This window comes from Micrasema longulum, unplaced genomic scaffold, assembly GCF_059751315.1.
Source record: "Micrasema longulum isolate JH-2025_06_02 unplaced genomic scaffold, ASM5975131v1 h1tg001138l, whole genome shotgun sequence".
Classification (NCBI taxonomy): Eukaryota; Metazoa; Arthropoda; class Insecta; order Trichoptera; family Brachycentridae; genus Micrasema; species Micrasema longulum.
This window is the reverse complement of record NW_028278326.1, coordinates 57,710-125,792: the sequence shown is the minus strand read 5'-3', so window position 1 is coordinate 125,792 and position 68,083 is coordinate 57,710. Positions and strand designations below refer to the sequence as shown.

The window sequence follows — 68,083 nt, the reverse complement described above, 5'->3', positions numbered from 1 at the left end:
GATTGAAAACATAGTTTATATCTTTTTTGTAGTTTATTTATGTTGTTCTAAAAATATTGTTGATTAAAATAAAATAATCTATTACAAGACGTCACTCCCCATTATGTACACAAGAATTATGTATTTCTTTAACGTAATGGGAAACGTTAATGTAAATATATGTATTTGATTAATGTAAAATTGTATTTAGTTGTAATATTGTATTTTTATTTGTTATTAATAAAAAATAAAATCTCAATTCCTTTCCTATTTAGTCCAATTTGTGCTGTGACAAAACAAAATTTATGTACATATTGTCGAGAACCAGCTTACGCATCGCCAAGATGAAATGGAATTAGAATAATTCGTTGTATTTCCAAAATCAAATCGAATATTGTGGAGAAGTGTTTTCAAACATAAATTTAAAAAATAACTTTTTTTTAAATACGTCGCCATAAAAACGCAACAGCTGTGACGCCAAGATTTGTGATAATGTTCTAAACAAATTTGAATCGTAGGAACAAATAAACATGAATCGTGACGCATTAGGGTCGTGGCTAATGAAAATACAGTTTTTGCGGGAATTCAAAATTACAAATTTAAAAATATTATTTATGCTACTAATAACTAGCAAAAAAAATTTTTTTACTGGACAGTATTTCATAGACCTTTATTACTTTAAAATGTTTAAAAAAAAACTTATATATCCTATTCCTCCGTTGCCCTCTTTGCAAAGAGTTATACGCTGAGCCACTGGAAGCAGATTGGATCCAATTTAAGATGTTATGCATGGTGGCACAATGAATGCACTGATTACATTGGTTTTGGGACATTTAATAGTGATTTGTGTACGAAAAATTAGCATTGCATTATATGGTTTTATTAAAGCTGGCTCGTTCGCAGTACTTACACAAACGCATTGTGTAGTATCTGTGAATAAGCTCATGGTATGAGATCGCACGGCATACGCATTATGAAAATAATCTCCGTCTCTCTCGCGCTCAGACGCGCTTATAAGCGTGACATAAACAACTATTGCTTCGTTAGTTGCTAATGATATGGTAATAAAACATACACAGGATGTTTCTGCGTTCGTCTGAATTTCACTGCGATTCTCAATAGTAAAAATATAATAACATGTTTTAAGCTATGGATTAAAAATACTGGTTTATAAATATATATTTTTATTTAATTAAATCATGTATAGGGCCATTATCAAGTGCTGGCGCATTCGCAAAACTTACACAAAAACATTTTTAATATACACAATATATTGATATTATATCAAATGTTTTTAAAAATGTCTTTTGATGAAGATGTCATAAATTAATTTATTTTTAAACAAGCATGCTTTTTTGTAAAAATTTTGTATTCATTATCGGCGGTTCCCGTGATGTAGTTGTTAAGACGCTCGACTCACACACGGAAGGTTCCGGGTTCGATTCCCGGTGAGAACACAAAATTTTTCTCATGCCTGAGAATGCTGTTCTGGAATTTACTACTGTAATTGGGCCTCTGTCCTGTTGTGATGCAAAAAAAAACAAGAAAATAATAATACAGTGTAATTAAAATGCACAGCACAAATTATATTGAAGAAAATATATATTCACACTTATCGATAAACAATAAAGATAGCACAGTTGGTTAACATTTAATACAACCTTTTTTTAAATCAACTTCCCATAAATTTTAAATGCGTTTGTGATAGTTTTGCAAACGCGCCATCTTTAGTTAAACAACCAGTACCTTGTACGAATAAATGGTTGTGCGTATTCTTACCTAGTAAAGTAGGAAAAGGTACGCAAAAAAAAATATTTTTCAATGCTCATTTTTATCATACTTTTAGTATTGTTCACTTATTTATAATATATTATTTTATTTCTAAGAGTATTGTATTTTCATATTGGTGCTTTTTAAACTTTTTTTAAAAGCTTTGTTAAGTGTTCACTCTTTGCGTGCTTTTCCGTATCTATCCACGCCCTGACCACAAATTTCGGTTGGCTTGTTCAGTGGAGCATCGCGATGACGTTTCACTCTCCCATTGAAGTCAATCAAGCAAGAAGGTATCATTATGGTGACTTCCTCTCATTTAGAGACGACTGACAATAGCTGAGAAATATATTATTTGTTTTCCTAATCTACAGATGCCGTCGTTCATTGACCGTTTTCAATAAAAACTTAATAATGAGCTTCTAATCAAATATTTTAATTTTTACATGAAATGTAGGGTAAACCAAGATATTATCGGCACCCGCCCCGGTAATTGGCACTCTTTTTTTCAAATTAAAAAAGATGGTTAGTAATTTTAGTATTGAAAACGAAGTACTTAAATTAATCAAGTTTAATTGTATTCTTGAATACTGGCCACAATCAATCGTTGTTATTATTTATTTATTTTGTTCATTAACGCCCAAAAGGCATTTACCAAAAATAAAAATGAAATACATGCTAACATACTAAATAATAAACACAGAATATACAGAAAAAATATGTGAAATTAGTTAAAAAGGATATATTAAAAGTTTTACAAAGTAAAAAAAAAACAATAATAACAAAGGTATGCAAGAAAAAACAGTAAGCATTTAAACAAAAAATGCAAAGATATAAGCTTATGAAATAAATTCTGTAAAGCAAACACAGTAAATAAAGTGTTACGGTAAGCAAGAAAGACAACTTTAAGTTAAATTAATAAACAAGCAAGCATATATTATCACGAAAAAATAAGAAATAAAAATATGTAACTATGAAATGCGTATTTGCCAATACTACAATGCAATTTGATATAATAGTAAAAAATAAAAAACAAGTATAAGGTAATAAAAATAAACAAGTAAGTATTTTTTTAATTTATTGAATAGAATTGTCAATAATAGTTTGACGAGCAGCTACAAATAAACTTGATATTGTGGACTTATAAGATGGTAAAGAATTGGACAAAATGTCTGCAGCCGTTCCATAAGTGTTACCTAACCTATGCACTATGCAGTCTCGGTATCAATCAATTGTTTTGTTGGTTGGAAGAAGTACTGGAGCAATGAAACAATAAAGTACTCCTAGTGTTGACAGCAGGTACTCTAAAATTAATCAATTCAAGTATTTTTGGTGCGTCAAAAAGAGAGTTTACAATTTTATACAGTATAATGAGATCATTAATAGTTCTTCTTTCAGAAAGTGTTGTTAGGTTAAGCAGTGTTAATAAATAGTCATAATTCACATTTTGTATTGGAATGTTTTACTATGTTGGTATTCTTATTTAAAACCATTTGTCGATGTGCTCTCCTAAAACGTGTGAGAAATCAAGAGTTTCGTAAGATTTTTTTAAAGGATAGAGCGGCGTAGAACTTTAATTTTGAGCAAGGTTAGCATAAAACATAACTATATTTTGTTTACCAGAGATTGAATACATGTTTATTAAGCTAGTTTTGTATCAAGTGTGATTATTTTACATTTAAATCTTTTTCAATGGGTGCAAACTATACAAAGAAAAAAATGTAGAAAATCAGAGATTGGCCCTATGCCAATAAATAAAATGTTGTATTGTTATTCGTCAACTCTGTAGTCTGTCAAAACGAAAGCAAAACGAGGAAATCACACGATTTTGCCATTTTAAAACGAATGTTTTTTTTTAATCGCGCAATAATAAAAACATAAACTAGATAAAAACAATAATGTTTAAAGGTATTTCTGTTAAAAAATATACTTTAAAGTTTTATGTAACTAAAATATAATTATTTTTAGACCGGCAGATTACGCCATTTCAAATTTAGACTTAACTTAGGTAAGTATCTGGGATCTCAATAAAGACTCAATATCGAACTTAAATTTGTTGTAATAATTTGAAGATAGTAAATTGAACATGAAAGTGGCCAAAGTAGAATTTTGATTTTTTGTTTTTGAAAAGAAATACAAGCAGCGGTTGAATAAACGTTTTTTCGTAAATAAGGAAAAACGTTATTTATTTCGGACTTTTTTGTGCTATTTATATATTCTTAAAAAGGTTTAGTTTTTCGCTTTATCTCCTCATGTGATAACCTAAGAGTCCTCGTCGTGATAAAAATTGTGCAGTAATCACTGCTCTAGTGCCATAATCCAGGGAGAAAATACGGAAATAAGTGTTAAGGAAGAAAATTAAGAGCGCGATTTACCCTAAGCCCTCTAAAATTATGACACTCAACCCATGCCCAACGCAAATTTAGTCATTCTTTAATTGCCAGCCGTGTTTTGGGATGAGCTTGACATTTAATTCTAAACAAAAATGCGTTTTTTTAGTGACATTTTGGAAAAAAAAAAATTTTAGCGTTATATATGAAAACATTTCTCCACAATATCTATATTGATTTTGAAAATACAATAAATTATTCTTAATCCATAACATATATTTTTTTATTGGTATTCGTAGCATGTTATATTTCCCTATTGAATGCTCTAATTTTTACTGCGCGCAAGAAAACATTTTCGTATACAATTTCCCGTCCTAGCTGAAGTTCCTCATTGCGAATTCAATGAATAATTTAATTTTAACTTTAGTTCTTTTAATTTATTTTCATACAGTGATTTGCATTTGCATTATAAATAAATTAATTATAATTTAAATGATTTTATCTCACCATCTGCAGACCATATTATGCACAATGTACCTAACTGAAACAGTGCGGCTTAGTTATAAAAATACTCAATTCAGCAATAATAGATATTAGTCATTCATTTGGACACTGCTTAAGAACCGTCTGACTAAAACAAGCGTATTTGATGACGACTTCGAGTAATGACGTCTTACATCTCCTAAAATGTTTTAATGCTTATATGTGCACATATAATAAGAACACAGATAAATATCTACCTGTCTAATATTGTTTTAAACCTTTTCCTCACTAAGCATCCAAAAATTACACATGATCCGAACGGGGGGACCAAACGACCCCAGCGCCTACTTATATATGGCGTCAGGAGAATAAACCGTTGGAAGTGTTTATGATCGTGCAATAATTTTTTCATGTTTTCGCGTACACATATTTTACTCATTCGTGTATTTTATTCATTTTTGTTTGTTCGCCTAATGCTAATGTACATAAAGTGGAATTGACCAATGTATTATTTACGTCTTCAATTGGTTTCAATATAAAAATAATAAAAAAACAACTTTTTGAAAATTTAAAAACAAAAACAGGAAAATGCTTGATTCTATTATTTTCACGATTACAAAAATATAGGGCATATAGCTTTAATAATACTTGAGTTATCGAGTTAAAATCGGCCTATGGGGGATTCGAATCCCCCTCTTCGGTCCGGCTAGCTTAAATAGAAAATATGTTTTACAATTACAGAAAAAAATATTTTTTTAAGCATTTATTTACTAGGCATTAAATTGTTTTATTTTGTTCATTACCACCTAAAGAGCAAATATGAAAAACATACATGCTATCGTACTTTAAAATAAAACACAAATAATCAACTAAGTAAATGTACAGAAAAAAAGATGTCAAATTGCAAAAGATATGATAAAAAGGAAATTGAATTAAAAATAATAAATTTAAACACAAAAATAAAAAGTAAAAATCAAAAAATGCAAAGGTGTAAAAAAGAATAATGCTGTTTGCAAATTTATGCATATTATATTCTCAACTCAAGCCTTGACCAAGAAATACTTCAACAATATTTTGAGTTTGTCAACTCCCTGGGGAGCTGTCAATATTAACATATTACAACAGAGATGAAGAACATTTTAGAGAAGGTAGTATAGAAGTCTAGGCATCTATTTATTTATTTAACTTTTTGTACATAATGTTATTTGTACATTGGCGGGTTTATTGCCAAATGGCAATTTCTTCCAACCAACCAATAAAATAAAAGTTTTGTTTTTATAATTCAAGTTACAGAACATATTCAATAGAAAAAAAAAAAAAGTTAAAAATGTATAAAAAAGAAATAAACGTATTTGTTTATAAATTACCTTAAATCAAAACTATTACTCAATGGGAAAAAGGAAAAGAGCTTATGGCCTGTCGTTGGCTGGTTTAAGTGACCACTTTACGCACTGTATAACATTCACCATTCTGCCCATATTTGAACATCTATATTCCTTCAACTCAATCATCTGTTGATGTTTGTGAAGAGAAAGAGCTGAAACCTTTATTTATGCGGGTGAGATTGATGTAATTGACATATTTCACCTACATACTAGGCAACGCCTGAAAATCTTATTTTTTCAATTTCTATACTTCTTTGATGATTGTTACACAGTGTTAAAATAGATATCTTTTTTGGCCACTTAAACCAGCCAATGACAGAAAGTATTCTTCGCCTCTGTTGTAATATGTTAACAAAAATTACTTATTTTTAATGTGTTTTCAAAGAATCTTACGGAATGAGAATTTTTGTTTGGTTTTTTTCTGATCATTAGGTAATATACTATAATGTTATGAATTATTTCAATTCAAATGTTATCCATCTCTGTAAAATATTTATTAATCTTAATACATTATATTATCTCTGTAATTAGACGCCATGCCGCACTGTATCCCAAAATATTTTAGCTGTTAGTATTTTCCCAAATAATGACATTATATAGAACGTTTAATGCAAAATGTTTCTAAAGAGATGAAGATAATATACTGAACATATTATTTAATAATTTCGTGATTATTTATTATTTTATTTTATTATTTCGCTAATAATCCACATAACAATTATGATGATGAATCAGGGCGTGACTATTTCCATTCAAATACTGTTTTTAACTCAATCTTATATTACATACTTACCTATATTTATACTGTACGAATATTGTCGTCATCTAAAGCTCGCACATCCGTTGAATACAAAATAAGCTTTCTGTTAACTTGAAATCGACGCGAGCTTACGTATGCATGACTCATATTTCGTACCTACTTAATTTGTTTGGCTTTAAAATTACTACGACAGGACGGGATCTGCTTACTTTAAAACCAACTTGTAATGAAATATCGTCCTTTTTACCAACCCACACCCACTATACATCACGCATGTATTTGATTACACATTCGCCGATTATGTTTAGAATGCCGTTAATCATTTTAATCATTATTCAATTAAGTTATATGAGTTTATGTTGCAGAGCTGATTTCACCGTGTAAACCAAAAAGTTTCACAAACAATAGTCTAATAAATAACTGATTTTAAAAAGTTATCTATGTGAAACATAACCTGAGATTTGGACGAGTGTTTTCGGCTCATTGGCTTCTCTTAGGTAAGAATCCTGAAAAAGGAAATCGAATAGATATAAGTCTGCCTCATAGTGTAATGGTTGGTGATCCTAGGTTCGATTTCTGCCAGGGTGGACTACCTTACATTCATGGAGACTAGACCGCTGTGCACGTGCAAACCACGAGCCCACCGCGTGATATCGCATGATTGGCCCATTTCATACCACGGCAAAAATCATCACGGTACGATAAAAAACAATACGGTGCATCGATATTTATTGTTTTACAATATTTTATTTACATTATTTGAGTTTGTTCAAACGTTTATGACAAAGGGCTGAATTTTACCCCCTCAGGAGTCATTAAGATTAACAAATTACAACAGATATGGAGAACACCTTAAATAAGGGAATATGGAAGTTTAGGCATTTACAGGGCTTATAATCTGTCGTTGGCTGGTTTAAGTAGTCACTTTACAAACTGTGTAACATTCACCATTTAAAATTATTTAATCAGCCAATGACAGGTCATAAGCCTAGACTTCCATATTCCCTTATTTAAGGTGTTCTCCATCCCTGTTGTAATTTGTTAATTATTTAATGCCCGGCAAATGCAATAACCAGTACACCATAAGACCGACTAATCTCAGGTCGATTTCTTTTGGCAGGATTTTTACCTGAGTGTACTAAACACTAAACACATACATTTCTCTATAAAACACACAGTTTTCCCTGAAGATGGCTCCTGCAATGGTAGCCGAAACGTCGGATCAAATCCAACATACACGGTATCACCCAAAAAAGATACATAATATTAATAACAGTGACCGTGAAAACCTTCGCACCTATTTACATTATACATGTTCGTGAAACCATCTTTGTTCCATTCAATTGTTTCAAGATATAAGATTTCAAAACAAAATAATATAGTAAATGGAATTAGTGGAAAACGTTTTTTTTTAAGTACTTTTAGTGTATTTTTTTATACGAGCAAACTTTGAAACTGAACCTCAAAAGATTTAGACGATTTTGTCAGTCGATAAAGCTCGAAAAATTACATATAAATTCATTTTTTACTTGTTTTCTCAAATTTAGTGATTAAGGAGGTTTTACGATACGATACAATTTACCGACGATGTGTAAATTATTATTCATTGTTTATTAATTATTTTTTTAAGCACCTTGTGGAGTTTTGCATGTTTTACATATATAAATATACCAGATTTTTTTAAAAGTCTTAAGTAAAAATTAATGTAGAGAGAAATGAATCAAGTAATTATTTTAGCTAATGACGTTAAAAATCAATTAAAATTATCGTTTTCACTAAAATATTTTATCTTTAAATACGGATAAGTCAAAAACTATCCCATTTTTTATTAACAAAACTAATTAAGATTCAGTAATGAAAATGATTATTCATTAAAGCAATTGCAACAAAATTAACTATAATCTAACATGTTTAGTACTGGATACAACAGATAAATTAAAAAATATTGGTGTATAAAGGTATAGACCAAAAAATTAAAATAGAAAGATAATATTAGTGAACTAGTCAAACGTATTGGAAAGCCTATATATATATTATTAGATTAAGGAATATTTTAAGAATCAATCATTTAAAAATAGCGTATTATTTAATAGTACAATTGTTATTACTATGTGGTTTTCTTGGATAGGTGGTGCATATGCCAGTATGTTAAACACTTTTCAAATAATACAATGATTAATTATCAAAGTAATTTTAAAGAAACATTCTAGATAAATTCTTTAAAAGTTCATACAGTGGACACTATTTACAAATTGTACAAATTTACAAAGAAGAAAAAATAAACGAATTTGAGAGGAATAAGTCACTCAGAAACCTACCAAAATAATATCGAAATTCCCTAATTCCACATAAATTGTGGTTAAAATAGTTTTGTTTTCAAAGGAACAAAAAAAAGTAATAATCCCGATGAACTGAAAGTAAATATAAAGATTTTTTTGTACCCGAGTAAAAACAGCATTCTATTTAAATTTCCATTACGGTATTATTACTTTCTGTTTTTCGCTTTATTTTTTATAATGTCTTTTTCGTGTTTATTCGAAATTACGAGTGTAATATAACTTAAAATATCCAAATAACAAAAAATGGAAATCTCCAAGAGCAAAAGCTGGTCTCTTTTTTGGAAGTTACCCTTTTAATGATTAACTAAATAAAAAAAAATAGATTGTAATAGAAAAAAAACAGGTTTTATTTTATGTAGCTATAATTATCAATTAAAAAATTAAAAGGAAAAATAAATTTAAAAGAACATGTTTACATATTAGTTAAAAATATATGGGTATACCGTTAACAAAAAGCGGACTGCATAATGTTAAACCGAATATCTTTTAATTTTGTACAAAGTTGGAGTATTTGAATTAAGGAAAGGAGCACGGGAATAGACCTACCTTTGATGCAATGAGGATGTTCTTCAATATTGGCGCACTGGATGATGAAAGTTCTCTATGATAATTATATTTAACGATTTATGATTAACAACTTTCACAACGACGCGCGACAATTCCAATAATTCTTATCCAATGTGTTGTAATGTAATTTTTTTGTTTATTTATACCAAATCCATTTGTTCTATTTTTTTATTTTTTTTATATTGATGTTAGGTAGGTACCATAAGGATGGGTCTAGAAAAGGATGGGAAAGAAAGTAAATTGGCCAAGAATAATATCGATAAATGCAGTTTTATACTAAAAATATACATGAAATTTATTGCAGTGTAGAGAACAAAATTGCATTTTTTCCAATTTGTATTAAAAGAAACCTAAAATTGGAAGAATTTAGAAAAATAATATTGAGAATACAGATATAAGTCAATAAAAGGTACACAATTTAAATCAATTGTATGTACCTTTATCCTATATCATCCACTATAAATATATATTTACGTGTTTAGTCAAGCGAGAAATTCATTTGTCTCAAAGGTGTGGCGAACAACAGGGAATTTTCGGGCACGGCCAAGCTTAATATAATATTACATTATTATTTAAGCCTTACCTATATTTTGTATAATGCATTATATCTGCAGTAACACTAATCCCGAGTGGAACTCCACACTGCAGTACTATCCGTGTTACATATCTAATAACGTCAATAAGAACTTAAAGTACGTGATAGCGACGCTTTCTCTATCCCCTAGAGAGTGTTTAGAATCGCACTGTTGTCTGGCGGCATCAACAATAATTTTAAGGCTTTTGAAAAGTTTTACAAACAATGAGTTTTTCAATGACATTATTGATACATTATCGCCTTCGCAAGCGATAGTACACTTGTTCTCTAAATCATTTGAATAAATCCTTAGCATGTGGTGACAAAGTACATTGTTTTTCTTCAATTACATATATAAGTTATTAATTTTAAAATACTTAGTAAGATTATATTTAGTTTTATATAAATTATCCTTAAACTGTATAATATTCACCAGTCTGAAGATGCCCATTAGAGGGTGAAAACGCTAATTGGTCAAACAAATAAGTGGAAGTGTACCAAGTATTTTTAAATTAATAACTTTTATGCAAATATAAGGTATTCCATCATTACAATAGAACTCCATCAAAAATTGTCAATAAATAATTTAAATCAAATATTTCTTTATATAATAACTTTGTAAAGCGCCCTTGAGGTATTATATAACAAAAATGGCGCTGCATAAGTTATCTATAATAATTATAGGGCACTACATCGGAACACCAAATGCAGCGTATCTCAACCATCTGTTACTTGAAGATAAGGTGATCAGTCTTACGGTACAGATACCAGCCCAAAGACAGTAAATATTACAGTGCAATAAAATGGTAGGCGAAAGCGCCAAACTCTACACTAGGAAGCCAACTGATCTCCACTCCATTTTTATTTTTCCTGGATTTTTACCTGAGAGTAGCCATTGAGTTGAAAACACTCGTTCAGGTTTCTGGTTCTATTTCACGCCAAGAACTATATTTTTTATCCACCGGCACACAGACAACAGTTGATACTGATAATTTTAATTTCTTAACGACAATGTGAAAAATATGCCAGTCACATTAACCACTACACCATGTGGCGGACGAGTCTAGATCTTTGTAGACAAGTACCTACTGGATTTAACCCCCTGGAAAGTTGATCATAGATATATCACACACAGGACACTTGGACTCATAGAGTTAGGGATACGTTATTATTTTTTTTGTAATATTTATCTTGACATTAATAAATGAATACATTTTAACGGATATAGAGAATATATATATTTGACATCAGAATATTATACAGGTGTTTCTTATTTTTACATAGGTATTTATTTTTATTTTGAATCTTGAAACACATAAACATATTCTTTTATGTGCTCTAATAATAACAATGTATTACAACAGAGATGAAGAACATTTAAGAGAAGGTAATATAGAAGTCTAGGCATCTACAGGGCTTATGACCTGTCAATGTCTGGTTTAAGTGGCCACTTTACACACTGTATAACATTCACCATTCTGCCCATATTTGAACATCTTTATTCTTTCAATTCTTTCATCTGTTGATGTTTGTGAAGTTAGAGAGCTAGAGCTAGAGCTAGCCCAGATTAGATGAATTTCACCCACATAAATAAAGGTTTCAGCTCTATAACTTCACAAACATCAACAGATGAAAGAATTAAAGGAATATAGATGTTCGAATATGGGCAGAATGGTGAATGTTACACAGTGTGTAAAATGTCCACATAAACCAGCCATTGACAGGTAATAAGCCCTGTAGATGCCTAGACTTCTATATTACCTTCTCTAAAATGTTCTTCATCTCTGTTGTAATATGTTAATATAAACATCTCCCCAGGGAGTTGAATCCAGTCATTGTCTACAAAAATTTTGACAAACTCAAAATATATAAAATTATATAATAACAATGCATATAATATTTCATTTATAAGTTGTTTAACATGAAAGTTCTGTTTTAATTTTGATTTATTTTTTTTCTTCATAAATGTTTTTTGCCATATCATAATATTTTTTTACTGCCTTATGTATTGAATTTTGTGACTTCGCCTTTTTTCTAAATGGGAGACTGATGTTTACCTTTTCTCTGTAATTGTGATCATGTTCATGTTGGCTTTGTAACAGTTAGTATTTTGATGGCTCCCCATCTTTGCCAAAATAACAAAAAATAAAATTCGCAAACATTAATTTTTCTAACTCAATCAGTTTTACTCAGCGTCACCCCTTTATTTCGTATCTAATTAAGACAATTAAATTTTTAATAGCAAAATATTTTCTATGATTTTTTTATGCTAACGGACTCATATAACACTTTGAACCTTTTTACTCTATAACACGATTTCCCACTCGACTTCGGCGATTCTTGACTGGTGTATTCGATGTATAAAGGCGTACACGCAACGCCCCACCACTCACAAGGCGACGGTCTCCTTACTGGCTACACCGCTTGGTCAATCAAAGCCTTTGTTGATTGTTATATTTGAGGAAATTTAATTCAGTCGTTAGCTCTGTGATACAAGGCAACCTCAAGACTGCTCGAACAGAATTCCACACGTCAATTCTAAAACGAAACCAAATCTTCAAAAATGGTAAGTTTCTTTAACTCACATATTATTATTTCAACATTACAATTTTTCTTCTGATAAATCCTGAAAATTTACCCTGAAAAACGTGCTCGATTTTTAGATTGGTTTTCAAACAAACCGTCACGCCGTTTCCCTGTAGGGGTTGACAGAGAGGATAGAACGCTACTTTATTCTAGCTTTGCATACAGACCTGGTTTCCTTTACATTCATACATCTTCTCACACACGCACGATGATTATTCCAACTTGTGACATGTCCGTCTTCAAGTATTTTTTTTAAAAATTGGTTATACCATGTCTTTATAGATCTTCCTCGTTTTCTGATCCATCAACATTCGCGTCGTTAATTCTTTTAGCCGTTCTTTCACGGTCCATTCGTTCTATACGTCCAAACCAACAAAGCACTCATTTCTTGATTTTGTCTCCGTTATTTTAAGTTCATATTATTTACGTTGTTATTGCTGTATGGTCTCATTATATTTCAATGTTTATAAATAATATGGCGTTAAAATATGTATTGATTTTGTTAAACTGCAATATTTCACAGTCTGGACTACTAGTGGTTGATTTAAATGCGTTTTCTTTATTTATTCGTGGAATTTTTTTTTAAATGTATAATAACTTTATTTTTATAAATTATTATAATTGCAATCAATTGTGTTATTCAAATAACCAATTTTGATATTTCTACTTAACTGGCGGTTTTTTAATATCGAAATTTGTTGCAACAGAGAGGGAAAACATTATTTGAGAAGGGAATATGGAAGTATAGTCATTTACAGGGCTTATGACCTATCATTGGCTGGTTTTAGTGGCTACTTTACACACTGTGTAGCATTTACAATTCTGCCTATGTTTAAATATCCACATTTCCTTAACTCTTCCAACAGTTGACCTTTGTGAAGTAAAATAACTGAAACCTTTATTATGTGGGTGAGATTCATCCGGCTGAACCCATTCACCTACTGGGCAACGCCTGAAAACAATTTTCAAACTTCTATACTTCTTTTCTTACCAGTTAGTTGATTCAACGATGCTTTGCGTATGTCCAAATGTTTGCAGACAGGCTAGATTTATTGCAACCTCTCTGTTGCAACAAATACGTTTTTATAATGTATTTATTAAAACTAACCTATCGTAGATTTAAACCTTGTGTATAGATTCCTAAGCTTTCATCGTACAGATTTAAATGGGAAGTTAACATGGTTATATTAAATTATCTATAAAGCAAATAAATAATTCTCTGTGAAAATTTAGTAGTTGAACACGTTTCGAAAAAAAAAAACATACTATTAACTACAGATAATTATATTTTCGTTTATGGACTTTTTTGCTCGTAGATAACTCTGTTAACATTCCGATGTAATCGAAGCCCTGGGCCCCGATTACAATGGGAAGTTAAATTTTATCAGAATATGCATACAACTTTTTCTTCTAGGCATGTAACCGACGAAGATACTTGAAATGTTTATGCAAATACACGCATTTTCGTACACAAGTATCGGCTTTTCTTTATAGACAGTCGTAGATAACTCTGTTAACTTCCCATAGTAATCGGGCCCTGGACACGTATTAAAATGGAAAGTAAACAGAGTTATCTTAGACTGTATAAAATAAAATCTAAAGTTATGTACGAAAATGTGTATATTTGTATGAAAATTTCAAGTATCTTCGTCGGTAACCTGTAATTGAACATGTTCAAAAAATAAATTTGTGTATGTTCTATTTTTCATAAAGATGTCCTAATTTTACTTTATAGATAAACTTTTAGATAACTGTTTAATTTTCATTGTAATTAGGGCCCTGGACGCGTATAAAAATGGGAAGTTACCAGAGTTACCTTCAATTATTATGTATAAAGTAAAATCATTTTTTTTAAAAAAAACAAGTACTTATATGAGTTTCCGTAAAAAAAAAAAAAACATGTTCATTTATCGATAATTACCTTTCTAATTTTAATACGTATATACACATTTTCGTGAAAAAATATAATTTTGTTTAAAAGACAATTGAAGAATAGATAGAATAGAATTTATTTTTTATGTATTGATTTCATAATTCTGTAAATTTTCCATTGTAGTTTCCAATCGGGGACCTGGGATATGACGCAATAGATTCACTAGCCAAACGCTCTAACTATTGCAACATGAAACGGAAATTTTTGACTAACCGGAATACAAAAAAACGTTATAATAGAGCCTTTATTTTAACAATGGATTTGTTCCATTCACCCCAATTTTCGGTCGTGGTTATATATTATTCATACAGTTTCATGATAGTAATTTTTCTTTTATCGATTTTCAATTACCGATAGTGTGACTTGGTAGTTGTCTGGATCAGTCCCTTTTACAAGATAGCGAGATTTATATTTTGTGGCGATAAGAGGAAACTCAGTCTGACTTCTCTTCATACAAACGTATTCTCGTATTTTCTCTCTGGATTATGGCACAAAAGCGGTGTTTTTTTTTAACACACTAGAGATTTATCATCTTTGTGTTTCTATTTTGCTTTTTTTTTTAAATATATATTATAATTAGTATGAATTGCAATTCAACAAAAGAGATTACCGGTTTTTAGTGGAAGCCTTTTTTTCGTTTGTCTTAATGCATTATTTGTTTAAATACGAGTATGTATTATTTTATTTGTAAAATAACATATTAAATAATCCTAAACGAGTCTAGGCATATTATAAAAATATGAAATCACCATCATCATCCCCCTTTTGCACCCTGTGGTGCAAAGGGTAATTCATTATTAAACCAAATAAAGCGTAGTTCTATCATCTGTTACACGAAGGTAAGGTGATCACTCTTACGCTTCAGGTGCCTGTCCAGAAGCTATGAAATATTGCTATTGATTGATTTTCATTTTCCAACAGTAAGTTATTTACAACTCGTTGAAAATGGCAACCAAAATTTAAATATTTGGGTAAATTATAAGAACGCTAATATTTCTTTAAAAAAATAATCTACAAGATGCAGTTGAAGATAACATATCTGTATTCTTCATTTGCCTGGACATATATATCTTTCTAAATCAGTACCTTCTTTAACTTGTGATTTAATAATAACAGTATTTTTTATTTTTCATTATACCCATTTACAGGAAAAAAAACATTCTCCTGAAATTATATTCAATCGTAATATTTATTTATTTATCCAATCATTCAAAATTACACTAATTTATATATAAGTGAACTTACAAAGACTTTTTAGGCTATGCCCGTGTCGAGCCATAATAAATAACAATAAAAAATACATTGTAAAATTAATTAGATTCAAATGTAATGTGATGCAGTATAATAAAAATCCAGAAAAAAAGTTATCATTAAAAATAATTAAATTCCGAAGGATACTATTTAAAAAAGATAACCAGACATAATTTTAAAATATACATTATAAACTATACAAATTTAGATTCATACATAATCAAATATACAAAATAACAGTATAATTGAAATTACCAAAATAAAAGTAAAATAGTAAAATATAGTAGTAATGAAAGAAAAAACAGAATAATAGTATCATTGAAATCAATAGAAAAATAATATAAATATATAAAAACATAATTGAAATGGTAATTGAGATATGTTTTCCATAAACTCACCATACACTGTAGTAAGAAATAGGAATAATAAATAATATGTCAAATAAGATAATATTATTTAATGGAAAAAAAATATTAGAGGAATAACTTTTTTCGCATAAGAATATTCACAGATTTATCGTTTTCTAATAAATAATTACTGTACTAGGTGTTAATATTAGCTGTGTCCGTTTTAAAAAAAAAAATGAGCACTAAAATTAAAAGTAAACATGTTCTCCATTCGAAAGAAAATTTTCTGCTCTACAAGATGTTGTGTTTATTTTTACGTTACTTGTATTTTTTTATTTGATTACAAGCCTTCAAAACGGAATGTCCAGTAGACGAAAGTGAGCATTTTCGACATCTCATTACGTTATTCGGGTTCAATCAAAGGAATAAAGCTGTCACAGTTGCTCGCGATATATGCGCAGTGTACGGTGGAAGTGCTATGAATTGTTGACTTTTTTTTGTAAAATAATGAAGGAGAATACATTATTGACTATTGTGTCATTTTATTCTTTCTTTTTCTGAAAAAACTGACACGACTTACGGTAACACTTAGTATTTAAATACAATATTGTTAAACAATCATGACTTTTTAAAGGAATGATTTTTAAAACTAAACTATACGTAGCTAATAGATCATTGATTGAGAAGTGAACCCGAAACTAAGCAGATGCTAACATTACGATTCACTGAGTCGTGAAATCAATTTCCTGAAATCCCAATGATAATTTGTTCTACGATACTTTGACAAACAAAAAGTACAACCTATCTAGTAAATCTCCAATTAATTTTATCGGGTGGATTGATTTGATGGTTTTAGAAAATTTTATGCATTCCTTAAATCTACTTTTAACTATTATTACAATAATTATATTTAGTATTTATTTACATATAATCGTCAATAAAATATTGTTTTTTTTGTTTATTTTATTTTTATTTATTAAGGAAAAACAACAGTCGTTATATAAGAATACAAAATATTTTTTTAAAAAGTATATACATCCAGTTAAAGTTTTTTACAAAAATAATGAAGGAACATGTTGTATAGAAAAGAGAAAAATAATGTATTATATAAGACATGAGAAAAAAAGAGTTCGTAAGAAGGTTAAGGGATGAGGAAATAGAGTGGAGGTGTGGAGGAGAGGGATTTTCATAATACGGTTGATCAATTCAAAATTTTGATATCATAATAAAATAAACATGTTTAAATGAACATAAACTTATTACACACTCACAAATGTTTCATTTCACAGTGTTTCAAAAAGTTTTTTTTTGAAGTCACAAAATGTTCTATTAAAAATATCTAAATGGGGACAATGTAAATTAAATTTGAAGCAGCTACGATAAATAAACGAGTTTTGAACACAATTTTTTTTGGGCAATGAATTATAAAAAAAGTTAACTTGTCGTGTTGACTTTACGGGACAATTGATTGAAATAAGAAATGAGAAACTTCTGCTTTACGGGAAATTGGATACAAAAAATTATTTCCTAAACGCGATAAAAATTATTGCATTAAATTGTACGGCAAAGTTTCATGAAAATGAATGAAAAAAATATTTAAAAATATTTTGATAGATCTAAATACTTTAAACGACGTCACTAGTTTATATAAATCAACCAATGATAAGATAATTGCGAAATAATTCCAGTTTACTTACCGTCAACGGAGCAATCGACAGAACTGACTGAGAAGAAGCGGAAGAGAACTTGAGACGTCACACGCGGAAGAATTTCAGAAATCATCATCATCATTCCCTTTCCGCACCCAATGGTGCATAGGCCACTGCATTGGTACACCAATCGCAGTGTATCTTGATATTTTTTGTTACAAAGAGGTAAGATGATCAGTCTTACGCTTCAGGTACCTGTCCAGGGAATATAAAATATTCTAGTGTAAAAACGAAATTTTAAATTCAGAAATACAAAACTTTAAAAAATCATAGCCATACAATACATAAAAAAAGGCTTTGACTTAGTTTAATAATAAAAATAAAAACCTCTGAACTTTATCATTGGGTCATATTAACACAATTATTTCAAACAGGTCGCCAGGTATTTCAGGTCAGTTGGTATTTTAGATTTGCTCGACATGTGTATTACAATTTTACTCAAATAAAAAATCCATTTTTTTTTAAATCAAATATTTCAATAAAAAACAATTGTACAAATGAATACAGTGCAGATAAAAAAAAAAATTCTAAGATGTGTTTATGTTCCACTGTCGCTTCGCCGTTGTCGGATGTAAAACATTATGAAGTATATTTTAGGGTGGTATTCTGAATCTTTTATCAGTGTGACCATATTATGCCCTAGGGAAAACATAAAATGTTGATGTTCATATTATTTAACAAAAACACCTGCAGTATTGTACGAATTAATGGAATACAATTCCTTGTAATCATAAAATACGTTTTTTATTAATATTTTGAGTTACAGGTGACGCGCAATCATTAAATATTTTTTATTTAATAGGATGTATGTCCTCCTTTTGCTTTTATAATCAATTAAACTTCGGCAATTTTCTTTTATTCTGTCATCTCGAAACCACATCTGAATAACAGCTTCTATCATCTTTATCTTGGTGGTGAAGTCCAATTTTTGTATCTTAGATTTACAAATCACCCACAATTTTTATATGGATTTAAAGGTCAGGGGAATTCCAGGCCAGTTTAAAAGAGTTAACTTTTTATCATTGAAATACTTAAGCATAAACTTCGATACGTGACAAGGAGCTGAGTCCTGTTGAAATACAGCCCCACTATTAGGACAACATTTATTAAGTCCTGTAATCAAGTGCTGCTCCAATAGAGCTTTATACTTTAAGCTATTCATCATTCTTTCTATAAGTATCAAAAATCCAGTCCCCATATACAAAAAACAGCCCCAAAACATCTACTTTACAGAATATTTCACCGTTTGGTCGATATGAGCCACAATAAGTTTTTCATCCCTACTTTTTCTAACAATTTTTGTGAAATATCCCTGCACGAGAAAATGGGTCTCATCTGAAAACAGCACCTTCCTCCAGTTTTCTACAGTCCATTTGATATATTTTCTAGCCCAAATGAACCTTTGCTTCATCATGCGTGCCGTCTGGAGTTGTTATTTCTGTGGTCGAATTACTTTTCTTCCAGATTCAATGAGTCTTTTTCGTACTGTTGAATCATGTATCATCACCCCAGTGGCTGCCAAATCTCGTTAAAGTTCGTAACTTGTTTTTCTGGGGTTTAATTCCCTATTTCCGATTAAATATATATCATCTCGGACACTAGTTTTCCGGTTTTTTCTTCATTTCCCAATTCTCTTCAACAGACCCTGTTTCTCTTTTCTTTTGAAATCGCTTTCTGATTAATTGATGTATGTTCACCTTTTTCCTTTTCCTCAGCGTGATATCCATGATTTAAACTAACTCATAAACACTGTTCAATATGCAAGCAATTTATACAATTAGTTCTTTATTGAGAAAATGTAAAAAAACAACAGATAGTACACCAACAAACACCAGTATGAGCTCCTAAAGGATAATTTTTGCCACTAAACAACTGTCAAATTGACATATGAGTGTTGCTATACATAAAAAAATACTCTAATTCTATTAATTCGCATAATACTATATTTCTTTTTCATCACTTTATAATATAATCATTTACATTGACCTGTGTTATCACATCGATCCGGTAACATATAAAGAAAATATTACACTTTTTTCAACTTGTTGAACTGCAAAGGCTCTGTGCCTGGCACGAACATAGAATTCCTTCGCTCTTTAACTTGGTTTTCAAATCAATTCCACATCATTTATCAAACCAGGTTTTCTTTGTCATTCTTTAAGCTAGGACTCGATACCTCGTTCCTTTGTCCGTCAGCAACTATTTAATAAATACGACGATGTTTATTCAGAGCATCTTACTTTAATTAAACGTAGGTTGGTACAGCTTTGCCATAAAGCTCGACTTAGTTGAAGTTGCGTGGTAATCGACCAAATACGTGACGGAAGTATTATTTACAAAAAGGTTTTTCCTTACAGTTATTTTTTGCGTGACAATTATAAACACGTAGCAGGGTTATCAACTTAGCACATTGTAATAATTTAATATAAAATATAGACCGATATAAAAACTATTTACTTTAATGCTTAAAATACGTAAAATATAAATTTTAATATTCATATAGGTCAATCGACGATATTAGAAATTTGATAAAAACCTTCTGCTGAAATAAAATATTTACAACCAACATATTTGACTAAAAAAAGAAAAATTTCATTTCAATTACAGTTTTCAAACTATGTTGATTTTTTGTATTAATATTATAAGCATAATTCAAAACTGAATTTAAGAAAAATACCACCAAATTTCTATAATTGTTGCTTGCATTTCTTTTCGAAACTAAAAAAAAAATTTTTTCCATTAATAACTTTCCTGTTTAATTTATTATCTTGAAACCATTACATCAAATTTTATATAAATACTTTGTATTTGCATAAATATATTATTAGTGTACCCAAGTTTAATATATCATTTTCGGGGGGCCGCCGCGCCGGGGGGGTTACACCAGGGCCTCGATAATGATGGGAAGATAAAGACATCATACCTTTACCTTGACGGTATAGTTGAAGACAAATTCCCTCTAGCAATTATAAAGATATACTACCGACCCACCACCTTAAAGTATTTATGAAACAAGGGGAAGCATACGTCACGGTACACATATCTACGCTCTAAAACGACATAGCTTCAGTATGACGTCATAGTTGAAGATTAAAGTCTCCCGACCGACTATAAAGGTACACTACCGATCAAGTTTTCATGTAAGTACATCGGTTTATACCATCAAGTTTTGCTGTAAGTACATCGGTTCATACCGACGGGTCTAGAACCCCTCAATACGTTTATCTACGCATTGAAAGTGTCAAAAATTTTGTTCCACCGAAAAATCGAGGCACTGGGCTTGAAGAGCGAGAACTTTTCGCGGAGACCCGTCACAATAGATCTTCACGGGTCTGAGTGACGTCAAGAGCTTGCAAAGCGCTGACTCCCGCCTCTAAGAATAAGAATCTACCGGTCGAACAATGATTATATTTTAGTTATTCAAAACTTTTGAGTAGGTGGATCAGGGTAAGTGTATAGACAGGGTTAGTGTAACTAATCTACCTTAGTTTCAAAATAATATTTTTTTTAAAGCGCCGTCTAGTTATAAAGAACACACTGTCATTTTAATAACTTCGTCAATAGGTGGCATTTCTGTAGGTCGCACAATGCTTAATTAGCGCTAGTTTTGAAAGCAAACCCCCGGAAAATAAATTTCAAAGTTTTATTTAAAATTTATTTTAATTTTCAATCGTGCGTCATTTTGAACATAAAACTATTTTCATTTTTATTGTAATCGGTAATACTAAAGAATTTTTGTATAAGTTTCACTTTCCTTATAACAAGGGTAAGTGTGTCCATTCGCTTGTTTTTCGTTATTTTACCGATTTCTCAATATTTCAACATTAACGCTTTTTAAAAATATAAATAAGAACAAACGTTATTAGATTTGGAGTCAATAGATTAAAATTTTGGTTAAAAAGTTTACAAAATTAAAATTTAATATCATTTTCAATTCATCTCTTCAATTAATATGCCACACTTACCCTGATTTACTTTATGTTTTTTTATCAGATGTACCTTAAAAAATAATTGTTTTTGTTAACATTTTTTTAATGCCGCAATTTAAAAAACGGCATTTCCTTACAGATCAGAATAATATGCGCTTCGTCCCTAACAGAAGTTTATATTCTTGTATTTTAATTTGTCTTTATTATCATAAGTCATAATTGCATTGCAAGTAGGTAGTATGCGTTATTTAAGTCAAACTCAATCTGAGATAATCATGATTTGAAATAATATTGAATGATATTCAAGGCGGATACACAATATATAAACAGTTGATTGTGAAATAAAATAATTTTAATCCAGTTAATGATATTATAATATCCTAGATCAATAAAATGAGACCATTGTGAAACCACAGATTTGATTGATTTTCTGTGGTTGCCTTGATCAGAAAATAAAATTGTTTTTAACGATCGAAAACTCTACTCTTTTTCAAAAATTCATATTTTAATGAATGTATTATTAGTTCTTAGTATTTTTCGTAGGCCTCGTAATAGTATGGTCAGCGCGTTTGCCTACCACGCGAAAGGTTTCGAGTTCGATTCCCGATATGATTGATATTTACGTGACTGGGACTTAAAGCATAAGACTAATCATTTAACCTTCAAGTAAGTAACACAAATGATCAAGATATGCTACGATATGTGTATCAATGTTATGCCCTAGGCTCTCCAAGGTGCCGATAGGAAACAAAATGTTGTTTAACGGAACAACGCCTTTCAAACGTTTAGTATGGCTACTATAATACTCCATGTGATCAACAATTGTTCACATAATAGACGCAAGAGTTCTCTAGGACAATTGGTTCCGGTATTTTTTTGTTCATACATCCTCAGTAACGATACGCAGTTACAATATGCAGTTGTAGTTAGGACAAATTCGGTCAGATAACACAGTCAATGCGCTACAACATGTGGTTTAATTACTCATCACATACAATTCAGTTACAACATGTAAATCTGACAACTCAGGCAGTTCATACAGCGAGTTCCAACATATAGTCCAGTAGCTCAATCACAAATAACTATCCACGTGCTAATAAGCGACGTGATAACAATTTCTCACCATGGTTGTTTATCGTATTCGCGATCACAATAGAACATCCGTGAACACCTAATATTAAATGTAAAAATATTTACGTTTTGCTACGTATAATCCTGCTGCGCAATCACATATTTCAATTTCACCGGTGTAAATATGAAAAATATTTCAAAACTGCTATTTTTATTTATTTATTTACTATTAACCGTGCTATTTGTTTCATTAGGCGGCGGTTGGCCAGCCAAATGTCAGAAAAAGCAGTCGCCAAAGTTATTATTTATAATTTAATTTTCACTTTTTTGTAAAAGATACTCCTTAATATTATGCAAATGCAATATATTGTATTATTTTTTAAAGTAAACACTGATTTTTCGCCAATGAACTGTATTTATTTACGAGGAAAACAAAAAACAAACCAACATGAGCATTGACTTGGAGATTACACACGCGTCGACTTATGACTGCGATAACTTAAACATGTTCATAATTATTCATTGTGATCGCTCAAATGCTTAGCTTGTTTTTAAGCACGTCGATAGTTATTTGTGATTGAGCTACAGTTCGGTGCTCATTAATGCAACGTAAAACGTTTACGCAGTTACTCTCTCCAGTACTCTATTTATTCATCATGTAAAAAACACGCATCTAACATCAACGCGCTTTCTTCTGTTAATCTCTAACTGGGAAGGAGCTCCCATCTGCATTCAAATGCTATTTGCCTAATATTCTCATCGGGCACATACTTTTAAAACTCAGAAAGTTAAAACATATGATCGAAATACATTGCAAGTGGTTTTCTAATGCAGTGCCCTATACACCATTGGGTTCGGAAAGGGGAATGATGATGAAATAATCTTTGCGTTTTTAACAAAACTTTATTTGGCCCATTTTGAAAACGCAACAATTTTTTAACTATTTTTTAGTGATGGAAAGAGCTTGCTCATGAATTATTATCTATTGATTTTTCGTTTCAACTTTCCTATTGGAATGAGTGATTGAAGGTGGAAGGAGGCATTGAAACTGTTTATATCTTACCCAGCGATCTATAAAGCCATTGAATGGTCGATTTAATACGATCGTAGATATCCACACGGCACGGTAAAATTACATAGGGTGGATCGATTTTTATTAAATTTTAATATTTTATTTATTTAATGGGAGGCAAATGCTCTTACTATGAGGCCAACTAATATCCACACGGCTTCCTTTTGCGAGAAAATTACCAGAGTCGTAACTAAATAAATGAAATTTTAAAATTTAAAAATATAATACAGACCATTCCACACTAATTTAGCCATACTGCTAAGCTATTGCTCTCTATAGAAGTTTCTAAACTTTGTTAATCCTCTTATAGAAATACAAAATTTTTACTATTTTAAATGGATACCTTGTACATATTTTTTAAATAGCAAGGTTTATCAATAATATACATAACATTTGCATGTAGTTAACCCAACTAATCAAACAAACAAACACACCATCACGTCGTTTTCCGTAGGGGTAGTCAGAGAGAATAGAACGCTATATCACTATGTCTTTGCATACAGACCTCGCTTCCTCTTCATTCATACATCTTCCCATGCACGCACGCCGATTATTCCTACTCTTGACATGTCCATCTTCAAGTATTTAATGGACTTGATCGTGCCATGTCTTTCTCGGTCTCTCTCGTTTTCTGCATCCATCAACATTCGCATCGTAGATCCTTTTAGCCATTATTTCGCTGTCTATTCGCTCTACATGTCCAAACCAATGCAACACCCCTTTTTTGATCCTGTCGATAATGCATGTCTCAACCTTACACAGTTCACGGATCTCGACTTTGCACACATTCGCCTGAGGGATCGCATTTCAGCGGCATTTAACCTAATTTCGTCCTTATTTTTCCAATTCTATATTTTGCTTACATACATTAGATTTGGCACTAGAACTCCATTGTGAACTGCTAGTTTTGCCTCCTGCGATAAACATTTGTTTGTCAAAAGTTAATTTTAGTGCACCGTTCACCCAGTTCCCGGCACTCACCCTCCTTTCAATATCTTTCTTAGTCTTTCCATCCCTAGAAAACATACTTCCCAGATACACAAATTCTTCTACCTGATTTAGAATTAGATCTCAAATTTAGTTATATTTTCATCCCTTTCAAAAACCATCTCTTTCGATTGATCAACATTCATAAGCAAATCGCTTTTCTCCATACATCGTAGACTTTTTTACCTAGAATTGCAGGTCTTCTTTGCTGCTAGCAAGAAGCACGGCATCATCAGCATAAAGGAGACAGTTAACATTTATACCAATAACTTTTGCCTACCATGCGCATATATATATATACATATTGGTAAGAAGTCGTTTGGAGTTTAGTTCCATTATTTGGTCGCCACATGAGGCTCGATACTCTTTGATGGTGGAGAGAGTGCAGAAAAAATTTCTGCGCTATCTGCACCTAAAAGAGTGTGGATATTATCCTTGGCTCTTCCCAACCAACTTTTTGCTGGGGATGCTAGGCTATCAGTCATTATAGAGGAGAAGGGACGTTTATTTGGGTGTTCACTTTTCCAGGTGATTGGTAGTCGCATACATAACTCAGAAATTCTGATGGATGTAGGTCTGTTCGTACCTGATAACTATCTTCGACAAAGACAGCATCGATTGTTTTTCCTACCACGATGCAGAACCAACCTGCCAATGGTTATGCCGGTTGGTAGAGCAATCTTGCTACTTAATTGCATCACCTCGGATGTCGACATATTTCACGACAGTGGGCCTTCCCTTAAAAAAGGACTTTCTAACTTTTATTTTTCTTTTTACATTTTGTAATATTATTTTAATAACATAATTATCTACTTTAATTTGTGATCTATTATTGTATTTATAATGAATTGGGTTTTTCTGCAATGTTCTAAATATCTGAATAAAATAAATTAATATCGCTTACTACGCATTTTCACAATGTAATGTATGATGTTAAAATTTGCGATATTAGATACAAGATTTCTTGTGGCAAATTTTCTTGTCTGATTTCTGACTAGTTTTTTGGTTCATGAAATGCATCTTTTATTTTGCGGTTATTACTTCTGACTCTGATCGGTCATCGGTAAAGTTTTTTAGTGAACGTTTTTTGCGTATCAGATCTCTTTTGAGGTGACCTTTGATATTATATCCGAGACACGTAAAAAAAGATCAAATATCTTTCGTACTTCTAATAATGAGTCAACTACTTTTCCCGGAAACTTTTTATGCATGCGTATAATTGGAAATGTCTGGAGCAGACAAAGAGGGGAGAGGGCTTTCTGGCGCCGCAGTTATTTATTGAATTTTCCTACATTTTTAACCCTCCCATACACTCCGGACTCCAGCAAATACATAAATACTCTTGACATATTTTGGTTTCCAACCGGAAAATTCGATAATTATCAAGAAGTGATAAATTGTTATACTTTCAAACAATATTTCACACGCCTGTAGTGCTATAATTTCCGTTATACAAACCGATTTAGTTCTTATTTTATATTGGCTTTCTAGGTAAGTTGGCCATATTTTTTTTATTGTATTTGAAACTCTAGTGGATACATGGATACATTAAAAAAAATAACTTATTCAAATTTCTTTGCAACAGATTGAGAAACTCTTTTTGAGAGTGGAATATCGAAGTCTAGGCATTTACAGGGCTTATGACCTTTCATTGGCTAGTTTAAGTGGCCACTACACGGCGTGTGGCATTCACCATTCTGCCTACATTTAAACATTCTTATTTCCTCAACTCTCCCATCTGTTGACTTTTGTGAAGTAAAAGAGCTAAAACTTTTATCATGTGGGTGAGATTTATCAGGCTGAACCATTTCTCAACTACTAAGGATCGCCTGAAAATAATTTTTCATTTTTTATACTTCTTATAAAAACTAGATTAATCAACAATGTCCAAATGTTTATAGATAGGCTACATTTCCTCTCTAGGAAGTTATTCTAGACATCGATATTCCCTTCTCCAAAATGTTTTCCCTCTCTGTTGCAACAAATTTAGATCTAAATAACTCTCTAGAGAGGAAATCCAGCCTGTCTACAAATATTTTAACACATTCAAAATATTGTTCACTAACTTTCTATTCGCCTTGTAAATTGGGGGTTAGTGCTTTTGATTTAATACCTGGGGTGCCGGGTTCTATTTTATTTCCAATAAGGTTGGCGTGGATTATTGATTTTAAAGTTAGTCGCGAATTCGTGGATCAGAGATCTGAGGCTCGAGTCCCTCCCTACCACATATTGATTCATATTTCCATATAGTAGGTGAGTTATTTACAACTTGTTGAAAATGGGCGCCGAAATGGAAATATTTCGGTAAATCAAAATAACGCAAATATTTCTTCAAGATTATAATTTACGTAAAAGTTATATTAAATACAAATTAATTTACAAATCTAGCCCTATCGTAAATAGGTAAAGATCAAAAATATTTCAAATATTTCATTAAACCCAAAAATCATTTTTCATCTTCCATTTTGGAGCGAATTCGTGGAAATTCACTTAGTCGTTCACTATTCATTCATTTTAATGCGTTCTATCCTCTCTGCTTACCCCTACACCCTACGGAGAAACAGCGTGATAGTTCGTTTGTTTATATTGTTTATTTTTTTTAACGGGTAACTATTTGCCATTGACAAAATATGATTGGTTAATAAAAATATCAATAAAAATCCATAATTTTTCACGCTGTGCGTTGTTCCAGAAAAAAATGTCCAAGCTTAAGCTTTCAATTTCAACTATCTCTGACCTTATAATTTTGCTGAAAGCCGACGATGTGTTAACATCCACTACGTATTTAAAACACAAAGCCCTTTCAATGTGAAAGCTCTAAGGATGTTTAAATTTAAAATCAACAAGAGCACGCATCAAATGCGTGCTTATGTCCAACTAATTTTAAAAGAGGGTTGTTCAACTTAGAATGTAGCTATCCAGCTGGACGAGTAATACAAAACACTCCTGGCCGTAGCACGCCATAATTGATAACCAAGATTTATAATCCAGGATTACGCCATCTTAATTACTAGCTCCCATGACATGAAGTTATCCAATTAGCAGGCTGACATCAGAGGAGTGTTATCTGTATAAATGCAACTCAGTTTATTAGTTATCAGGATTGCTTGATCCTTATATTAACGGCCTTTATCCTTTAACAAGTGAAGCACTCATGAATATTGTTGATCGTTATTCAAATTCGAATATCTTATATTACGTATTTATACAAAACATGAATGTCACATGAATACTTGACTTGAGTAAAAGAGACAATTTCAGTTTCAAAATTATAATAAATACAGTTAGTTTATCCAATTGTATTTCGCTTTTCGTCAATATTCTGATCAAAACTTAAGTTTTAAATAGCTAATATATAATGACTTTTCGACCGGCAGATGAAGGCTCTTGAAACTTAGACTTTACTTATTTCAGAACATTTTTTTTCAATGATTTAACGATAGTTGATTGAACGGGAAAGTTATTACAGGGTAAAATGTTTTTTTTTTTAAAGAAATGCAAGCATTTAAAATTTTGACGTGTTTTTAATTTTGAAATTGTGGTATTTTTCTTAAACTCTTGGTAAAATTACATATAAAATTAAACAGTTAAAATATTTTTGTTCAAACTTGAGTTGGAAAAAAACATGAAACAGTTATTTTAAAACAGTTATTCTCCAGTAACACTTTCACAAAAAAAAACAGTTCTGTAATGATAAAGTAGTCTGTTTTGTACTAGTTTCAATGGCCTTGTGCTATAACTAATTATTTTCGTATCGTATGAGATGGAACGAGAGCGAAACATGGTTTTGATTGCGTTAGAATGAGATAGATATAAATAATATGACGAACAAATGAAATTACGAAACGAAATTGTGACAGAATAAGACTGCTGATCTTCCGAAATCTGAGAACTACCCTCGCGACAATGGCAGCGACACCCCAAGCGAAACAAAAAGTGCGAACGGTTTCAGTAGATACAGTTTTGCATATCCTGACTTATATTTCGTTACAAGTTACAGTTTAATTTATTTTTGTGAAGCTGTTTCAACAGCTGCTTTTACCAGATTTTTGCCTTAGTCAATGTAAACCGTTATTCAAAAACTTTTTAACGAAACAGTTTACTTTGTGAAACTGCAACTGTAACTGCTGCATCTTTTAAATAACCGATACGTCCATCATTAGTTTAACACTTTTTTATAGAATGATGTTTTTGTCTGTTTTCAAGAAGAACATTTTGCTTTTAGGTTTAAAAATTTTAATGCTGATAAAAATATTTTGTTTATTTTAATCAGAAATACCTTATAAAATTATTGTTTGTATCTTATGTTTTTTTTATAGTGTAATCTTGATAGAACATCTTTTTCAAATGGTAAAATTGTATGATTTCCTTGCTTCTTAAAAGACTATGTACATGCCTACAACCTTAACACACGCAATTATTTTCCCATACGAATTTCCAACAGATCCTCTGACTTATAAAGACTGTGTTGTTTCTCTGTACCTACTCTTGTTTGAACAATATTATTAAATCAACTATGGTACGTGAGTATCAAGAATGCACGCATAATAAATGCACACATCTGAAATAATAATTGCTTCGTGATTCAGAAGAAACAGTATGTTTACTCATACCCGTCTGATGCAGCTCTTGTAAGAAGTGCTCCTACTTATGTACACATCAATAAGATATATTTATCTACACACTTCTGAGAATAACAATGTGAGGAATGTGACTATTGCTTTATACTTTAAATCTTTTATTTTCACCGGGAGGAAGTTCAGTGGTTTTTTTTATTTTATGTATCGTATTATTAGCTCTATGATTTTCTAAAGTTGTGTATTTATGAAATTACTCCGCGTGTGACGTCTCAAGTTCTCTTCCGCTTCTTCTCGGTCAGTTCTGCCGATTGGTCCATTCACTCTCTCTTATCATTGGTTGATTCATATGAACTAGTGACGTCGTTCAAAGTGGTTAAATTTTATTAAAACATTTTTTTCATACATTTCCAAGAAACTTTGCTGAATAATATAATAATTTAATGCTTTAATTTTTACCGCGCGTAAGAAAACTAATTTCCCGTAGGGCTGAAGTAACAATGAAATAGTTTAGTGTAAATATACCTTTTCAAATCAATATTCCATGTCAACCATGTCGGAAATCGAACCTAAGAGTTCTTGCACGGTAGGCAAACAGAAAACAACAAAAAAATACCGCTTTTTGTTTAAATATCATGAATGGATACCATGTCATGCTTTCAAGACATTGCAAATACATAAATTGCGCTTCTTCCGAATCCAATCAAATTATGGACATTTGACATGCAACTGAAAATGAGAACACATCAGGAAAACTGTCTTCGTGTCACTTTTGATTCGTGTTAGTATTACTGAAATTCGTAATGTATAGATACCCATAATAAACTTTTCTTCGCTGTATGACGATTATGCTAATTTATGTTCTATTGCATTTGTTTTATAATTTAAATGCATTATGTAGAAATGCCATGCTTCTCTGTTTCCATTGATAATAATTTTGAAAACAGATTTTCAGCCGAAAGTGAATTTTATAAATTAAGCTAACTAAGGGCAAAAGCCGACTGTTACATGTAGGAGCATGCTAGGAAATTCGGCTCTTTACCTCTTGTGTCATGAAAGTGTGAAAAACCGTTCAGATAAACATTATAAAAAGGATTGAGTAACTTTTCATGGGTAAATGATTCATGGGTGATTAACAAAGCTTAAAACAATTCAAACTACACCTAGTGGCGCAGTTACGAAGCTCTTCTTATTTACAGGGCTGCACTGATAGGAATAGGTTTTTTTTTAATATTATAAATTCGGGTTGATATTATTCTGGCGTTCCCCAAAATCCAGAGAAAATAAATGAATGGATCAAAATTATGAGGAATTTCAGGAAAGAATCAAATTGGGATCCACCAAAAACGATTCTTGGCTGTACAAACTTTTATGTGCTAAAAATGAATATCCTCAAATTTTTGGTAGCATCTTCATTCTCTTATTATTTATTATATAATTATTCCATAAGAAAAAGACTGTACAAGATGATAATAAGCCTTTTGCTAGTGTTTGGATAAAGATAACTATAATAGCATAGAATTAAGAATAGTCCAGAAGGAGCGTAGAATCATATTTGAATACATCGGACTGTGTTCGAAAATTCCCTCCCGAACGCGCGCGGCGAAAGTGGGGCCACTTTCGCCGCGCGCGTTCGTGATGTCGCCGCGTAATGTTCACGATGGGAACAAATATAATCATAAAACAAATGTAAGGTAAAAAAAGCCATCTGTTAGTTTTTCTAAAATTTTATTGTGCACGTGGAAATATTGACTGACACAACAGAGTAGAAAAGTAAAGGGACATTCATTTAATAAGAGTAATTGAATTAATGAACTTTAAACTTACAATATAAAACAACATTTATTTTACATAAAACTAATATTTTTATATCATGTTAAATAATATTGGATGTTTTAAAGATAATATCGGTCAAATGTCCACCACAGAGTTGTTTAATCCGAGGTCCAATTTTCATTAGTTCTCTCATTAGATGAGCAAAATAGGATAAAAAAAAATACTACCCTGGCAACACTAACGAAATGTCCATTTTGATTTCTTCGACAATCTGACAGATGGAAAAATAATTAAATTTTTAAGTAATGTAATTGCTACTTACACATTCATTTACTAAATACACATGAAATGTGATTGCATCCTGATTCTTTAAGATCCTAGCAGTATTTGTACACTTTAAAACGACACAACATGGCATAGTTGAATTCAAATCAGGAGTTGCGTACCGAGCGACGTCTACAGAGAAACCAATGGGTCAAAACGTAAAACTACTCAGAGTAGTTTAGCTGCCTTCTGTTTGATGCTCGTATGCGGTTTCTATACTACTCTTAATTCTATGTATAATAATTAAACGTTTGTAAACATAGGTCAAAAAATATGTAATTTTTTTAACAATTCTTTCAATATGATAATTTTATTTAATTTGGAACTCCAACGTTACTCCCAAATATTTTATCTTCTTTTCAGATTTCATTTTTTCAGTTATTATTTATCACATGATTGTGTATTATTTCACAGAGGGAATGCATCTCCGTCCACATCGGCCAGGCTGGCGTGCAGATCGGCAACGCCTGCTGGGAGCTGTACTGCTTGGAGCATGGGATTCAGCCCGATGGCCAGATGCCCTCGGACAAGACCCTGGGCGGAGGGGACGACTCCTTTAACACCTTCTTCAGCGAGACCGGCGCCGGAAAGCATGTCCCGAGGGCAGTATTTGTGGACCTCGAGCCCACTGTCGTAGGTGAGTGGAAAAAAAAGTGGGCATACATAAAAAGCTTAACTTGTACATAACTATCGCGCGTCACTCCACAATCTTCAAAGTAGGCTTTAACAAACTTACAATGATAAATCAAAGTATTTTCTACAATATTATAAAGAAGGACTGGTTCTTCCGCCTCCTTGAGAGCAATTAAAATTGATGTATGTATAATATTATATTTTCTGTTTTTTTAAAGATTTCAATCAAATCTTTATTTTTTCAAAATATTTTTAATTACACAATAAGAAAGGTACATATGGCTACGAATTTTTCCCCAAAAAATGTGTTGACTTTTACATATTTTACACATTAAAATTAATAACATGAAGAATATTTTCGATATGGGATTATGGAGGTGTAGAGCCACTTTACGTAGCGTGTAACATTTACCATTCCGCCTGTGTTTAAATATCCGCATTTCTTTGATTTCTTTTTGACTTTTCAACGAAAATCCTAATTGATGTATGTTAGATATTATCTGAAAATACTTTTCAATTTAATTTATTAAAACCTCTCGAATCTGCTCAAAAATCAATCATTAAAATAATTTTTAAAAAGCCCTTCAGGTACCCCAGCGTCAAGTTATTTGAGGAATTTGAGATCTTTGATATAAGGCAATTATCTATTTTTAGAATAATAATGTTTGTGAAAGTAAATTATTCCATCGAATCCCAAAAGGAACACTCCCACACTACCAGAAGTCAAACTAGAGGATGGGTCATGGGGTCTATCACAAACTCTGAATTCGGGCAAAGAAATTTCAGGTTTCTGGGCCCCAAAATATTCAATATGTTACCCAAAGATTGCAAAACCATGACCCGGATTCAATTCGACAAATTTGTAAAAAATTGGTTTCTGTGTTTAGGTCGAGAAAAATCGGAAAACTTACTCAAATACATTCCTAATAATATGTATAACTGTATAGTAAATTAATTAGTAGGTAGTTATGTCATTGTTTATTTTAACATAAAAATGTCTGCCTTAAAACAGGTTGTGCCTAGTTAGGCAGACTAGACATGATCCAGAGAAATCTATTACCTAAGTGTGTATGTAGTAGATAAAGTAATTGTTATTTTTGTTAATAAACTGTGATTATTATTATTATAATATATGTTGATTTATGCAATAACTATGCTAAGAGCACAAAAGGTTGTCCTTGGTTCATCTTTTTCTCTCCTTCCAATGTGATTCCACATTGCTCATTCTTTAATATACTTTTTCATCTCCCCATTCAAAATCCGCCGTAATTTTTAATTAATCAGGATATTTTTTTCATGTATGTATCTTTTGATATATATTTTCGTTTTTTAGTACAAATTTTTGACAAACTCTTATTTTGACCAGTCAGTCGTTTAGTTGGTTACACGACATTGCTTTTAGCAATGAGTCCGCCAAAGTACTTATTATTTGTACCTGGAGTTTTAAATAAAATAAAATAAGTAAATAAATAATAAATATAATGTATAATGGTAGAGCAGAGTTCGAATCTGGGACCTCAAATTCGTCAGTCCGCGACGCAATCCAGTTGAAATGTAAACTTTGCACACTGTATGACATTTACCGTTTTACCTATATTTAAACATCCACATTTTTCCATCTGTTGATACTTGTGAAGTAAAAGAGCTGAAATCTACAAACATAAATAGTAGGTATTTTGTATTTGTCAAAATAACAAACTTCTCTTTATATATCCCCACTCAATAAAATTTTATGTCGTTATAAATCATTAGTTTGTTCCACACAAATGCGTCAGTGACTAGTATTGAGAAAAAAAAAACGAAAGAACCTACTTATTTTTAGCTAACTGAAAAATAAAAGTTTGCCACATTTAGGCGGCGTTAACATAATATGCAAATAATTTACGACTAGCAGGACTGTTACATACTACAAAAATTCGGCCCATCGGGAATAATGTAATCAGCCCTTCGGGACTCTATTGATTAGGATCTCGAGCACCTAGAAATATCGCCTCTTTAATCCGCACAATTATTTTGTTGTTGTTTGGAGTAATCATAATAAATGTAATTTAAAAATCTGTCGCTCACAATAATGCTACCAAAACCACACAAAATTTACAAGACTGTGGTAAATAATCCCTTTGCGCGCGGTGGTGTAACATCGTGTTACCACAAGCAAAAGACAGAATATTCTTAAGCTAGACATTTGGAAAAAAAAACATGGAAACATAAAGTTTAATAATTCCTTTTCCATAATTCCATAATAAGCCCGGTTATAGCAAAAAAAAATCGCCAATTCGCCGCTCACAATTCACGCGTGCGTCCCCTATCACTCTCAACAACCGGCTAAATTTGTTTCACACTACACCAGCTACGGCGCGGCGGCTATAGAACAGCGTCTCTGTCCTCCTTGTTATGTGTTCGATCTTCGCGCTCTCTCGAATATAGATATATTGCTATATTTGCGGATATCATTCTTCGGGAGCAAAGTAAAATATTTTTGCATTGAAATCCAGCATAGTTACACAAACTTTACTTTCCAAATCCGGTGTGAAAATGTCCATTTAAAGATCGTAAAAAATACAACCTTATCATTTTTTTAAATAAGAGAGATATATCAAGTCTTGTATCGCATACCGACTAGTGTGACATCACAGCCACACAAGTGTTAAATATCGGCCTCGTTGTGTAGTAATCAGGGTGTTTGCCTACTATGCAAGAGGTCATGGGGTTCGATTCCCGACATGAATGATATTAAATATTAATTTGAAATGTGTTTTACACTACAATATTTCATAGTCCTTGAACTGTTTCCTTCATGTAACAAAAATGATCGAGATACCTTACGATCGGTGTACCAATCCAGTTTCCTATGCATCATTATGTGCGGAAAGGGAATGGTGATGACATTTAATATCTATACAGAATGTTCAATTAGTAAGCCATTAAAATTGAATAGTTAAGAATCTGTAAGTGGCTGGCCAAAGAGTGCGCTACCCAAAGACTTGAAACTCCCGAAATACAGCATCAAATTGGCGCCAACTTCGCTTCCAGTCTGTCTGTATAAACTTCCAGTAGTCGGTCAGTGACCAATACACCATTTGGTCATCTACTCCGTCACGCTGGAAGTGTTTTTATGTTATTCCAGACACGGTTATCGACTCAAACAAAATTATCCTGAGTCACCCGATGCAGAAAAATCTGGCGAAATCTACTTTTGAATAATGTTTTTTTGGACGTTGATAGAATTTCATTAGTAAAAACTTTTGAACCACATTCATTTTGTACACTTTTTTGTGGAATACTATTTTTGCACTAAAATACATTTTTCGAGAAAATAATTTTTGTGCGACAATACATTTTCAGTACAGCAATAGTTTTGTACAATACATCATGTTTGTAGTCAATTTTTCATAAAATATTTTTTTTTTTACCATAATATGTTTTAAACATCAATAATATCTTTTTTGCTCTGTACAACGGTAAGTAAATTTTTATTGAATAATACGTTCTACATTTTTTCTACAACAAAAAAATATTTTCATTTTACTTTTTGTCCAATAATAGGCACGTACATTATTTTGTGCAACAATACACAAATTTGGAAAATAATTTGTTTTTTGCTCAAAAATAATAATTTTTTTTGCTCAAAACTATAATTTTGTTCGCATTTTTGCACAATACATTTTTTTGCACGATAATACAATAAATACATTTTTTGTACAATATAAAATGCATTTTGTAAAACATTTGTTTTTCAATAAAAGCTAGGTACATTTCTTGATTAACAATTTGCATTTTTTTGTTTTCACCTTTTTTCTCTCGATTGAAAGCGAGCAGAAGAAAGTGTCGAAAATGCTTGCTTTGCTCTACTTTTTTTCTTAAATCATTTGTTTTACGTTTGGTGCTCATTTTTGTATTTGAAAAGTACTATGACATATTTTTAAAATTTTGGGGCCATTTCCAACAAGTTCTTAGTGAATAACTGTGCTTAAATCGGGAACGTATTTCTGTATGGCCGGAGCAATTAGATGTAAAAAATAGTTCATTCCGATATTTTTTGCGTTATTTAAACGCTTCGGTAAGTGAGAAATCAACACTCCTAATAGTTTGATATTCATAAAAACACAATTAGTTCCACATCAGATGGTTATAAATTAATTAGCGGTAATAACAACAATAGTGATTATTTTGTTACATATTCTGCCTTGATAGTCGACACAAATTGATGTTTGCAGAACAAAAACTCTAGTTTGTATCTATTGAGAATCTAGTTAGAACACCGTACCTACGGCGCGGCGTTCCGACGAATTCTTTTAATGAGGAAGTTCAGTCTAACGGGAAATTGGATACAAGAAATGTTTTCTTAGGCGCAGTAAAAATAAAAACGTTCAATCGTGCGACGAAGTTTCTCGAAAATGCGTGAAAAAATAAATAAAAATGAAACTGAGATACTTTGAATGGAGAGTTGAGGAAATGTAGATGTTTGAACATAGGCAGAATAGTGAATATTACACAGTGTGTAAAGTAGCTAGGTACTTAAACCAGCCAATGACAGATCATAAGCTCTGTAAATACCTAGACATCTACATCCCTTTTCCAAAATGTTGCCTCCTGTTGCAACAAATTTAGATAAAAAATATTGTGCTGCTCGTGCTGCTATTTAAAAGTAGTATCTGTCAAAATACACTAAATGTTTTTAAAAAATGGCTAGTCGAAAACCGGAAGTCTATCACGACGATTCACGACACATAACAACGCTATGATAATTGATTGGTATGAACCTGACATGAACCTATGACATTTCAAAGTAGGTAGTTTATTTTTATGAATTTTTTTCACACATTTTTGCTCTAATTTTTACAGCGTGAAAGAAAACATTTTTTATATTCAATTTCCCGTAGCGCTGAACTTACTCGTGGTTTTTAAATACATTAAAAATAATAAGACCCATTTTTACAGAACTGTGGTTGAAAACAGTCGATATAATATACAAATTACTAAAAATAGTTCTGTAACATTTTTCATGATAAAGTAAGGAATGCATAGACATAGAATGTGGATCGAGTAAGAAATTTGAAAGGAGACAGGAAGAGGGTCCAGGAAGGAGGTGAATAAAATAATGGGGAATTAGGACTCTATACATACATATATTATATGTCCACTTCAGAACTCTAGGAGTTCATTCTGTGGCACCCTGCCTTGTGACATTATAATATTAATTAGCTAAAAATTTGATCATATTATTGTAATTTTGTTTTTTTCTTCTCTGTTAGATGAGGTGCGTACTGGAACATACAGGCAGTTATTTCATCCGGAACAACTAATCACGGGCAAGGAAGATGCAGCCAATAACTATGCCAGGGGCCATTACACTATCGGCAAGGAGATTGTGGATGTCGTACTTGACCGTGTCAGAAAATTGGCAGATCAATGTACTGGCTTGCAGGTATGAGATTCATTTAAATGTATTAATCAATCAATTGGCTTCAAATAGTTACCAATAATAAGTACAAATACACAGACACAAATAAACTAAATATTACTAAACATCCCTCAATCACATTGGTTCTCAAAGTTATTTTGCTCATCGCCCACTTTGAGAATCAAACATTTTCTAGAATCCTTCTACCACCGTACAGGAATTGTAATAAATGGAACGATATTTGGACGGGGATGCAGTAAAGAGGATAAGCAAGGGAAGGGAGAGTTAAAAATATACATGTTTAATATTTAGGATGCTATGTGTCAGGCCAATAATAAAAGTATGGAAACAAGAGCTAATACAACCAGAACAAAATTTCTCCTATGACCAATGGAGATGAAAACCCTTTAGATCTGCTGCAGGTAGAACCTTCAAGGACAGAATTAGAAACACCATCTGAAGACAAACCTTCAAAACTAAAGGTATCGTGTGATGGAGCAGCAATTTCTGGTGGGACCATGTAAATATAATGAAAGATGACAGACTTATCCGTGTTTCTACAAATGAGATCCCCATAGGTCAACATCCATCTGGAAGACCACCAAATAAATGAAGAGATAGCTGGTCATTTGCATCCCAGGAGTGAGGAACCGATAAACAGATCCTCTATTGAAGACAACGAGTAGAAGATATTTAGTATATATTTAATTTTAAGTGCTTATTTCAGAGCTGACGGTGTGATATTCTAATCCTTTAAATTTAGTGTTGCACACTAAATAAGACCTACAGAAAAAAGAATTTTATGTACATGATGTTTCACTTATTGATATATTAAATGGGTGGGTGCTGTCTCCACATCCTGACTAGAACATGTATGGCTATTAAACTTAGTAACTCTGTACAATTAACTTATCTTACAATCATTTTGTTAACCAGTATTATTTGGTCCGCGTACATTCTGCAGTATTGCAGAAAAATAATTCCAAGATTGGCTTACCAATCACAAAACAATTAGTTACTTTTAGGTTGAAATTTAGTAATGGTTTCGATTTTCACTCTTTTGATAAAATTTCCAGGTGGTTTAATTGAATGGTTAGATATTTTTAGATTAATTTCTAATGTTTTCAGATCACACATTGAGAACTATTTTTGTGGAAGTTGTCCAATTGTCTATAACGGCCAATATTTTTAAAATCTTAACAATTACATCTAGAGAAAGTGTATTGTGTAATATTCGAGTCATAAAATTATTATCTGTCTGATGCACTAGTATTTCTTTTCTTAGGGTTTCCTCGTCTTCCACTCATTTGGAGGGGGCACTGGATCTGGATTTACGTCACTGTTGATGGAACGTCTCTCTGTTGATTATGGCAAGAAGTCAAAACTTGAATTTTCAATCTACCCAGCACCTCAGGTAAAAACTAAATGTATGAAATTAATACATGTCTAATGAATAATGGTGGTGAATCAAAACATTGTTTTCATAGTTTACAATGCTTCCAAATTTCAGACAAATTTGTTATAATCCATTCTTTGATTTCTGAAGTGCAACAAACTTTGAAAATCAAAGATTTTACAGAAGTAGCCTTCTCATAAAAAAAATATCACATTAAATACAAACAACAAAAAATGTGTTGATAGATTCACAAACACTACAAGGTAAGTAATAGTACCTACAATTAGTACTATTAATAGGATTTATACCTTACTTACAAACGAAATTTAAAGGATAAATATAAACATACTATATGTATATAAAATATATAAAATTAATGTATTATGAAATAATATTCAATGGTTAGAGTTAGGATTTTATACAAACTTTATCTAATATGTACTTAAAAAATATTTCACACTTTGAAACACAAATTTAAACAGAATTTAGGATGTTTTGTCTTATAGAATTCAGTCTATCTAAAACCTATATATCTAGTCATTTATTGTGAAAGTGATTTTATTTGACTAAGATTTATCGTTCATACGAGTCTTTTTTATAGGTTTCAACTGCTGTGGTAGAGCCTTATAACTCTATTCTGACTACACATACAACACTTGAACACTCAGATTGTGCCTTTATGGTCGACAATGAAGCCATTTATGATATCTGCCGCAGGAACCTTGACATTGAAAGACCAACATATACTAATTTGAACAGGTTGATTGGACAGGTAAGCATTCACTTATTAAAATTAAAATTCTTCAAATCATTCACATTTTTACATTTTTAAATTACAACAAATAGGCTGTGTATAACAATATGTTTCTTTTTTGGGTGATATGTGTATGGTTTATGTATTTAAAATACCTACTTGTGAAATTAATACACACTACTGTAATAAAGTTTGAAAGGTTGAATATGATAGTAACCAATTTAAACAGAGTTATATCTAACTACAATTGTAAAAGTTATTAACATGAATGCTTCAATACCATGTCAATTTATTACTTTATACATAGTTAGAATTATCAGATATTTATTTATGACTTTAGCTTTTTTTTCTATGTGTCTGATAAAGATTTAAGAAGTGTTATTTAAGAAACATTTAAGGCCCAATATACAAACTAGCCGGCTGCCGATACCAGGTATATTATGTACTTACACAGTCCCACATCCTGCCTTTAAAATTGTACAATTCCTCAATATAATTGGAATTAAAATTAACTTTCATTTTCTTTTGTTGTATTTTATTTTAATATTACCTGTATTAAATGTATATACCATTGTGAAATGGATTGAAGACGTCTGTAAATAAATAAATTCCAGTCGACATACGTCCAGCTCAAAGCTCCATTTTATTTTATTTTTGTTATATATTATAGTGTTTTTCCGAACTGATAAATAGATTGTTGTTATAATTATTTCGGCGTGCCGCCACCAATCGTGTGTCAAAACTACAAAACTAATTTATATTGAGACAGACAACTCTAACGTTAAAATATTTCCAAAGTTTAATTGAATTACAGTGAAAATTTAAGTACTGTGAAATGATTTTTATTTTTTTAGAGTATTATTTAACTTATTTTATCTGGGGTTTTGGTAGAATTTTTTAATAAAATGTCTATAACAGGCGTACGTAGCATGGCAGAAAATACATTTTTGTGAGTTATTAGTTCCTTTTTTTTCAAGTTCCTGCATTTATTTCTCTTGGAATTTTTAATATTTCAATCACTGCATATCTTAAATATTTACCTTATTATCCAAATAGAATTAAGAAAACTCTGTTAAATCTGGTCGGATAATTATCATTTATGTCTTTTGAGCAAATTTTTTTTCAATGATTAGGCTTAACGAAAATCACATATAAAATTTATTCATCGCATAATCGATAATTATCGTATTACTATTAATCCTATGGTCTGAGAATCCCATCTCCGGTGGGTATAAGTTAACAGTTCAATCATCAGTAATATTGCTTGTGTAGAAATGTTGCGAAGGTAAAAATATCTGACCCTTAGGTTAAAAACGTATCAAATTGCCCAGACACGAGAGCTTAAAATTCATTTTAAGCTGAACTATTGTGTTAAAAGTGGGTTCAATTTTTAAATAAATATGTAAAAAGCTACCTGAAAATGACTCAACTATATATAATGGCGATAAGTCATTTCTTTTTTTATTAAAAATACATTTTATAATGAATTTAAAAGGGCATGTATTTTCAATATTATTATATGATACTATGTTTTATTAGTAGAGGAGGATATTGGAAATTTTGATGGATTTTACTAGCACAATTTTACTTTCAGATTGTCTCATCCATCACAGCATCCCTGAGGTTCGATGGAGCATTAAATGTTGATCTTACAGAATTCCAGACCAACTTAGTGCCATATCCTCGTATCCATTTCCCCCTCGCCACCTATGCTCCAGTCATCTCCGCAGAGAAAGCCTACCACGAGCAGCTTACTGTTGCTGAAATCACCAATGCTTGCTTCGAACCTGCTAACCAGGTTAGGCCTTTTTCAAATCCTCAATATGCATTATATATTATCCGATTCTTATAAGGGACAAAATCTAATCTAATAATAAGAGAGAGTAATGGTAATTTCCATATAAAATATTAACAAACAAGGAACATGGTTTATTTATTTTTTTTCCATATTTTGATCATTTTACACTCTGTCCCAAATGTTTGTTATTAGGTAACATACAGAAAAATGTTTTTTATTTATTTTCTCCGCCTCGTGGTCAAGTGGTTAGCAGTTTTGCCCATCATGCAAGAGATCTTGAATTAGATTCCCGATATGGTTAACATGAAATATTTATTTATTTGACAAGGTGCTTTTTGACTAGAATATTTCAAAATCCCTAGACTGGCACTTGAAGCGTGAGACTTATCATCATTTCATCTATTTAATAAAGTATCAAGATTCGCTATCATCGATCTACCAATGCAGCGTCATAGGTACGGAAAGGGGAATAATTATAATAATTGATTTATTTACGCCAATAGGGTGTTTATGTAAAAAATGTACCTACTCACAAAAAATAAAACACATTTCAAGAAAACAGTATAAGTACATGTATATTATATGAATTTTTATATACATTAAAATTCTATTATACAATAGAAATGCAAAAGAAAAACATAAAAAGGAATAAATATACTATCGACATATTACGACAGAGATGGAGAACATTTTAGAGAAGGTAATAATAGAAGTCTTGGCATCTACAGGGCTTATGACCTGTCATTAGCTGGTTTATGTGGCCACATTACACACTGTGTAACATTCACCATTCTGCCCACATTTGAACATCTATAATTCTTTCATCTGTTGATGTTTGTGAATTTAAAGAGCTGAAGCCTTTTATGTGGGTGAGATTCATCTAATTTAATTATTTTAGCCACATACTAGGCAACGCCTGAAATATTTATTTGTTTCAATTTCTATACTTCTTCATGGACCAGGTGGATTTATCAACAATATTTTGAATTTATTCAAATGTTTGTAGTTGTCCTTGTTGACTGAATTTAACTCCCTGGGGAGCTGTTAATATTAACACATTACAACAGAGATGAAGAACACTTTAGAGCCCATAGATATTACAACGCAAGTTGTAATATCTATGGGCGGGGAGAACAATCACATAAGTCAACTTTTTTAATTATTTTTTTATTTGCTTAGCTTGTAGTATGCAACTATACTCATTCACACATGTATCAAAACATGTAAGTCAAATCAGCCCATAGCTATGTTTATATTAACAGCTCCCCGCGGAGTTGAATTCAGTCCTTGTCTACAAAATTTGTTAAAAAATGAGTCAAAATTTGATTTCAGATGGTTAAGTGTGATCCCCGGCATGGAAAGTATATGGCGTGTTGCATGCTTTACAGGTAATATTATAACTTGCTCATAATTTGTTACTAAAACTGTCCTTGTATTCTGTAAAAGTAAAATAGCATTTTTTAAACAGCCTAGGTTGGTTTCATACAAAATCTGAAGAACTAGTATAAAGTTCTGGAATGAACATCTTAAGGTGATTCTAAACGAAAATAGATGGCGCTTCTATCATTGTTTATTAAAAAATGTCATTTTTACTTTCATTTTCAAAGGAAATTTTATAAAACTTGTTTTGCGGAAACTTTACAACTTTATTGATTGTAACAATTTATTTATCTTATTTTTTGTTTTGTACACTATTTTGTGAAAAGGGCCTAAATTATATTGTCGTGGTACTTTTTACATAGTGTTTTTTTCATTCAATTTTTCAATAAAAAATTATAAAAGCGCTATCTGTGAATAATTAGTTTCATTTTTTCGTTTAGAATCACCTTCATTTTATAGATTTTTTAAAAAGTATTTTAAATGGTATGAATTTTCTCTACCTCGACTAGACTTTCGAACAACTAGTGAGAATTCTGAAAAAAGTGTATTTTTCTTAAATGTTTGTTTTTTTTAATAATATTTTTGACATAATGGCTGCCCTCGTTATGTAATGGTCTAAGGAGGCCAAATGAGGAGCAAGGACAAATGCAAGGAAAAATTGTATTCGACACAAGTTTCAAATCAACATTAAAAAGCACACATCATTGGTGATACTGCAATATCGCGTAGCCTTATTTTTTTATTTTTTAATGTTTTTTTGCATAACTTAGTTCTAGAGAGTCATTTGTTTTAAATTATAGATATTTTTACTGTAAATAATGATAATTTTTTTAATACCCCAGCGGTATTTTGGTTTATCAAAATCATAGGTAATACATTAACAGAACATCATCCTTTTATTTTTGATTATAAACTTAATGGCCAAGTTCTTTCGATTGTCACCTCTATAAGAGATCTTGGAGTGATCCTAGATAATAAACTAACTTTTCTGGAACACTTTGATAATATAGTAAACAGATCCTTAAAAATTTTAGGCTTTATTAATAGAACTACGTCTGATTTCCAAAGTATGCTTACACTTAAAACACTTTATTGCTCTTTAGTTCGCCCTATTCTTGAATATGCATCTGTAATCTGGTCCCCTCATTATGCTGTTCATATCAAGCGCCTTGAATCAGTTCAACATCGTTTTATAAGAAAAATTGCATGGAAGATGGGATTGGAAAGAGGAGACTATTCATATTCTGATATGGAGAGGTTTTTAAGCATATCAAGTCTTGAAAAACGCAGATGCATTGCAGATATAATCTGCATGTATAAAATTATGAACTGTCTCATTGATGCCCCTGAAATTTTGCAAAAGATTCTTTTTAACGTTCCCACCCGTAGACTAAGAAATAATGAAATGCTTTTCCTCGGTCACTACAGGACCAATTATGGTGCACAGTCGCCTTTGCCCAGAATGATCAGGCGGGTGAACGATCATCAAGATCTTGATTATTATGGTGTAAGGATGTCTTTCTTTACAAATCAGCTAAAGAATCTGTATAGTTAGCCTATGCTTTTTACTTAATCTAAAAAATCTATCATCTGTCTTTGCTGCTTATTTCTGTTCCTTATATTTTTTTATTCCTTTGTAAAAATTTCTTTTAATTGTAATGTTTATAATGGACTTTGTCCGTAAATAAATAAATAAATAAATAAATAAATAAACAATTTTTAGGTTCCTCAGTAAAAAAAAATGTATAGTTTATTTTAAGTAAGACAGTATTGACGACATGATTACTATATGAACCAGACGAGACATAACATGACTTGATCTTGAAAAATGTTTACATAATCATAACAATTTTTTTAACTGACCTCGCACAGAGGGTCCTTGGTTCGTTTTTTGGAAAAATTATAAAATGATTTTTCTCAAGCCTGGGTAATACTGTAATTGTGTCTAGCCTGTGGTGTAAAATACAAAAAAAAAAAACATGATTTTTCTAAATATGAGAACACTTCTCCTTCACCAAGCCCGGTTTTCTGAAAACTTAGAGGGTGAGAATTAAGTTACAGGGTCTCGCAACAATAGATCTACACAGGTTGCAAGATGTCAGGACTTAAGAAACAGACCTCCATTAATAAGAATATGAATATAATATCTCTCGTTTTCAGGGGAGATGTGGTCCCTAAGGATGTAAATGCCGCCATTGCAACTATCAAGACAAAACGCACAATTCAGTTTGTGGATTGGTGTCCTACTGGCTTCAAGGTCGGCATCAATTACCAGCCACCCACTGTAGTTCCCGGGGGAGATTTGGCCAAGGTGCAAAGAGCTGTGTGTATGTTGTCCAACACGACGGCTATTGCAGAGGCCTGGGCCAGGTAATAACATCAAACAGTCTTAAACTAAATATTTAGTGTTCATCATCATCATCATAGGCTCTACAGCCCGCTGTGGGCCTTGGCCTGACCCAACAATTCCCTCTATCCTGACATGCACATCTCCAGTCCCTGATGACAATAGGATCCACATCCCACTGCACTCCATCGAGCCATCGGAGTTTGGGTCTACCAATGTTACGTCTACCTTAGGGTTTCGTGTGAAGTATCTTATTAGTCACTATCCCATAACACATCCTTTCTACGTACCCTGCGGATCGCAACCTTCCTATTTCAATAAGTTGCACTGTGTTGGGCTCATTGTAGACACTGTAGACTTCTTCGTCGTTTTCCTGCTCAGCTCCGAATGTCTTTCTTAGTATTGTCAAATTTTTGGTGTTAAAGACATTTAATCTTCATGAATCAAACTGTTTCCACAAAGGACAAACAAAAAAAAAGAGTTTTTGCATTTTGTATCATATGCATTTGAAAATTAATTCAAATATGGGTTTGTTAGTGAGAGGTGTGTCAGTTACATGTTTTTATTTGTTTCTTATCGTTATGAAAATTAATATAAGATATAAATAGAATATACAAATGAAAATTTCTAGAACCATTGTTCTAGAAATTTTCATGATTAAGGCACTGAGGTATTTAAATAAAAATGACACTTTATATAATGCGAAATTGAAATCAAATTCTAAAATTATCGAACAACATTGCCGTGCAAAACGCATCGTAGAGTAAAAAGGACGAACTATTTTTTAAGTTTTATCGCTTATGAAAAGCTGTACGTCTCCCTTTTGCAATGCTTTACATTTGCTTAGCGTATACAATAAAAAACACTACTTTACACCAAATATAAAATGAGCTCAGGAACCTATGTTGAATGGAACAAAATTCGGGTGCTTAGTGCTGCATCTAGATACATATATATCAATACCTAAAGGCCACTTTTTTTGTTCTATGACACAATATCTAGTAATAAATTACTTTTTCAAAAGTAGAAATCATAGTTCAAAATTTTGATAGAAAATATCTACTAATTCATTGATAACATCTTCGTGAGCTGTAAATAAAGTTGAGTTGAATTATTTTCTAGGCTTGATCACAAATTTGATCTTATGTATGCCAAGAGAGCTTTTGTCCACTGGTACGTGGGTGAGGGTATGGAGGAAGGGGAGTTCTCAGAGGCCCGAGAGGACTTAGCAGCCCTGGAGAAGGACTATGAAGAAGTTGGAGTCGACTCTGTAGAAGGAGAACTTGATGATGGAGACGAATATTAAAAAAAACAGCTTATAATTTTAGAATGAATATGAATTTCGGTATCTTGGGAAAAAATAAAAAGATCATGAGAATCTCAAGAACATTAAAAAACCATAGATTTGGCATTTAACACACTTTAACAATAGATTCTTTTAAACTTTTGAATTATTTTGTTGACTTGTCTAGGACATGTTACTTAGTTGTACTAAATTTATATTCTTTCTAAAATAAGTTGTTAAGTAAGAACTGCTGAAAAACTAATGTGTGCTTTTTAGAAATATTCTCTTTGCAAATAATTGTATTCAGAACTTAACTTGATGTATGCACAATAATGAAATAATATAATCATTTGGTATGCCGTAAATTTAATATTAAGACATTCACTTTTCAACGGTGACAACATTCCGTATTAAGATGATTTTGTTCAAAAGCATAATATTAATATTTACTATACTTTAAATATTATATTCAAATATGTATCATATATCCTGCCTTTTATGTTCAAATAAAGTGAGAAGCACCATTTTTTCATGTTGTATTAATATTAAAATAATATATAGTTTATAATTATGTCTTTGTAAGTTTTTTGTATTAACCTACTTAATATTTTATAATACTTGTGAGATTGCATTTAGTAACTTTAATTAACAAATAAAAATAACACCAAATTTACTGTTTTTTTTATTACTTTAAATAAATATAGTGGAGTTGTGTCCCACATTATTTTATTTTATTAGGATATCACTATGAAGAGAGGCCTTTTTAGAAGTTATAGCCAATGCCAGGTACACTTGATAAGGAATACAAACATATAGGATAGGTCTTCCCGCTTTCTGTAGATCTCTTCGCCATTAACACAGTGTGGGATGAAGGTGGATTGGCATGGCTTAGCTCAAAGTCTGTATGTTATCACGTCATTTGGCGTCCGTCTACTTCCAACTGAAGGAATGCCAAAATCGAATATTAAAAAAATGTCTTTAAACGCTCTTCTTGATACTTGGCAATCCGCAATGGGAATCTTCCCCTTCAGGGAAGGTTACCTTTCTTTTTTTTCCTTCAATTCATCAGCGCTTACAAACTTCTTAGGTTATCCCCGGTCACTGGACTCCGCAGTTTTTATCAGGTCATGGTAAATTTAATGACAAATGATTTGCATTCAATATTGTTGATTCCCCTTCGTGCTGTTGCGGATATCCTAATCAGTTCCTTTCCCCCTCTCTATGATTACTGAATGGAGCTTCTCGCTACTATCCGTGGCCCTGTTATAGGTTCTATCGGATATACAGATCTGGTGGCTTCTAAAAAGAATTTCAATACTTTAAAAAAGTTTTGAAATCATTTCGACGAATTGATCATGTCCAATCAATTTAATCCCAGTCAGTGAAGAATTGAAGATCCAATGAAGTACATATTATGTACGTCTGGATTACTTTCTTTCAGCACAAACATGCTAAGGCTACCAGATTACAGAGAGCTCCTTTAGGCAGCTTTTTTCGTTAAGCAACGAGCAAATTTTCCGTGTATGTGGACATCGCCAATGCGGTGTGCTGTATGGGGTGGGCAAGATGTTAGCATGTCACTGAATATAATGAATACCATATTTTATTGCCCTTGTTTGTCTTTGTTCATAAATTTATGTTCTTTTTCTTGTATATATCTTTCCTTATATAACTGTTTTGATCGGCTAAGGCATATATAATATATAATAAATAAATATATACAGGATACAATACTTATACACTGACCCTAAAAAAAGAATACATAATAAAGCCTGTCATCCAATTAGATGTCCTATTCACTAAAATTTAAGCATATAAAGAAACAATGTAAAAAAATATGTTATAGAAAAGAAAAGAAATAATGACACAACAAGGAGGTTGTGGGAAAGGAAAATAAGGAAAGTGAAAAAGAGTGGTAGAGGATGAATGAAGGAAAGTGGGAGTGAAAAATAGAAAAGTATTTTGAAAATGTAGATAATAAAGATATATTTATTAACAATATATTTACTTTGTATATAGGTATAAACTTTATCAAATTGAGAAGATATGATTAACTGATAAAAAATCATGTACTCCAAACACTATGTACGTATATGAAGCTGACTTCATAGACCATGGGACAGCATTGCGTATTTCAAATCTAATTGAAATACATCATTTATTGTTATATTTATTTACAAAATAGAAAAAAGATTTCTATAGTTATGTATTAGCAATAAAAAATTAGACTAACCTCTTCATGGAAACTGCCCTACCGTCGGGCCATAAAATTCCGATTGAATAGTGTATAATATAGGCCCCACAATAAGAACGCGGGATTTATTTCACTAATTTTCCTAGATTACATCAAGATTTGGACTGTCAATAACACCTATTAATGAAACTACACAGAAAAATTATGCATACTTTAGTTTTTTGTTAACAGCTAATTTATAATAATTTTAAATGTCACGTGGCCTTGTCTTGATTTCGGCAAATGTAATTTTTTTTATTGAAAATAACTCCCTCCGCAAAACACAAATGTTTAATTCATATTTAAGGTTAAAATGAACTACGGCGTCACTGCGGTGCTGCATGACAACATTTTGTATGGAGTACCGCCGGGTGTAGCGCAGCATTAGTACAATTTGTTCTATGTAAAACAGTGAAAATAATAGTTCATGTTGCCGCGACATGCTGCGCAGTGCCACTCTAGTATGGTTTGACCTTTACTCATCAAGAAAATATAATATACAACAAAAAATAACATAAGTTTTTTAATGGTTGCAATAAATTGTTAAACATTTGAAAAATCGTTAGAATATTTTTTTAATAAAAATTAAAAGAAACAAATGCGACTTGAATTCAGGATACATTTTATTCACGTGAAGTGAGTTTAAAAATTACTTTAAATACATTATTTACACAAAATATCAGGGAATCTTAAGGGCAATTTGTCTATTCAGTTTTCTTAATCTTTAACCATCATAAATATTTTATTTTTTTATTTTTATTTTTATTTTTTATTTTATTAGGGAAATCAACAGTTCTACATACATATTTTTAGTAAACAAACAGATATAGTGTATAAACTCAGAACCAATAACAGATTTCCACATAGTATACAAAGTTAGTAAAGAATATATATATTACATATCAAATAAATACAAACAATTTATACATATAAAAATGTTATTTTCAAGTACTCAATAATCAAAGATTTTTTAAATATTAATTTTAAGAACATTAAGTTACTGTAAATTGGGCGGGATAAGGACAAAAATTCTTGAAGAGAGGATAAGGAGGGGGGGGGGGAGATGTACATATTTATTATTATAATGTCTACTAAGTTACATAACACATTTTTAGTTTAAATTTTAAATCTGACAGAGTGATGTTTGTATAATCTATATTTTTAAATTTTGTATTGTACATTGAAAAAGTCCTACGAAAAAAAGCATTTTTAACATACGATGTCTTACTTGTTGGTACATGAAACAGGTGGTACCGTCTACAAATCCTGGCTGGCACATGTATTGTTATTAAACCAAGCAGCTCTGTACAGTCAACCATTCCTGTCACAATTTTGTAAAGCAGTAGTTGGTCCGCACACACTCTGCGGTATTGTAGAGAAATGATTCCATGGAAGGTGGAGGCAGTGAGAGTAGATACATAAGAAATACCGGTTTTGTATTTAAGGTACTTTATAAATTTGTTTTGAATATTTTCTATTCTACTTATATATATGGCATACTGGGGATTCCATATCTGAGAGGCGTATTCCAAATGGCTTCTGACAAATGTATAATATAATGAAATAAGGGCCTTTGGATTATCAAAGTGTTTACTCATTCGAATTATGAAACCTAACATGCTCAGTGCTTTGGAGGTAATTTTATTGATATGCGATTCAAAAAGTAGTTTTGAGTCTAAAACAATCCCAAGATCTTTAATTTCGTGCTTTCTCATTAGTACATTATTGTTTAGTTTGTAATCAAAATTAAGAGTTTTTCTTTTCCTTGTGAATGTAATACAGACACATTTATTTATATTCAAAAACAGTTTATTTTCAATACAATAGTCAGTTAGACGATTAAGATCGTCTTGAATCATTAGGCAATCTTCTTGAGATTTAACTTTAGCGTATATTTTCATATCATCGGCATAAAGAAGAAATTTTGAATAACGAAAGCAAACATCAATGTCATTTATATATATAAGAAATAATAGGGGACCGAGTAGACTTCCTTGGGGAACACCAGAGGAGATTTCTGCCCAGTCAGATTTATACCCACCAATTACTACCGATTGACATCGATTACTAATATATGATATCAGCCAGCGCAGAAGATCACCATGTATACCTATAGCCAAAAGTTTGCGTGTTAAGACTGAATGGTCAACTTTGTCAAAGGCTTTGCTGTAGTCAGTATATATAGCATCAGTTTGGAAACCACTTTCCATTGTGTTTAAAATATCATTTGTAAATAAAGTAAGGTTTGTAACGGTCGAGCGTCCGGAGAAAAAGCCATGTTGTTGAGGACAGATATAGGATTTTACTGCATGGAATAATTTTTCATAAATAATTTTTTCAAATAATTTAGCGAATGTCGATAGTATTGAAATTGGCCTATAGTTGTTTGCGTCATTTTTTGATCCAGATTTAAATATGGGTGTGATGTTTGCTTTCTTCCATTGAGATGGAAAAACACATTCCTGGAGAGACTTTTTAAATAATATAAAAAGTGGGAGAGATAAATTTTGGTAGCACGCTTTAATAAAAATAGGAGGGATCCCGTCTGGTCCACTACCTTTATTTATGTCAAGTTCCTTAATGAATTTTCTTACGATTGCTTGGGTTATATCCGCATATTGGATATCAGCTGATCCATAATTAGAGTTATTTTGATTGAACAGAATAGGTATTGTTTTTGGAGTAAAAACGGATTTAAAGTAGTCGGAAAATAAATTGCATATGTCTATTCCATTATTTGCAGTTTGGTTTAGGTAGATAATTTTATTAGGAATAACATGAGAGGTATTTTTAGATTTTACATATGACCAAAAACGTTTAGGATCTGTAAGAATTTCGCTCTCAATTTTTTTATTATAATTTATAAAACTAATATAAGATAAATGTTTTAATCTTGATCGTAATAATGAGAATGCATTGTAATCAAGTGGGTTTTTATGTAATTTATATTTTTTGTGGTATTTCAATTTTTCTTTGCTTATTTTAATAATAGCAGGATTATACCAAGGTGGGTATTTGTTTACCCAGACATCCTTCACGGGAATATAATTATTAATCAGGTCATTAATAATATTATAAAAGACAGTAAGTGCATCATCCACATTGTTGTGAGCAAATAAAGTTTTCCAATCGTAGGTTATAAGTTTTTCATTTATAGATTGGTAATCACCATTATGAATTTTTTTAATTTTTTTCTTTGACGATGTGTTAAGAGGATTATTAGAAGCTATAGAAAGAGACATGTTAATTGCTTTATGATGCGAATCCTCAGTCACCAGTGGACTATCACATACAGATAAAGTACTAATATTTTGATTGCAAAGTGCCATGTCCAAAATTCTTCCTAATCGATTAGAAGCATGATTGAATTGATTTAATCCCAGAAAGCTAATGGAATCAGCAAATTCTAAACTAGAAGGTGTACGGTAATCAATTGGATGAAGGAATAAATTGTTATTAGTCTTTACCCAGGAGATTTCAGGAAGATTAAAATCTCCCAAAATTAAAAAAGGTTCGTTTGATGTACTATTCTGAATAATAATATTTAGTTTTTGAAGAAAGTTATGAAGTAGGTTAGCATGTTTGGGTCCTCCTGGTAAATATATACAGCAAATGTTTAGTTTTGATTTAGAATTTATTGGAATCGAGATCCATATATCTTCTGCTTCAGTTTGCCACTGTAGTATTTCAATGGCATTTAATTCAGTCTTTGTCGCAATAGCTACACCCCCTCCAAGTTTTTGACCTGTGAGGGAATATTTTCTATCGCGCCTAAATACTGTGTACCTGGGATCGAATATTTCGTTATTACTAATACCATCCACCAACCATGTCTCCACTATACTCACAATATCCCAGTCGTCACAAATAACATTATTGAGGAATATATCAGATTTTGTGCGTAAACCTCGCACATTTTGAAAATAAATGTTAAGGGAGGACTCCATAATTGATAAAAATAAATCTAAAGTAATAATATAACATATTAAAATTAATTTCAGCAGAGATTGCGATCATGATAGTACATAATAAAAATATTGTGAGTTTGGACCTTGGTTCTAGAGATGCGATCATACAACATAATACTATACTCCTCATTATTGGGACAAACTCAGGGTGGAAGAGAGATTTTATAATATTTGCATGTTTATTTGTGTGAATTAATTTAAAGTTGAAATAGTTTCCAATATAGAGAGGTACTAACATAAATGCAGTAAGCCGCAGATTCAGAGAGGTTGTAGTGTTGCTTGTACGTCGCTTAATAGATTGCGTTAATGTTGGTAGGTCAGTGTAAACAGCACGCACGCACACTGTACAATTATGAGAGAGTGACAGATATAAATTAAAGTTTAAATAAGTACAACCAGAAAGACATAGTTCTTTCGGATCTTGACAATAGCTGTGTGCAGTAATAGGTAATTCTGAAAGCATTTTTTTAAAGATATACGACTTGCATTTTAATACTGCTATACAAAAGGGATTGGGGAGTTCAAGCATATTTAAGGGGTACGGCATTATAAAAGAGATATTGAGTACAGATGAAAAAAAATAGAAAATAATCAAGAAATAAATTTTTAAATGAAAAGGTATCAAGGCCTGGCTAACTTTTGAACATCCCACTCTGTTTGAATCCTGATAGGAGGAGATGTGTCGTTTTGCCTTACAAAAATTAAACCGTTTTTCACCCAGCAATAAGAAAACCCAAGTTGTCGGGAGATTGTCTTTGCCTGGAACAAGAGTTTCTTCTTCTCCGCTGTCAGATGCTCGTTGCAGTAGATATTTTGTGGAATACCAGAGATACCGATTTCCATAGTTGTTAAGTTTTTTTTGACACGGACAGCGTGGAGAAATCGGTCTTTCGTATGTCTTCTTAAAAATTTTATGATAAGTGATTTGGGTTTACTTTGATTTGGGGGTTTCGCAGACACACGCGTTGCGAAGTCAATATCATCCGGACTAATTTGACAATTTACTGCATGTGCTATCTTCATTATTGTATATAAAAAACAATAGTATTATTTAACAATTAAGTATCAACTTGACATGAAATGGGGTATTTTAAGTGTTGAATGTACATATGAATACACCGCTGCCAGCTTTGAATGCATGTCCTTAAAAATTATCTTAACTCAACTAACGCCATTTCAAATTCTCATTGTGTCTAATTAAAATGATATAAAAAAGAAATTACATTAATCTCCAGCACCATACTGTCACTTAAGGACAATAGACAAAAACACAGATGATGATACAGTTGCCAGCTGATTTTAAATCAAAATTTACAAGTTGTGAATAAATATATATATATAAAACATTCCAAAACAAAATCATTGATATTTTCCATAAAATGCATGCATAGAATTAAGAATAGTCCAGAAACCGCATACGCACATCAAACAGAAGGCGACTCAACTACTCAAATGAGTAGTTGAGTCACGACCATGTCCTTTTGACCCATTCGTTTTTTTGTAGACTAATGACTAATTAAAATCTTCCTAATTTGATGTGATTTACTTCATCGTGTGTTAAAATATGAATAATTAAAAATATTTCATTAACCTTTTGACCAACTGAGTGTAGGCTGTTCAAATTTGATCAATAGAAGTAAAATTTAACATTAAAAATCACAATAATTTTCAAAGTTAACAACAAAGTCATTATACATTCATTACAATTGATATAAAATGAATGCAATGTTTAAGTATGTCCAAATGTTTGCAGACTGGCCCTAGGGAGTTATTCATGTTTAAATTTATTTCAACAGAGAGGGAAAACATTTTTGAGATGGGAATATGGAATATGAATGTTACACGGTGTGTAAAGTGGCCACTTAAACCAGCCAATGATAGGTCATAAGGCCTGTAAATGCCTAGACTTCCATATTTCCATCTTAAAAATGTTTTCCCTCTCTGTTGTAATAAATTTAAATAAAACGAATGCTTAAAAAATAAATGAGGCAGTAGTTAAATCCATTTGGTTTTGTTAGCAACAAAGTTTCAATACTCTTGTGACATTGTCTGACTACCTACTATTCTTGTTAATTTAATGGAACATTAATTAAATATAAAATTCAACTTACTTTTACCAAGTAATATGAATAAAAATGCATTCAAATCAACGTAACATGTTCACAAAAACAATTAATTTGGTATGGAACATAATATAATACGTACCTAACATGCCTTGCAGAAATGACATATTAAAAGAATGTCTAAATGCTAAATATTTAAGAAATGAGAAAGAACAAATGAATCGGGGAATAAATAACAAGGTGGTATTTGAATAATAGTAAATGAAGCACTTTAGGTAGGATTGCCTTGTTGTGGTGTGGTGTGTTGAGGGCTCTTCTATAATTTTTATTGATCAATTATAGTGTTTGCTTAGCTTGCTTAACGTACTTGCGTAGCTGTGAACAGTGACTCAATGTGTTAAAAAGACGTTTCTATAAACATATTTTTGTGGCGTGTTGCGTTGTGTTGCGCAAGCTATAACCCTCTTTAGCATCCTGGCAAAGACTAAACATTGTTGAATCAGGACTGCATAGTGGCGCGTCACGTCACACAACACTTAAGCAATGTAATCTGCCCATATAGGAGCGATATACGCTAGACACCTCCCCAACACACCATGACATAACAATGTAATCCTACCTTCACATTACTTCTGATGTTTAAGTTTTTTTAGATAAAATAGAAAGATATTGAAAAATAATTTCTCTAGTAAAAATTTCATTATAAATAGGATGAACATTAATTGAATGATAACAGTCTTTTGGCTAATAACAGGATGATTTAGATAGTTTTCTTAGGTTCTAATTGTTCTTCGTAACACTCATAAAGGTCGTCAAGGTCACCGGTCAATTCAGTAGCTGCATTTCTAGGAAACCATCCTCTGACACGATCTTTGGGAGAATAGCTTTTGTGTTCGTCGATCCTTTCACCAAATAACCAGTACCTAGAAAATCATTAAAACCATATTTAAAATTTTAATTTGCAATAAATAAGACACTCCAGCAGTGCGATTCTAAATGCGCTCGCGTGGGTAGGAAAGCGTTGCTAGCATGTAAATATATGCTGGCAACGCATTCCCTACCCCTAGGAGAGCGTTCAAAATACCAGCCTTGAATATGCATGGAGATATTTTGCCAAAATACAAAAAAATTGGACCGTTTTCAACTAAATAAATTACCCTGCTAGAGAGTACTAATCAAATTGTGGAGAAACAGGGAACATACTCGGACCATTGATTGAGAATCCACAACGTGAAGCATAACCTGACTCAAAGTTCATGAAAAAGCAATCTAATATTTTTTATAATACGCTTTTGATATATGTGAATTAATGATAATAGCAGTATCATTAATTCACTATAAATTAGCGATCATTCCGATTTTCAGAGCTGATGTACTTTTACACAGAGTGAAATTATTTATTTGTGCTCTGTTAACTATTTTACATTGTACCATGTCACAGTCATTATATTATTGTCAAATTACTAGGCGTTTTTAAAACTAAGTCTTTTTTCAAAGGTTTTCGGTTTGCTCCAAACCGGTCAGCACATTAATTTGAATTTAGTGATTTTACACAAAATAAATACATAGTTTTATTTAGTATTTACAACTGTCTGTGCCCAGGCGAATGAAAAATACAGTTCTGTGTGTGCAATAGAACCAGAATCCTGGACGAATGCTTTCGACTTGATTGCTACTCTGGCACATAATGGCATCAACTCTTTCTCAATAGGTCAAAGTAAGTACCACGCATCCGCGAAACTGTAATCGCAACACTGCGATGGCAAGAAATACAAACAAAATTTCCTCATAATTTCATTATTGGTTAAATTTATGAAATAAATACATACTGGCGCCATCTAGTGACAGCTATATTGTCTCCCTTCTGTAGAGCGATTCGGGACTCATCAGTACAGGGTGGTCTAATAACTGTGTTAAAACCAGCTGACACGGGGAACCAGCTTCCCCGCACATTCCTATCCATTTGATATACTCGCATGCGCACCCTCTTCTCTTGTTTCTGATTTAATTGTTCGACCTAAAAAGAAAATCTCTTTTAAGTTTTTTTCTGATAAAAAATAATAATCTGACAGTGATCCATTCAGATCCAAGGCACAGATATCTGTGGCTTATATCGTTTGACTCATATGTTTTTTCTTATGAATGGTCTATAATTCAATCACTCCAGGATAAAAAACATGATTAGTCAGCACCAATCGCTTAATTTAAAATTAGCATTACATTAAGATCTCTCCATAAAATAAATACTTTAAACTTACAGTTAACGTATATTGATGGCAATTTTCCGCAACTGGCCACACTATGCCATCTCCAGCCGGCCATCTTCTACATGTCTCTTGAATATTTCTTCTCCACCCGAGATCATACGGGAATATAAACTTTGGTCCCTTCTCACACTCCACAAGCCTGTGATTAGCTTTCTCTTCTATCCAGTCTTCAATCGCAGTACGGTTCCTTACAATACTTTTAAACTGTAAAAGAAAGATAATTGTTATTATTGTTGTACATTAAATAATATGCAGAATAATTTCAACAATGATAATGAGTTTTGTTACAATTGTCAATAGCTCAAAATTATGGGAGTAAGCTTCTACAATAGTTTATTCTACATACATAAATAATAAGTATGCATTGTTTTTACTTTGTCAGGAATCGAACCTATGATCTAATGCGCAGTAAACAAATATACTAACCACTATTTCATGAGTTTAAGAATTTTAAGAAGACACTAGCCTATAATTCGGGCTCGTGGTGTAATAGTCAGCGCGCTTGCCTACCATGCGAGAGGTCTCGGGTTCGGTTCCCGACACGGTTGATATGAAATTTACTACACTATAATATTTCAGTCCCTAGACTGGTACCTGAAGCGTAAGACTGATCACCTTACTTCATGTAACAAAAAATGATCAAGATACGCTGCGATTGGTGTACCAATGCAGTGCCCTATGCATCATTAGGTGCGAGAAGGGAATGATGATGAGCCTATTTTTTAAGATCCAATGAACTTTATAAAGGCCCAAAAATTACTTATATTTGCTCCTAAACGAAGCATATGGGATATAACAGATGCCTCCAGGAGACGATCGCCAGCCAGCACTCTCTTTTCAAAAATTGATGGAGGAAGAAAGAAAAATATAAAAAATATGGGCATTACCTGAAAGTAAAACAGCATTCCTACAGCTAGCACGACACCTATTGCAAGTCCCAGAGCTAACACTGTCATAGTGAGAGACAACACTGTAAACTCTACTATGGGCTCACTACGAGATCCATAGTACAAATACCAGTTGCGGTGAATTCCACGGTACAAACTCACTACCAGTATCTGAAACAAACAAAATTACATAGGCTGAGATATCTTGTCAAATGTTTCTAAAGGATATCGACACACAAAAGAAACAAGAGTTGAAAAATACTTGTAGTTATATATTAAAGCATTTATAAAAGTTTTTAGCCATATGCCAATTTTGTACTATTGTCAATTAGTTGTAAAAAAAATAACTTCTCACAAAAAATAATATTTGAGATAGAGAGGAAAACAAATATAGAATCTCTAATCCAAAGTCCAAAGCAATACCACTGCAAACAAAAAGCGAACTGTATAATGTAAAACAAATATCATTCAATTTTTTTCGAAGTTGGAGTATTTGAATTAAGGAAAAGAGCACGGGAATGGACCTACCTTTGATGTGATGAGAATGTTCTTCAATATTGGCGCACTGGATGACAAAGATTCTCTATGATTATGATATTTATGATAAAAACTTTCACATGGATGACAATTCCAAGAATGCTTATCAATGTGGTGTAATGTCAAAATTTTAATACTCATACCATTTCATGTACTTTATTATATAAATAAAACACAAGTGATACTTTAATCCACAAATTTGGAATATCCAGTGACCGGTTTCATCGCTTTCGCGACATCTTCGAGACTGGATTTGATGTACCATTGACTCGGACCCGTCAGACTAACAAAACGCTATTTTATATAAACAAATCTAGTGGCAATTATTCAGAGACTACATAAACTTGGCAATGAATTAAGCTCTATTGATATCTTTTGCTGTTCAATATCCAAATTTAAAGAAAGACTTTTATTAACGATAGAATAATTTATTGGGTCATTTAGCCATTTTGTGTTCGAGTCCCTATTGTTTGTATGGTTTTATTTATTTTAGTTTCTTTCAATTGAATTTGTATTATTGTATTAATTTATTTTATACACCATCACTATGTAGTTTAAAGTTTATATTTACCATATCTGTGTATTTTTCATAATGTAAAAGCCTACTAGGGCATTTAAATAAATAAATAAATTATTACAAGAATTTCCAAATAAACCAACCAGATAACACGTGATACCCGAGGGAGAATAGCCTATTTCACACATACCATCTTAATCTAAACGGCACAGTAAAACTATAGTGGATTGACATTTATTAGGGTTGTTGGTATATTTAAAATTGATAATATTTACATATTTTTTTTTTAATTTTTAGTTAATGACTTCAATAAAAATAACAACAAAAAAAATGCCTCGGTTCATTAATATATATTTTTTAAAGAAATATTAGCATTCTTATAATTTAAATTTATTTCAACAGAGAGGGAAAATTTTTCTGAGAAGGGAATATGGAAGTCTAGGCATTTACAGGGCTTATGACCTGTCATTGGCTGGTTTAAGTGGCCACTTTACACACTGTGTAACAGTGTAACAGAATTCTTATAATTTACCCAAATATTAAAATTTTGGTGACCATTTTCAACGAGTTGTAAATAACTCACTATTAGAAAATGGAAATCAAGTTGGGGTAGTGTGGGGTTAGAACCTCTGATCCGTGAGTCCGCAACACTAGCCACGGGACCACAACCTAATTCAAATGGTATAGTAAAACTTAACAAAAGAGATTTTAATGATAATTTTATCAAAATCATAATTTAAATTTAGCGAGTACTCTCAAGTAAAAATCCTACAAAAGGAAATCTACTGGAGATTAGTCGGTCTCATGATGTACTGGTTATTGCGTTTGCAAGGCATTAATTAAACAAATAATTGTAAAATAAAAAATATCGATCCATCATATTGTATTTTATCATGCCGTGTAGATTTTTGCCGGGGTGTGAAATGGGCCAATCATGCAATATCACGCAGTGGGCTCGTGGTGCACAGCAGTCCAGTCTCCGTGAATGTACGGTAGTATTTTTTTTTAAGCCTTGACAAAGGAACACTAGTGTTTCAAAACAGATCTAATTAACTGATTTTACACAAAATAAAGTTACCACATCAAATATTGAGATTACTTTACTTACTGTAGTTGCTTGAACGCAGCCAAAAACAGCAAATATCAAAAACAGTGAGAAGTCCCAGTGGTTGGCCCAACCAACACACCCATTGATCCACGGACAATGATGATCCATTTTTTTTACACAGCGACCGCCTGTAACATTAAATTAAAATATTTAATCATTTGAGATATTTCAAATTAATAAGTAGCCGATTTTATCACATATCACAAGAGATAATTTCAATAAGTCTATTCTTACATTTTCTACAATGATGAGCTCTTGGAGCCTTGTAACCTTCACAAACAGCACAATATTGCAAATACTGACAGTCCTCGGTATCTTTCTGAAAAAGAAAGCAGTTTTGAATATTACCAAATTACATTTTAATTCACCTAAAATAGTTTAATAAAAGTTGATAAAGCTAATTTCAAATATTCAGTACCCTTAATAATTACTTTCGTAAAATAAGTTAACACAGAGGTTCCCAATCTTCTTTGGTTTGCGGCTGCTTTAATACATCAGATTTTTACGCGGCTCCCTTAATACATCAGGAGTGCTTACCACCTTTTTAAAAGCGACTACCCATTTAACAACGAAAAATAAAAAACGAATACCATTTTTCTTGGGATAATATAAAATATCTAATTTCAACTGTTTCGATAATATCCATATTGAGACTGGACAACCACTATGGTTTTGGTTGCGGCGGCTGGTTGTGTGTCCAAATGCATTCAATAAGGGTTCAACACGAAACAATTTATTGAGTCGCGGCTCACACTTTGGGAATCACTGGGTTAACACATTCGCAGACACTTTTTTTCTCATAGAATCTACTCATATGGACAAATATTAAAACTTTCTTAATGAAATATTTTCCTTCTGATTGGACCGTAGTTGATGATTTGAATTAAATCTTATTTGACAGACATATTGAGACACTTTTATCGCCAACTGTTTTTTTATAGGGACACAATATCTCCTCATACCATTATATAATAACTTCAATTTCATATAGGCTATAATGTCTTATGGGCTGATGGCTATAGCCGTCATTTCCTAAATAAAAGACACAATTTTGACGGCTATGGCTGGCATAATCGCTAACCGCAAATGTGTTAATAATAAAACATTGATCTACTAAAGTACATTTTATGTAGATAAAAGTTCTAACCCTTTCTTTAAATTGTATATACATAGCAACAATTACCTTCCACGAAAAATTCACAAACTTTTTGAATATATCAAACTCTCAAATAAAAATATGTAAATGTTTAATTCTTTATGTAATCTTGACAAGAAAATTATACCTACTAATAAAATGTGTAAATATATCACAATAACTTTGTAATATTACAACTTAAAATAATTTATATGAACCTTAATGCATAGATGTAAAAATCTAATATATATTAATTTATGAATAAAAAATAAAAACGTGTAGGTACATCTCCTCAAGTGTACTGTTCCTTTTATGATTATTATTTTTAAAATTATCTACACTAAAATGGTTGTTGCATAAAATGAAACTTTAGTAACAAACTTTCAAAATGGGTAAAAATTAAAAAGCATGATAGAAATTGAAATACCGGCTTCCATTTGAGGGGCACAAATCCTGGTCCTGAAGTCAGTGCGGAGAGGAAGTAAAAGATTGTGGCTCCGGCAAACAGAAGAAATATTCCAGCATTGACTGTAGAACCAACTGAGGTCCATGGTGGCCACCACATACTAAGGCAGTGAAGAGTCACCCATGTTATTAGCTTGATGATGCCTTTAATCAAATTAAATTAACATAATTATAGATTTATGTAGGTGCAGAATGCCGGACAATATCCAAAAAGCACAACAACAGTGGCATTCAACTGAAATGAAAATGTTGCGCCGGGCAGGTGGTGGCATGTACAGGATCCACAATGAGTATATCAGAGGGTCATTTAAAGTGGCACCGATAGCTGAAAAACTGAAAAAAGGCAGGATGAGATGGTATGGTCATGTTATGTGTAAAGATGAGAACTATTCACATTCATTCATCAGATATAATAGGTTAATAAATAATATTATAATTATTTTGATAGTCGCAATGAACTGCGGAGGAGTTAGACAACCACTCTACAAACAATTATACACACAGTCACAAACACTCCACATAATCATACATCGACGTGGACTTTAGTCACATCACAAGGCCAACAGAAATGATAAATTTAGTTGTTCAGGCACGGATTGAAGGATTTTGATTACATGGAGACCAACAAAATGGACTGGCTTGGTGGCAACAGTGACTAGTGTCTTTCTTCACACAGCCTCCAAAAAGGCTGAAGACAGGCAGATGCTGGCCAAATGCTTCTATTTTATCTGTGTATAAATGTATCCAGCTGATCGGAGCGTAAGATGTCTTTTAGATAATTTATACATAAGAAATAAAGTTTTAAACAAATTTATGCAAAGTAATAATTTTAATTGAAAACATTTTAAAACGTGGATTTGAATAGCTATATAAGCTTAACATATTACAACAGAGTTGGAGAAAATTTTGGAGAAGTGAATACGGAAGTCTAGGCATTTGCAGAGCTTATAACCTGTCATTGGCTGGATTCATATGAGCGTGAGTTTGCTTTCCACCAACACAATATCAAAAATGCACGAACATGTGATTGTCAAATCATTCCTTAACGATTTTCATTTCGGTTTTTTTGATTTTGATTTGATTATTCAAATAAAGTGACAGTTGGCGGAATAAATTCCCCATGGGCTTTTTTGCGAAAAGTATTTAACGTTTCTCCGTTAACGACGGCCTCCGTGGTGTAGTGGTCAAGACGCTTGACTCACACACGGAAGGTTCCGGGTTCAATTCCCAGTGAGAACACAAAAAAAATTAAATGTGTTTTTTCTCAAGCCTGGGTGTTCTGTGATGTAATTCACCACTGTAATTGGGCCTCCCGGCCTGTGTGGTGCAAAAAAAGGGAAAAAAACGTTAAAACATTGTTCAGGCCAGTATATAGTAAAATATAAAGATTTTAGAGATATATAATACTTTATGTGATATCTAACATTTTATTCAGTATTTGTATAAATACCATACTGTTTTTCTACTTTTTTGATAGCCTGTATTTTTTATTGAAAATACATGCACAGTTTGGCGACGCATTTTTTGTTTCATTCGTTTTTTCCAAGACAGAGTACAAAATTTTGGTTATCACTGTAAGAATGTCGTATTATAATCTAATATAGACGTTATTGCAGAGTTAAAAGCAGGTAAATACAGTTTATAAAGAGGCCAACCAAGAATTGCAATTCATCAGCGATTATGTCCCGTTTTCAACGTTTTTTTTATTGCGATCGCAAAAAAAGGCTCAAAAACCAGTGCGCGCAGGCAAAATTGGCAGTTGGGTACATTTTGCGCCCCACTAATTTGACATTCAAGTAGTTAATAACTGCCTGGGGGGTGAAATCCAGTCCTCGTTTACAAAAATACTGCTAACTAGATAAGCCTTTCCAAAAAGTTATCAAGTTCGTGTTCTTTTTACATTACAATAGATACCTACTGAAAAATAAACAAGGTTATGTATTCTCAACAAATAAAGCGAACGACGGAAAAATAAAAAGCTGTAGAGAAAGATATACCGCGAGAAATTTAGATTGTTAATATTTAGTTGGTATGTAAAGATAAATTCGTTGCATTTTATACTTTTTGTCGTTTGTAATAGTGGAAGAAATTCTTAACTCAAAAAATAGCTAAAAATCTTACCTAGTGCTATTAAAGGCCCCCAGTGGCATATTCTAGCAAGTGGACCGAAACACATTTTAGGGCATATCAATAAATATTCAAATCATTATTCAATTAAACCAACTCAAAAATCAAACTTCGCAACTTATTATTTTGATTTTTTCTATCTGTCACTGTGACTAGTTACTAGTTACTAGTGATGGCACGTATTGCTCTTGATTACAATGATCGACCCGGAACGACCGGCACCCGATTTCTTTTTTAGAACTGGTAACGGTTACTGTTTTTTATCCATAAAAAAATCCGTAACTCATGTGGTTAGCACGTTACCCACCATGCATGAGATCTTGGATTTGACTCCGATTAGGCGGATATTCAATATTGATTTAAGAATATTGTTTTTAATAGTGTTTAATTTTATACTTACTTGTGATCAATTTTTAAAAGTAAAAAAAAAAAAAAATAACTCGAAAATTTCATGGATTTTGGACATGCATGGCACCTGAAACGTATGTAATCGGTATTGATTATCCTGCCTTTATGTGTTTTGTATTTAAAACAAGGTACGCTGCGAATACTGTACTGTAACATACTTGCCTTTAATATTTACTTATCATCAATATCTTGGTTTTCTATTATGCGTATATCAATAGAAGAATGTAAATTATGATATTAAATAGTTTGAATTAAATACATATAAATCTGATTCTAAATTCAAAGGAAAAAGAACCGGCTGTTTTATAATTTAAATCGGTTGAGAACAACCCTATTCGTCATCTAGTTTTTATGCCGTTTTGTTGGTGCACCTGAATATTCTTAATATTTACAATGAAGTTAGCAACAGTTCTAAAGCTCAATCATTAGCATAGTAATGTTGCCAGATTTGTTCGTATTTATAATGTATTTCTTGTCTAGGTAAACTCTATAAAAATAATGACAAGATAATATAAGAAAACTATTCTGTTAGTTGCACGTCTTACTTTGATTGATGTCTCTATCGATCGATCTCTATTGACTATATCCTTAGAGTATATACATCTACTATATCTTATAAGTTTACAACGAACCTATTTTTTTTTACATTTTTAAAAAAATATGTAGAAAATGAAATTTAACAATTTTTGTTCATTTACAATTTTTTTAAATTAAACAAAAAAGTTTTATCGTTGGTTGTATCAATAGGTACATATATTATGTTTTACATAAATATTATTATAACTACGTACTGAAATTATATTGATTTGCGTACACGCAAAAAAAATAATAGATAAGTAATGTTATGTAAAAGCTAAGAAATTATTTTTTTTTCACTCAAATAATAAATTTTACTTAAATAACTTTTAGTTAATTATTATGTATTATTTATTTAACAGTTCCTAGAATACATGATTTAATCATTTTAAAATTGTTCTGCGCGTTACATTTATTTTTAATATGTGTGACAAAAATATATATGTACCGATATATTATAATATGTATATAAAAACAACTATCAAAACTAAACAAAAAACTCAGACAAACTTTTAAAAAGGTGTAAAAAATATTACTAATTACAACAGAGTATGAATAAAAAAGCATTTTTTAAGTGAATGTTAATAAGGGTTAATCAATATATTTAAAAGAAAAGTATCATAAGCTTTTCTGAACACGCAAATTTAAAATGAACATTTAATCATGACATAACCACAATACACAAAACTCAAAAAATCTTCATGTATCTAAATTTTGCTCAACGAAGTTCCGCGAAGTATATTTTGAAAATATTGACCGTTCCCAATTTAATAAAGAATCAGAAGATTTTTCTTCAGGATTCATGCAAAATTGTTGAAAACACAATTATTGAACCACACATTAACTAGGTACTGTAGCAGCATATAATTTTTATCAAACCAAAAAAAAATAAACAAACTAACCTTATTGCAAACCAAAGATTTAAGAATCATTTTGAAAAAAAGTCGATCCACAAGTGCAAATTTGATGTTAAATGAATTAAAAGTACTAGCATATAAGCCAAAAATATGTTACAATTCGATGATGTTTGTGTATAACATTATTAATTTAAAAAATCACCGAATTTTGGAAAAAAAAATATCAAAGCCAACATGAACAGAATCACAATACAAAAGAAAAATCTGACTCCTATTTAGAAAAAAGGCACAAAATTCAATTTTATATAAGGTTGTTAAAAATATTATGAAATGGAAAAAGACATTTATGAAGAAAAAAATAACAAAATTCAAGCAGAAGATAAATATGTGTTAAATAACTTGTAAATGAAATATATGTACATTATTATTATTATAAGAGCACACATAAGAATATGTTTATGTGTGCCCTATTTCAAGATTCAAAATATTAAAAATATAAACTACCGAATTAACTAAAAAATGAAAAGTCAAATAGTAAATCTAAAAGTGTAGCAATCAAAAATATTACTTGAATCTTTTTAGTGGTGATAGTTATTAATATAATTTCTATAAATAATTTATAGTACTGTGTCTTATGCTTTTAATACTATGTGTTCTTACTATTTTGGATCGTATTTACTGATATTATGTATTGTCGCAAAAATGCTTTTTTTATGTACTGTCCCAAATTAGTTATTTTTTATAACTCCGGGGAGCATAACTTTTTGTTCATGTATTATATGTTTTAAAATAATAAAAAAAAAAACTGTGTACCTAACACACATAAAAAATACATATTAATTATAAAAATTTTAATTAGTCTCTACCACATTTATAACTTGGTTATTTTTGTTTTAGATTTATTACTTATATAAAATTGTGCACATTTATCATTAATATAAGATAATAATATTAACGTTATATTTTATTGTGATATTTTAGGCAGTAAGTTTTATCTACCTGTACATGTATTCTATTATAATAACCCCCTTTATTTTTTAAAATATAAATCACAATTTTATGTTATTCTTGGATATTTGGATTATTTTTTATGTTTGTGTACATACTGTTATTCATTGTGCTTTCAGGTTTTAATGTTAAAAAATATGCTCATTACAATTTGTAAATTTTATGAGGAAGTTCAGCCCTATGGGAAGTTAAATATAAACAGTATTTTCTTGCGCGCGGTAGAAATTAGAGGATTAAATTGTACGGCAAAGTTTCTTGAAAATGCATGAAAATTTTTTTTTTTTAAAAAGAACTACTTTGAATGACGTTTCTGGTTCTTATGAATCAACCAATGATAAGAGAGTTGTGATGAATTTCCTGTTTACGATAAGTTAACTGACAAATCGGCAAAACTAACTGAGAAGAAGGTAAAGAAAACATGAGACCTCACGCTGCGGAGTAATCTCAAAAATACAAAATTTAAAAAATCATAGCGCTGATGTACGATACATAAAAATTACAACAACAAAAATGCCTTAGTTTAATAGTCTATTAGCAAATAATTTATTTAAAAACCTACTGATCTTCCTCGTAGTTTTTTTTTTACCTTTTAACGTTTTTTAAAATTATTTATACTACGCATCCTTTTTGTAACATAAGCACCGCAAAAATAACTTAAAAGTACATTATTTAATAGTAGGTATATCAAACTTAAAAGTAGGTACCTAAATTTACAAAATTGGCACACGTGGAATTGAACAAAAAAATATTTAATGTTATCATTGCTTAATAAACCTAAAATTATTATTTTTAAAATAAGTCAATTTCTGCGTTTTTAATATTTGCCCATATATTTTAAACTAAAAAAATAACCTGTGCTCGTAAAATGAAAATGAAATTGCGATCGAGTGAAATTCGAACCTCGAACCTTTGATTTATAAGTACACTACCACAAGTAGGTACGTTTCATCTGACATATTTTTTTATACCCAGAAATTAGTTGAGTTGTTTTAAATGAACAATAAAGCTCAAACAGATAATTCGACACAGATCACGAAGCATGTTTATGTTATTATATGAGTTGTCAAAGGCCTAATAATCCCATACCCAATATTTGGGATAGTTCTGCGTATTAAGTTAGTTGTTCATAGCATCTTAAGAGCTAATATAAACTTTTAATAAAATTACATTTATAAAAATGT

General features: G+C 31.4%; 2 protein-coding genes across 2 annotated transcripts; one reads left to right on the top strand and one right to left on the bottom strand.

Annotated features, from left to right (window-relative positions):
• The first annotated feature begins 12,576 nt into the window (after window positions 1-12,576).
• Window positions 12,577-47,274, top strand: LOC148276845 (tubulin alpha-3 chain). Its single transcript, XM_088233675.1, has 9 exons — window positions 12,577-12,753; window positions 32,164-32,386; window positions 37,638-37,810; window positions 39,072-39,200; window positions 39,784-39,954; window positions 41,531-41,734; window positions 43,067-43,122; window positions 45,275-45,484; window positions 46,584-47,274. Exons 1-9 carry the CDS (start codon window positions 12,751-12,753, stop codon window positions 46,765-46,767), a joined length of 1,353 nt encoding a protein of 450 aa, XP_088089801.1. The 5' UTR covers window positions 12,577-12,750; the 3' UTR covers window positions 46,768-47,274.
• A 7,813-nt stretch (window positions 47,275-55,087) lies between these two features.
• Window positions 55,088-64,252, bottom strand: LOC148276844 (palmitoyltransferase ZDHHC6). The gene is made up of 8 exons (XM_088233676.1): window positions 64,048-64,252; window positions 61,889-62,070; window positions 60,561-60,645; window positions 60,327-60,454; window positions 58,165-58,335; window positions 57,269-57,481; window positions 56,840-57,027; window positions 55,088-55,933 (listed from the first exon to the last, which is right to left on the bottom strand). Exons 1-8 carry the CDS (start codon window positions 64,100-64,102, stop codon window positions 55,771-55,773), a joined length of 1,185 nt encoding a protein of 394 aa, XP_088089802.1. The 5' UTR covers window positions 64,103-64,252; the 3' UTR covers window positions 55,088-55,770.
• Window positions 64,253-68,083: the final 3,831 nt, after the last annotated feature.

What these genes read in the sequence shown, in the direction of transcription:
- LOC148276845 (XM_088233675.1), top strand. An exon ending in CCTCGAGCCCACTGTCGTAG is followed by an intron (nt 32,387 to 37,637) that starts GTGAGTGGAAAA and finishes CTTCTCTGTTAG; the next exon opens with ATGAGGTGCGTACTGGAACA. An exon ending in GCGTGTTGCATGCTTTACAG is followed by an intron (nt 43,123 to 45,274) that starts GTAATATTATAA and finishes TCTCGTTTTCAG; the next exon opens with GGGAGATGTGGTCCCTAAGG.
- LOC148276844 (XM_088233676.1), bottom strand. Translation starts at nt 64,102, where the DNA reads ATGTGTTTCGGTCCACTTGCTAGAATATGCCACTGGGGGCCTTTAATA. An exon ending in GGGGCCTTTAATAGCACTAG is followed by an intron (nt 62,071 to 64,047) that starts GTAAGATTTTTA and finishes ATTTGATTAAAG; the next exon opens with GCATCATCAAGCTAATAACA. An exon ending in GCCATCAATATACGTTAACT is followed by an intron (nt 57,028 to 57,268) that starts GTAAGTTTAAAG and finishes TTTTCTTTTTAG; the next exon opens with GTCGAACAATTAAATCAGAA.